At 44.0% G+C, this 63061-nt stretch overlaps 2 protein-coding genes across 2 annotated transcripts; one reads left to right on the top strand and one right to left on the bottom strand.

The window, feature by feature from the left end:
* Positions 1-2836: 2836 nt before the first annotated feature.
* PANX2 (pannexin 2) lies at positions 2837-27353 on the top strand. Its single transcript, XM_063323348.1, is given in 5 exon segments — positions 2837-3357; positions 3837-4127; positions 22237-22616; positions 22618-23689; positions 25529-27353. Coding segments are annotated over 4 exon segments (2040 nt in total). The 5' UTR covers positions 2837-3357; positions 3837-3901; the 3' UTR covers positions 25891-27353.
* A 26491-nt stretch (positions 27354-53844) lies between these two features.
* Positions 53845-59504, bottom strand: LOC134510264 (tetraspanin-7-like). The gene has a single exon (XM_063323346.1). It carries the CDS (start codon positions 58854-58856, stop codon positions 58140-58142), a length of 717 nt encoding a protein of 238 aa, XP_063179416.1. The 5' UTR covers positions 58857-59504; the 3' UTR covers positions 53845-58139.
* Positions 59505-63061: the final 3557 nt, after the last annotated feature.

The following is a 63061-nucleotide window of genomic DNA, read 5'->3' as shown; positions in this document are numbered from 1 at the left end:
GAAAGAGGCAGTGGATGCCTGAAATTTGCACAGTCCCAAGGGGAGACCAGAAAAAATGCTCTGAGAAGAGACCTTTGGAGGGTTATTACACCTTCACAAGCTCAGGAAATTCCCTGAACATAGTTGGAAGCTGGGACAGGGATAGGGAAAAGGCGTCAACACAGGTTGCCTCATTTTTATGCTTCCTTAGTTGTCCAGTTACAGCCACACTTGGAGATATAACACAGGACTAGATGGACACAGGATGGCTGCTCCTATGCTCTTAAAGTTTGTAGATATTTACACCCCGCTTCCTCAGAAATGATTACTAGACGCTGGCATTATTTCCTGATGGGAAAACGCGAGGAAGCACCTAGAGTCAGCATCTAGATAGCAGACAAGTGGTAAAGCCGTAGGCAGGGGAATATAGGAGGAGAAATACCACAGGAAGCCTCTGAAAACAAAAAACAAGCAGCTTGTTTTGAATTAAGTAACTGGACGAGCAAAAGAGAGGATTCAAAAAGGAATGACAAAGTGAGGATTAGGAAAATGGTCTGTCAGCAACATTCTCAATGAGCAGGACAAGACTGTCAACAGCAAAGCATGGTGAAATGATTACAATGTTGAAAGTCTGAGCACAAGTTTTGCAGAAGATTAGCTGTACTGCCCCAGGCTATCAGTCCATCTTGCTCAATATCACCCCTACAGCAACAGCAATAACAAGTGTATAAGGAGTCTCAGTTGTTTGTTGTTAGAATGGAAAGCCTGTATGTTAGGGGCTGACATATATGCATAGCCCAAATACAGCTATGGCAAGCGAATTTGGTGCATCCATCCCTCGCCGCGAGCAGGAAAGATTGTTGTGCAGGACCTGCATGCGGATTTGGTGGTGTTTGCCAGGAGGCTTGAGGCCTGAACCAGCAACCATCCCCCCCGCTCCCCTCACACGTGGGAATGACACAGGCTGTACCACATTCCCAAGTTCACCGCACCAGGCTCCTCACTGCTCTGACTCCCACCTCGCCCTGCCTGGGATACAGCTGATGACCGCGAACTCTCTGCTGCGCTACATTGTGAGTACCCATGTAACCTGGACAAGGCGTTGAGAAGATGTTACCTCTCCTCTGTCTTCTGCCCATGAGGCAGATACTGTGTGCTGGTCCTTACAGAGGACCAACACAGCCACAGAGCCTAGGGACAGTGAGGAGCAGGGAAAATGAAACAAGCAATGGTGACAGCTTCAGGTTTAGGCTCTCCTGCCTTCTCATCCCCAGTGCTCTTCAAGAGCATGTGGCAATGACAGCTTTGTGTCTGCCTGCCTCCAAGCACAAATACAGCCCGGGTGGAGAATGGATTGAGAGTAGCCCTGAGGAGAAGGACTTGGAGGTGTTGGTTGATGAGAAGCTCAACATGAGATAGAAATGGGCTTGTTGGAGCAAGTCCAGAGGAGAGTCACAAAGATGATCAGAGGACTGGAGCACCTCTCCTATGAAGAGAGTTGGGGTTGTTCAGCCTAGAGAGGAGAAGGCTCCGGGAAGACCTTATAGCAGCCTTTCAGTATCTGAAGGAGGCCTACATGAAAGCTGGAGGACTTTTTACAAGGGCATGTAGTGATAGGATGAGGGGTAATGGCTTCAAATTAGAAGAAAGCAGATTTAGATTAGATAATAAGAAGAAATGTTTCATTATGAGGGTGGTGAGACACTGGAACAGGTTGCCCAGAGAAGCTGTGGATGCCCCATCATTGGAAATGTTCAAGGCCAGGTTGGATGGGCCTTTGAGCAACCTGGTCTAGTGGGAGGTGTCCCTGCCCATGGCAGGGGGGTGGGAACTAGATGATCTTTAAGATCCCTTCTAACCCAAACCATTCTATGATTCTAAGATCCTACGATTCTACGATCCTTCATCAGTGCCATCACCATCAGGACATCCCTCTAGCCTTGCTCATGACATCCCTGCCTGGATGGAAGAACCACTTCCAAGAAGTATTCTTTAAAGCCTGCACCCAATATTTAAAATTGAATAACAAGCAGGACCACCATATTGTTCGCAGTGACTGGGGAAAGGGAAATTTCAAGGCAAAGATGAAAATCGCTGCCTTACTCATGCTGCATTGCAGATGACAACTGCAAAACTTTGAAGGAAATGTCAGCAATATGGGTTTAAGCATATCTCTGGTTTTCATCTAAGTACTGCTAAATATAAAATCCATAAACAACTTGAGAAGGAGGAACTGTGACCTGGAGCTTTTTTCCGAATGCCATAGCTGCTGGCTATGACAGCAGCACGCATGTCCTCTTTTGATGCTGTGTGGTCCAGCTTTTGCCCATAGGGTGATAACATATGGTTTGTCCCCAGCCGGTTCCAGAGATGCACAGCAAGGTCTGGTCACCTCTGTGAAGATACAGGCCTGAACCCCATTAAGCCGAGGCAAGCTGAAAGCTGACCTCTGCATTTCTGGCAAGCTCCCTGCCCCTGAGGCTATTTTATCAGGCGTGACTAACCCCACATGAGCTTAGAGAAGTAAGTAGCTGGAAGGGTTTCTAATGGGAGCACCCAAACTCTGACGTGCCCGCAGGTTCAAGCCCTTCAGGTCACAGCCTGCTTGGGTGAGGGTCTGCCTCACCACCACCCCCCTCCCACAAGCCCCGCGGCTGCGGGCGGCGCCGCCGGACCCGAGCTCCCCCGTGCGCGCTGCGGGGCGGCCTGGGGGAAGGAGGCGGGGGGCACCGCTGGTCTCCTCCTGCCGGGGTCGCCGCCCCCGCTGCCCCCAGGTCCCCTCCAGGTCCACGCTCACCGCCCGCCGCCGTCGCCGCGCCCGCCCGGCCCCGCGCCCGCGCATGCGCGTTGCCGCCGCCCGGTGGCTCCCGCAGGGACGCGGCCACCGCCGCCCCGGGCCGCCGCCGCAACGTGTTGCGCGCTGCAGCCCCGCATGTGCTGTGCCCGCACGGCTGCCAGCCGCCCTGCTGCGGCTGCCGCCGGCTCAGCAGCCTCCAGCTGTGCGCTTTAAAACCTTAAAGGACCTCCGCGTCCCCGCAGCTCGTTCCGGTGCCGCTCTCGCCGCCTCCTCCTCCTTCTCCTCCTCCTCCTCTCCGCGGCTGCTGCGAGCCCCGTCTTGCATCGCTCCGCACGTTACCGCTGCTCGGTGCGGGCGGGCGCTTCCATGCAAGCGCCAGCCGCCCGCTGCCATAACCAGCATCGACACATCATTCGCCTCCCGCCCCGAACCCGGAGCGATTTTATTACTTGCGGAGGCGCAGGGACCTTTTTTTCCGGCAGGAAGGTCCAGTGTAAGTTTATTTGCGGCTTCCGCCGTTATTTACAAGCCATCTGTTTTCCTCGCCGTCCCCTGGGAACCGCGGGAGCCGAAGTTGCCAGGTAAATGCCCTCTTCCTTGTCTGCAGCACTTTAAGAGAGGCGGCTCCAAACCGGTCTCGTTGCATGGCTGCTTCGCCGCTATTGTACAGCATGAACTGCAAAGCGGAGGCAGCGCTTAATTGCACCGCTGTCACCGGGCAGCTCTCCCCGTTGCCCGCCTCCCCTGGCATTTCTCGGCATGGCTCCGAGGAGCGGGAGACTGCCTGGCTCCGCACAGCTGCCCTGCGGCTGCTCGGCTGCACCGTTATTCCGCGCACACCCCCCCCCTCCCCCCCCGCCTCTTTGCACCGCTGTCCCCGGGGCTGCGGGGGGCGGGCGGGGGGATGCCCCTCGTCCAGGGAGCTCCGCGGCGGGCGCGCCGGGGGGCAGCGGCAGGCCCCGCGGGGGACAGTGTCCCGCCGGCCCAAACATGGTGCCGCTGCGGCAGAGGAGGCCGGGCCGCGGCCCCGCCGTTACCGCTATCGGTGTTGTCCCCGCAGGCCGGGCGGGCGCCGCCCGTCCCCGGGGAGGCCCGGCGGCGTGAGGCCGCCCGCCGCCGTCGCTTATGCAACACATCATCGATAACCACCCCGACATGGCCACCGCGCTGCTGGCGGGCGAGAAGCTGAAGGAGCTCATCCTGCCGGGGCAGCAGGATGACAAGGCGGGCGCGCTAGCGGCTCTGCTCCTCCAGCTGAAGCTGGAGCTGCCCTTCGACCGCGTGGTCACCATCGGCACCGTCCTCATCCCCATCCTTCTCGTCACCCTCGTCTTCACCAAGAACTTCGCCGGTAAGGGCGGCGCGGCGGGGCGGGGTGGGGCGCGCGCGGAGGGGGCCGCGGCTTCGCGGCGGCGGCCGCTCCCTAACGGCCGCTCCCTAACGGTCGCCCCTAACGGCCGCCCCTAACGGCCGCGGCCGCTCCCTAACGGTCGCCCCTAACGGCCGTGATTGCTCCCTAACGGCCGCTCCCTAACGGTCGCCCCTAACGGCCGTGATTGCTCTCTAACGGCCGTCGCCGTTCCCTAACGGCCGCTCCCACACGGCCGCCAGCGCTGAGGGGGCGGCTGTTGCTTCCCTCCCGCCTCCTGGTGGGGAGGCGACTGCTGCCCTGCGACAGCCGGGAGCTGGTGTGGGTGACACACGGAGTGGTTTTATGGTGGTCCCTGGACAGGCCCTGAGCTGAATTCATGTGTGTGTCCTCACGTTAATTCAGGCGTCTGCAACGTGAGTTTTCAACTGTCCCACTAGGGAGAGGCAGGTGCCTTCATGGGGACTGATACACTGTATGGAGACACATCCACTCCGTGCTTTGCCGTATTGTGATAGTGAAAATCACGGGTATCTGTTTCTGTTGAGGGCCTACATCTTGCATTCAGCCAGCAACAATTTAAAAAGCCTTGTTTGATTGCCCGTCACTGCCAGTGCAGAGTTCTTCCAGCCTAGGAAGGTCAAGTTTTGATGAGCCTTGAAAATTACCGACCCAGTAATTATGACACCTTTCGGGCCTTCAGCATCTCTGTAAACAGTGTTTTACTTACTGAAGTATTGGCGTGGTGAGTGTAGCTGCTAGTGCATGACTGCTTTTAAGGTCCCCTGAAGTTCCACACTGAAGATCCATGTGAAATTATTAGCGCTTTAATATACAGGACTGACCTGGCAGTCTGTAGCTTGTGAGGTTAGTGGGAATTGGCTGTATTCAGTCAGTCTAAACATACAAGAATCGGGCTCTTGCTTTGCATGCTGCTTTGGGATTGACTTCCAACACTTATATATCCTTAATACTTGTTTTCATTTTAAGTTACCTAGAAGAATAACTGCTTGCAAATGGAGTCTTGAGGTTTTTCTTAATAACAGTTAAAACTTTTTTGATGTACCTCAGTTTTTAAACGTACAGTTGTATAGTTCAAGATCTGCAGCCACAGTTAATGGTAAGAGTCTCATTTTTTGGTTGGTCATCTCAAAGAGACCATTATTTTCAGGGCATGCCGAGCTTGTTAACATCGGAAAACCATCCCTTCATAGCAACTGAAAGACAGGATTCAAGGTCACCTTTGATGATCTTCTGTAGAACGCAAAAGTTTGGGGATTTGTTCCTCTATTTGGTTTGTAGAGGACTAAACTAATGAAGAAGCAATCATACAGAAGCTCATGAGACTGCATACCTATATATGTGCCTTGATACTGTTTGGGATGTGCAGGTTTGAACCTCAGTAGGCCTAAAGATAACCTTGGGTGCAGGAAAAGTCATGCCCCTTCACGTGTGCTCCTTTACATTGTGCGAATTTCCCAGCCGAAGTCCTTTGATGACTCACTGCTTGTGCAGTAGCTTGTTCTGTACGAACAAATCCTCCAGGACTGCAGATTGCGGAGGAAGCCTCAAGTGTAAGAGACTCAGGTTGTCCCTCTGCAAGTCTGAGCTGTGGTCCATGCAAGTGTGTGGAAGAGAGGGGGTCTCCTGAATTTCTGCATTCGAGTTTGGTTTATGCTGTGGAAAACTGTTCTCCAGGCTGATGGTTGGGTTGCAAATTCGTTTTTCAGAAGTACCCAAAGCAGTATCATTTTGGGCTACTTACAGACCGTGTGTGCTCATTTGAACCAGTAAGATACAGGGCTGTAACCCATTGTGTCCTGGAGGACAAAGCTTACAAGGCAACACAGAACACTTATGTCTTTGGAAAAATGTGGGACAACACTCTTCTGTCATATGATGTCATGTGTTTATTCAGATGGTCTGCAGTTAGAAAAATGAGAAAAAGGAAAAAAAATTAAAGATACAAGGGAATGTAATAGAAACACTCTAAGGGTCTGATGAAACTAAATAGATTCCTTTTTGGAGTGGAGTTGAAGAGTCCAGGATTAGTGAATTCAGTTCTGCTTCCACAGAGTTCAAGAGCAAAACTCCTATTAATTTTAATATGACCTGAATCAGGTGTTACTCTGCCACCAAAACAGCATGTACTCAGACTTTTTTACGAAGTCAAACTTGTTACTACTACCATCAGCGTCTCTGGACAACAGTCCATCTGGATACATGCTAATTACTGATTCTGCAGTTTGTGTTTATCTTTCACCTGTGTGCTGCCATTGATCTTTAAAAAAAATCTATCTTCACTTGGTTGCTTTGGATGCTGCTCCCCATGTGCAATTTAAATAATACACATGAAAAGTGCAAACTTTGCTAACAAAATTGAATAAGGTTCCTGCTGCCCCTTTGGTTGTCAATATCATAGTAGGTTCCCAAACTTTGCTTTGTGCCCTTGTGTGCATCAGTTATTGCTTCAGAATAGGAAATAAAAACTGATGCTTTTCGTTATTCCTATTTCTGTTAATGGTATCCAGTGGAAGCCATGGAAAGCTACCATCATGCCGCTAAACTGACAACAACCCCCTTTTCTGGGGTCTATCCCATCTTATTTAATCAGTGTTGGTAAAGCTCTTGAAACAGTGGTGTGTGTGCTTGAGACATAAAAGTATAGTGATCAAAAAGCAGTGGTTTCTCACAAAACTTCTTGCTCTGGATTGGAAGAGTCTGCATGATTAGTGCACGGAGGAGATGAAAGCCTATGTACTTCTCTGATCTACCTTGGAGTTTATGTGCGTGGGATCAAGTGTAGCTTAAAGCCTAGTCAAGAGCAACTGTACAGTCCAGTCCAATGAGTGCAGTGAGAGCTCTTTGGCCAAGCAGCATGGGCGTACTGCTCTGGGGGTGTGCGGAAGGCACCCCATCATCCCAGGAAGCCTGGGCATCCCAGGGCGATGCTCTGGGGCCAGAGGCTGCGGAGAAGCATGTACAAAAGCAGAGTTCATCTTCACAACACAGGACAAAGGGAGAGTGCGGTGTTTATTTAAAAGATGATAATTAGCAACCTTAAAAATCATTATGTCTGTAGTATAAATTATTGTATACAGTAGTTTGCCTGTGGGTGAAGATAAAGTTATTTAGTTAATTATGTTGTTTTAGTGACATGGGCAAAGTCGTTGTTTAGGTTAATGCATTTGCTATTCATGTAAGTGATTTGTTTGTCCTCATATCGGAGTGTTCTGATCTCTACATCACTCCTGAAAAATTAAATCACAAATTTCTGGTTTAGTAGCATAAAAGGCAAGACCTAATTGTTTAGCAGATACTATGCTGATTTTCTGAATAAATCAAAATACAGCTGAACTTAATTAGTTACAAAAGGCTTTAAATTAGGTATTGGTCTTTTCTTCTATTCATAGAATCCTAGAATGGTTTGGGTTGGAAGGGATCTTTGAAGATCATATAGTCTAACCCCCCTGCCGTGGGCAGGGACATCTCCCACTAGACCAGGTTACTCAAAGCCCTGTCCAGTCTGGTCTTGAACACTTCCAATGATGGAACATCCACAACTACTCTGGGCAATCTGTTCCAATCTCTCACCACCCTCATCATAAAGAATTTCTTCCTTATGTCCAATCTAAATCAACCCTCTTTCAGTTTAAAACTGTTGCCTCTTGTCCTGTCCCTACAGGCCCTGGTAAAAAGTCTCTTTCTGTCTTTCTTATAAGCCCCCTTTAAGTATTGAAGGGCTGTTATAAGGTCTCCTCAAGCCTTCTCTTGTCCAGGCTGAACAATCCCAACTCTCTCAGCCTTCCTTCATAGGAGAGGTGTTCCAGCCCTCTGATCGTTTTTGTGGCCCTCCTCTGGACCTGCTCCAACAGGTCCCTGTCTTTCCTGTGCTGAGAGCTCCAGAGCTGGACACAGTACTCCAGGTGGGGTCTCACCAACGTGGAGTAGAGGGCTAAAATCACCTCCCTTGACCTGCTGTCCACGTTCCTTGTTATGCTGCCCAGGATGCTTACAGTATCCTTACAGTATGACTCAATGTAAAAATAATGGGCTGTCATCCTTGATTAGCTTTTGCCTTACAAATGAATCTGTAACATAACCAAAATTTATTGAGAGATAAAATTTTGTTTCCAAACTTCACTACTAGATGGCAGTGCATTTTGGGTGAAATTGAGCCCTCTGCAGAGGGAGGGCGTAGGGCATACACACCACTAGGATGTGCTCCTGAGAGTCCTGAGGCTGTAAGAGTTTGACTATTGATTTCAGTGGGGACAGGACTTCATTCTGGTGGCTGAAGTAATATACAGTTCTTGCACTGACGCCTCTGCAATGCACTTCCTAAACTCTCTCTCATAAGATAAAAGAAAGTTACTCAGCTAATCTCTTACATTATCCTTTTTGAGTCTCCCAATTCTCCTTTAATGTTTTTCAAGCAAATCAGTGTGATTCCAGAAAGAACAACCCTAGAAAGCTAATTTAAATAAATCCGTGTGCCGTGTTTATACTGGGCATGAGATCGTCATTAACTCATTTAAGAGCAATAGTCAGCTACCCCACACAAAGAAAGCCCACACGAGTACCCACAAGAGAAGAATGAATATTGCTTCCCTTTCTAAAACTCACCCATAGACAGACTTCATATAAAACCAGGACATCCTGTATTTAAGGATCAGTGTATGTTGACCTTGAATAAGGAAAGTTTTGGAGATTTGTTTCTCTGACCCAGTGGATGAATCTGTGTTTAAGTGGAATTGGTTTTCTGGAGTCACACAGCTTGCAGCCCTGGTGAAGGTGCCTACAGAAGGCAGCATAGTCTAGAGGAAACCTCTTCTGTAGCAATGTTCTTGTTGAGAATAACAATGCACGCAGTTGGTAGTCTCAAGGGAACTTACTTCAGTTTGCTCTGTTTTCGTTTGGAAATTGTCGTGTTAAAGATAGCAATTAAATTTTTTATTTAAATGTGAATGTGTTTGAATTTCTGTCAGAACAGTGACATGACGCCCATTATGGCCTATATATTCTCAGGCATCTTCTGGAACATTTGTGCAAATGTATATGCAGTGCTTTGCAAAGGCCCATGCTTGTATTTGACTCATTAGAGGTTTGATTTCTCATACCTGAAGGTCCAGAAGCCTTACTTTTCATTCCCTAGCAGCTTGAACAGTTAGTTATTCCTGTACAAACTGGAAGTAAAATACAACCAATATGAACAGAGAGTTCAGACTTGGTAGTACTGTGCTGTCCCAGTGCAGGAATAGGTGACTATACCAGGTACTGGCTGGTGGAGAAGCGAATTGTAAGCCTGTAAGTACAGATTGTCACTTTTGTCCTTCCATTTTCTCTGTGTTGGAGCCTGATGGATTGTTTCTTTTCCCACAGTAAAGGGTTTGGTATTCTTTATTTATTTATCGATGTATTTTTAAGGCAGGTATTAAAAGTGGGTTTGTGTTGAAGCAGACTAGCCTTAGATTAATATATAGTGAAAAAATGGTAAAGAACACCTATTTAATGAAATTTTAGTAGGTAAGACTTGTAAGACATGTTTTTCCAGTCTAGCTACACCCCGTGTCAGTGTTCAGCACTTGTTTTTAGTGATGATGTTTCAATATCTCCTATCAAGGAGTGGTCAGTGTGGGGGCGTATGGATCTAGATAAAAAGGAATTGGTTCTTTAATACACTGCCTTTCCATTTTCATTTCCTTTCTAAAATGCACGGTATGCAGAGTATTGTTAGACTGCAATATTCATTATCAGTTTGAAGTGGGTCTGTTTGGTGTTCCATGTGGTTTTCATCCTTTCATCTACACTCCCTTTTTTTACCATGGAACTAGTAACACGCAGACCGCAGCCATGAGCAGGATGCTGTTGGGTACTTAACGCTGGTCTTCACCAGCAAGTGCTGTATTCCGTCCTCCATGAACAGCAACGATGCTACTGGCAGCGAGTGGCAGCCTTTTGTAGTGAAACACCTCGTGGCATTTGCTGAACTTCCAAGACTGTTCTACAGTCCAGTAGACGAAGAGATACTTGGCTATCACAATGTGCTGCGTAGTTTGTTTGTATTCTTTAATGTTTTTACTAAGTGATTTAAGTGTTCCGGTTCAGTGTTGTGCTGTGTTCAGAAGCAGCGCTATCAGTAATGTCTTTGGTACGTTCTCTGCCTAAGGGACCAGAGACTGGTGGGCCTCAAAGGAGAATGTGTTGCTGTTTCTGTTGTGTGTTATCTATGACATTGAAATATTTTGGTTTCCAAACTTTCAAAAGATTTAGGACTGATGTGGTCAGTCACAAGGATTGCTAAGTCATATCCTTCTCGTGTAGTGCTTCATACTTTCTATTCACAGTGAATTATTCTTTGTGTATTGCAGTCATGTTTGCTTTTCCCTCAGGAGCTGTTAAATATCAATACCTCATTAAAATAAAGCAAAACTGTCGTCCAGCTGATTTTTGTACTTTAGTCAAAAGCCAAGCTTTGATTTTCTTGCTAGGTTTATAAAACAGTGCCTACAAAATACCAAAAAGTTGCTCATAAATACTGTATTTCTATGTCTCTTAGCAGTTACGTAGCTCAGCCCTCTACCACCCTTCTGCTAGAAAATTCTCATGAGGAAGTAATGGAAGGAGACAGTAAGTTAAATGACTGAAGGGTCAGTTCAAGTTTTTCTGTTTTCTTTTCTGATTTGTAATCATTTTACATAAGCAATGCTTACTTCACTGTGTAGTACAGTATATGCGTGAGTTCAATGTCTTTTTATGCATTTCACCCTACAGTATGTTTGAAATAGTATATGTTGAAGATTTCTCTATTATAAGATGGAGTTCTATTTTGTATTTCTGGTCAATTTTTCTAATTCGTATTTTTGTTTCAAGTTGTGGCCAGCATATTTACACATGCTCACTTATGCGACTTCTCTGTTAGATTGCTTTTGAGCTTCTTTTCCATTTTTTCTCTTTAACTGCACTTAAAGCCACATAGAGTAAGAAAGTGAAGATGACATTTTTCCAAGTGATTATTGTTACTGCTAAGAGTACAGAGCCAGGTTGTTTTATGTACATGATGACACCAATGCAGAAATTGGTTCTGAGGTGGTATTAGCTGTGATAAGAGAATGTAAGGAGTGTCTCAGTACCACTTGTGTTTAAGTGCTTTCTAGACATCTGTTTTTAAAAAGAACTGAAATAGTACAAGCAACCACAGGCTGGCTGCGGTTCAGCCACTGGCTGTTTGCACTGCTGATGGAATTTTTCCCAAAGGGTAAGAGCAGTTCACACACACGCACAAACACAAGGTGTGTACAAGATATGCGAGCTGGCTTTCTGTGAGTTTTGGTCATTAAAAGATTTGAAGTTACACAGTTGAATGTTAAATAGAAAGGTAATGTTGAGGAAATGCATGAGCCTCACGTGTAATCATTCCACTGCAGTTCCTAGTGGCTACAGCTATTTTTCTTTCATGAATGCCATTTCTCAAACTTCATTGACACACACGTTATCTTTTTTTCATATGGAATTTCATGACCCTGTTTGCACTATTAAACCCTTCACCTTTCCAAGTGTCACATATGTGAAGAGGTCCAAAATGTGCATGAGATTTAGCTCAGTATGTGCTTTCAGATAACTTCAGGAATTTGAACAGATGGTCAAAAATATTCATGTTTAAGAGCTACTTAATTTATTCATATTAGTCAAGAGGAAACCTTGTGAATAAATAAGTGTAAGGTCAAGACTGTTTTTCATAGCAACTCTGAAGTATTTTGAAGCTTTTTTTCTCCCTGAACTGAATAGAAATTATGCCTCCATGATCTAGAAGAAATCTAAGCTTGGACTGTTTCTTAGAACTATAAAACCCTTCCAGAAGAATCTGCATCATCACCGAGTTCCTTAGCTTTTGTCAGCATTAAAAATGACTGCAGTGGGCACGTTCAGTAGGTATATACACGTTTAATTACAAAAGCTGAATAATTTCGCAGTACACTGGCATGATTCTTGTAGAGATTTCCTTTTATTTCCTATGATACAGGACTTATTCTAAGAAAAACACTGAAATCAATGCAGATATTTCCATCATCAGGGATTTTGTCGCAGGGTTTTATTATACTCTTGCGTTTGAACTGGGGAAAAATAGCAGTTCATTATAATAGCAAAGTTTGGGGATTTGTTTGCTTTTCTTTACTGGCACCATGCCTATTGTGCAGATTCTAAGTTACCAGAGCAATGACGCAACCAGGTGCTGAGATGTGTGATGTGGGGTTTTTTGCGGCTTAGAGATCAGTGACTATTTCTGGAGCATTTTAGTTATATGCTGAAGTAATTATTTCAGCATTTTGAGGCTGAGGTGCCTTGTCTTCTGTGGTATCCATGACTTGTTCAGGAGGGCAGGAGACCTCCACGCTGGGATTGCAGATCCCTTGGGAGCCTTGGGGGGCCGATTCTCCTGGCTCTGTTGTCATAAATCAGAACAGTTCTGATATTTTACAAAATCCAGTTTCTCTGCACATGAAGGAACCAGTTTTCCAAAAAGCGGTAGACAGGCCCTCTCTGCCTCCTAAATACTACGTTAATAAAATAATAGAATTATCTAATGAGCTAACTATTGGCATTTTTCTTCTTTTTCAATATGAAGTTTTCTGGGTGCTGTGTTTTTGCCAAAAGGTACTTAATACAAGCCATCTTTTTCATTTCTAGTCATTAAATAATAACAGTAATGCAATAGAACAAACCTGCTGTTTCCTGTTGCTTCCTGTGTTCGTATTTTGCACTTGCCTCTTGACTTAAGGAGCCACCCTTGTCTATGTATCATCAGTTTCACCGGATTTTCACACTTCATTTCACTTCGGCATTTACATGTCCTTGCAGTTTACTTTAGGTGTTGCTCTAGTCCACATTATCATAGTGTCTGGATGCTTGGGTAGTTGTTTTGGGGTTCCATCTCTACAGGGGAATTTCTGAATTGCCAAAAATACTTTCTGTATCTTTGGAAAACATTAGAACACTTCTTTTCACACACTACTTCTCCTATGCAGGAGATCTGTACATCACCAAAATTCCACTCACCTCCTCATGTAAGCACTAAATTTAGAAGTAAATATTACTCTGATCTCTTTTGTAGGACTGTCTGCATGGCTGAATTTCATTAATTGTATTTTGATGAATACATTCTTCTAAATTTCGATCTAATCTTCCCTCAAATCTTAACATAGTACAAAGCAACATTATAATACAGAAACATACCTTTATGTTCAAATAGAAGCATTGTAATTTCTTTCCAGGTGTTTTCTGTGTTCTCACAGAGTTCTCTTGGGCACAGGAAGAAATGCTCCTAGTGATGTTCAACACTACAGTCACTATAAAAAAGCTCTCTTTCCAATGGCGTTACCACTATACTGCATGGCCATCACATGGTGGATGGTAGCTCATTATTGAGGAAACATTCCTCTATAGGAGCAGCCTAAGAGATTTCATTTAGGTGTTTCTGCACCTTCTGCATAACAGGTGTCATTTCTGGAATAAGCTCTCCAACATACTTCAACATACCAAACAAGTAGGAGTAGGTGTCTTGCTCTCCTGAATAACCTGGGCAGGTGTTACAAGTCTTTAAGCCTCAGATTGCTGGTAAGCGAACTTCAGCACATCAGCTAATTTTAGAAGAGCCAATGTTTATTACATACAGGGAATATAGTTCTGTGAATTCATATATACACTAGGAAAGTGCGTTACTGATTTATTGATTCTGCAGATCCAAAATATATGCACTTTAAGCAGCAGTCCTGCAAGGAAAAAAGACCCATATTGTAAATAAGGGGACACCTGCTGCTGCCTTTACATTGCAGTTACCCCTGTGGGTAACCCATTACCGTAACCCATTATCTATCAGTCTTTGAAACTGCTTATCTACATCTCATCCATTACGACTAATCCTTGTAGAGTACAGGCCAGTAAGACTTGATAGCAGCAGTGGTTTCCTGTCTCATTACTTTAGGGACTTTCTTTTCAAGATTTTTTTCTTAAACAGGACAAGTGGTTTCAGAGAGTGGGCAAAAAAGGCTATACCTTACCTTGTTGATCATGGAGAAATTTGTACCTTAGGAAGACTTCATGGGCATGGAACCTATATTCAGATTTGGAAAGAATATTCCCTAAGAAAGGTAAAGGTATTGTCTTTTTGTTTTGATAAAAGTAATAATTCTTAATAATTAGCTTTCTAAGTTAAGGCTTAGTCTGATGAGTGTTTTCTTATTCATATGAGTAAACTCTGTGAGTTAAATAGGGCTGTATGACTACAGTTGGTACACAAAAGTAATTTCAGGAATCCATCCTCATGCTGTACTAATTTCTAACCTTTAAATACCCTTTAAATAAAGTAGTTGAAATAAACCAGTTAAGCTAAGGGAGTTTTTCCTTTGGCTGTGAGTTAATTTGGGTATTAGCCAGCATTTGTTAAAATCACATTCAGAGTAGAGAGTTACATATTCCTTGTGGACTGTGTGACTGAGATGGAAAACCTGTACACTGTTTAGATAATGTTATACTTCCTTAGACTACATTTTAAACCTCAGTAACATGAATATTTTTTGTTCTCTTTTTCCAGAGAGAAGAGGATCCAGGACATTTCTTCTTTTCCATTTAAAAAATTGCTGAAAAACTACTAAATAAATTATTTCTGTTTCTCAAAATAAACAGTTTGCTACCTGCTTTCTTGTGCAATCCTTTTAGTACCCAAGAAGAATGAGGCATGTATGTCTGATTACTTACACATATGTGACAGAATGTAAGGAGAGCAGTGTGATAAAGACTACCCTTGTCAAATACTGGCATTTATTGCTGAATTCAAGGAGTTTCTCATCTATCTTGGCTGTTAGAAACTTGTGTTCTGGTACCTGATGGGCAGGGAGATTCAGAGATTCTACCTAAACGCTGAATTTCTCCTTAGGGTCAAGTGGAGAGGGCTGTACAAGGAGTTCTTCAGAGAACTTGACTGGAATGCCAGCTTTTCTTCATAGGCAGGTTGGGCAGCGGCATGAGGATGATTTAGCAACCCTCTTCAAGAGGGAAGAAAGCCAATTGCTAGGAAGTGCTAGGCCCAGGGTGAGTCTGTAGTATATTTAACTCAGTAAGTATACTTACCAATATACTTACCTGATACTTAACTCGAGTCTCGGCACTTGTCCAAGAGCTGGGAGGTCCAGCCTGTTGGGCAGCACCTAAGCACCTCTTCTGCTGCCTATACCCAATGTAGGGCCATGGTGGTCAGGTTTACTTCTAGATTCTCAAAGAAATTTTTTGCACAAGAGGCATACTTACCTTTGTCTTGGTATAGCAAGCGCAAGAATTTTCATCTTTTTTCAATTTTGAATTATATTTTCTGAAAATAGTTCCTTTTTTTTCTTTTTTTTCTGTCCACTGTTAGAAAATTGTGCCATTCTTTCTGCATTACTGAATTATTGTATTAGAATGCTGAAATCATGCAATTCAGTTGGAAAATTAGTGAGGTGTGATTTCTTTTTCCAGAGTAAATTCTAAAAGCTGGAGGTCACAGGAGACATACACAATTTATTATTATGATAATTTGGGTGTATATACTTTATTTCACTGGGAATATGGTAGATGTGAAGCATCATTTGCCCTTTTATATAGGGGCATATACTGTTTATTACTAATATTTTCCTTTCTTACTTTTAATGTCATCCAAAAGCATTGTAAATGTGTTGGCCATATTTATTTAAATAACTTTTTCTCATAATAATATTTTAGAAGCTTGAAATTGACCTCCCTACAGCATTGGTTCTTCAGAGAGATGCACATGCTAAATTTTATGCACTACGGTAATCCCGTTGACTTCATAGGAACTGCCCAATGCATGAAGTCACTTAAGTCTTCTTAGGAGCAGGTCTAATTTTTTACCGTGTTGAATACTGAGAGATTGGCATTGTTCTATTTATTTTGAAGGGGCGAGTGAATGTTTATGTTAGATGCAGTTCACTCACTTTCCCAGGAAGAGTTGTAAAGACTTAACTTTGCAAAGGTAATGGGGAGTGGTACATATCTACAGCTTCACAGTATCTTCTTACACTGTTGTTTCTGTGTATCCTACACCAGCTCACATTTTTTTGCAAGGTGTTTTTTTTATAGATAGGCAAATACACATAGCTGTGTGCGCACACATGCACACAGGCACACACACAGAGCCTCCTTGGTGAACTGCGCTGTTGATAGCTCTTCCTTCAATTGAGACTCTAGCTATTTGTATTTCAGTGAGAGCCCTCCAGCCATATTTTACCTAATGTGTTCCTAGTGCAACTGGCCATTGCATTCATTTTTGGAAATGGCCATTTCTCAAAAGTGAAAAAAATTACTCCTGCGTGAATCAGCCATTCTTGCTGGACATGACCTAAAGAAAAAAACACTTTGAGGACAATCAAGCCTTGGAGCAGGTTGCACAGGCAGGTTGTGTAGTCTCTCATCTTTAGAGGTTTTCAGACTGACAAAGCCCTAATCTAGCTGGTCTGAACTCAGCCTTGACCCTGCTCTGAGTGGCACTTGGGACTTGGTAATTTCTGAGGTTCCTTCCAGGGTTTCCATGGTTCTGCATTGTGATGTAACTTCAGGGAATGATCTAGAACAGCAGTTATCAGATTTTTCTATTGGTAACTCCATTTCCAGATCTGAGATTCATTTTGCAGTGAGAAGTTTCACAGGGGTTCCAACCCCAAACCTCAGCACCCCAACCCTTTGCTTGAGGAATTTCAGAATTTACAGTGTTGTATCTCCTGGTTGAAATTAAGTAGGAGATTTATTTATCTAACATATTTTCATGCCTAGCATTTGCATGCTGACAAAACGTCTTTAATTCAGGGCTTCTTGAAGAGTGCATTTGAATGTATGCTAAAAGTATATGGAGGTTGGGGAACCACTGAAAGGAGGTGGCTGATCTTGGGTTGGGAACAGTAGGAGTGGGAGCATGTGCCTGCAGGAAGCCCACAAGCATTTCTCAGAGCCTTTACTAACAGGCAGCAGACTTGGCAGCTCCTAGCTTCCATACTTTGCCTTCACTCCTTCTTTCCATGCTGTCTGTTTAGGTTCTTTCTAAAGAGTTTTTTGAGCACAGCCCTTTCCTTCATCCTTCTCCCTACCTTGGCTGTCTTCTTGCAGCCGTGCACTCTCTTTCATTCCCCTAAAGTATGCCTTTTGTACCACAGTGCTTCCTGCAAGTCATTTTTCTCCATTTAAGTAGACTTAAACTGATGGGATGAGATGCTACAGAATGGAGCATGTGAAAAAACATTGCTGCCAAGGGATTTTAATTTTTCAAGTGGCATAACACAATCAACTGACTAAGTAATTCCGTGTTGATTATTTCATCTTGTTTGCATGTCCAAAAAATTCAGTGAGATGTCTCTCACACCTTACCCATGAGAATAGACTTGTGGACTTCTAGAAGCTACTTACATGCATGGTGAGCAGGATAAAATGTATTTATGTACAACTGTTGAAAATAGCTGATGTAGTGCCCCTGTGATCATCTAACAATATTGAAGAAAGGGAAGCTAAGCTTTAGTATGCATCTTTATACTCAAGTCAGTATAAATAAAGTATAATATACTTCATAATATATTAACATCAAGGACTTTTTTTCTGTTGTAGTAATTATTTCTGCACAGCATTAGCACAGGGTTACTTAGTCTCTTATAAAATTATTCAAAAGGAACGTGTCTTGGGAATGACAATGACTGTAGGAAAGTATTACTGAAGACAGGATTTGTTCTTGGGTATTCCTGGTGATGTTTTCTGAAACTGTGTTGAACTTCATATTCTGGCATGTAGTTAACACATTTGTGTAGGGGAACCTAAGGGCAGACTTTCAGACTTTGAACTTACTGAGATTTTACTTGGAGCGTCAGAACTAAAAATCTTGAAGTAAGCCATCACATTTAATGCAGAAAAGTTGAGTTTAGTATTACAGCCACCAATAACAATGGCAGATTAGTTATCTTTCTTTTTTTTTTTTTTGCTTTTGCTACAGGTGCACATGTGTGCAAATCACAGATATGTGTCTTCCTTGAACCACCTTTTAATTGTTGTTTGGAATTGGCAGAAGATTATTTTGGAGATGACGACCTTGCTTTCAGGTTTTTTTCGTAGGAATTTCTGTTTCTTGTGCTCACAAGAATATAGCTATCAAGGAGAGTGGGAGGATAGATTATATTTATGGGCTTAAGCCTAGACAACATTGCGAAGACGACCAGTCCACTCAGCCATAATAACGTCCCCTCAGCTTTTTAAAAAATTTTATTTACACTCTCTTACTCTATTGTCTTTTCGTACATAATTGAACAGTTGCACCGAATGCAATTAAATCGCAGAGTCCTGGGGGAAAAGCTGCATTTCATGGTGGCTGGAGTGGTTATACGAAAAAGAAACTTCCTAAACTGCTCGAGGATTTTCAGGGTGAAATAAGAATATCAATAGAAACTTTCTATACTTGTGAATATGAAGTTAAAAGTTTTTTTCATATTGCATGATCCAGTGTCAGAGCTATGATTTTAACACTGTTACAGCGGGTTTTTTTTAATGGTACTAACTTATCAGGAGAATATTGTAAAATAAAAAAATACATCTGCTGTGCCTTCTTGAAACCGATTGAATTATGCACTCACAGCTAGAGTGAGCTGTATGAGAGTAACTTGTTACTCCCCCATCCTCGTCAGATCTGCATGGTGAGATCCAGCTATGTGTTACTGCCATCTTTCGCAACAAACAAGACAAGTTATTGACACGGTGCTTTTCTTTTTCATTTATTGCTGATTGACACAGATTGCAGTAGAGGAAAAACAGGTCTATACCCTACTGTGATGGGATCGAACACCTTCATGGGTGTTAAATGCCAGGTTAAATGCTGCCATCGCCCAAGAAGTAACATTCATAAAAACTAACTCAAACCTTGTGGCGATCTTGCTTGGCAGACCCTTGTCAATGAAGAGAGACAGGCTCCTCCAGGCAACAGCTAAATCAGTCTTTTGCTTTCAGTCATTGTCTGGAAGAGTATTCCTCTCCTCTGCATTATCTGCACCATTTTCTAGATGAATGAGCTTCCAAAGGCTGATGCTATGCTTTGTGAGTCAAGTCCTATGCTGAGAAGGTTAAGCTGAATTCCCCTGTGGAATAACTTTACCAAAATTAATGGCATTTGCTGACAGTGAGTATGGTTCAAACATATTAGAAAATGTTTTTTCTATTTTTTTCTATTCAATAGCATTTGAATAAAATTGCATTGTAACCCCACTGCCCCTGCTTCAGTCAGTTATAAGAAATCCCACTGACTTCACTGAGGATAGGGTTTCATCTGAAGGGTCTTGGGATTTGCGTGCATATAATGAAAATTATGTCAATTTAACAAATATGCAAAGAAAATACTAGACTAGCATCAACAAATAACAAAACGTTGAATAAGCATGGGACACCATACTCAGCTACCTCAATAAATTAGAGATCTCTCACAACTTACTAGGCAATGGGAGCAGCCAAAAAAATGTTTAACAGAAGAAAAGTAAACAAATTCCTGTAAAATGACATTTACTTTGTTTACTGGGCTGGCCAGCCCCATTTTTGAAGTAGCCTCTAATGAAGGTGTGCAGTCCAAACTGGAGCTGTGAAGCTCTTCAGACTTTTTTCACTGAAGCAGTGACAATGGATAGGGTGCAGAGTTAGTGTCTAAGTAATCTGTCCAACATAAATGTAAGTGTTAAGACATTTTTATTTGTTTGTTTTATTTATAAAGTAGATACATATTTGATTGTTGTTGTATATATACAATTTTGGCAGAAGTCACCTTAGCTTTCAGGTCTCAGCGAAGAGAACTGAAGAGAACTGTTTACAGTTTATTTGGTAGTAGCAACTGATAACATGAATCCAAAAATAGTCCGTATGGATAATTTGTATGAATACTTGTTGCTGTCTTACCGAGTATTCATGGTGTTGAGATCTAGGAGAAATGAACCTGTGTATGTCACAGGAAGCTGGGTTTCATGTTGGCATCTTCTACTGAGCTTAGGGACACCCAATTCAAAATATTTCTGCTTATGATAAACTCATCACGCTTCTTTGACTTTTTTTCCCCGTGGGAACGTTTTCACATAGGAATCTACTTTGTCTCCTGAGAAATTGTACACTGACTCTTTGATAGTAGGAGTTGAATTTTTTTTGTATGCATCCCTTCATGGGTGGGGTTGGGAGAGCATGTAATTACCGGAACCAAGAGAGTCAGTGAGCATTTTATTGTAACACATGGCTGTAAATACACACAAATAGTCAAAATGGGAAGCTATGTAACATTAGAGTGCTTTAGGCTCTCTCAGGTTGGAGTTAGATCATTTTAAAATAGTCTTCAAAAGGGATTTTAAAGAACTTGCAGGGTTTACTCACTTTACATGCTGTCTTGGGTAGCATCATTTATTACATCAACTCTGTTTAAATTGGTTGTATTTTTAGAAAAGAATCCTCACTGAATCACTTTAAAAAAAAAAAAAAGGCAAAACCGAAACATTTTTTGTGCAGTCCTCAGCATGTAGATCTCAGAAGAGGTTCATACCTCAACATTTTACCAAAGAACTAGTGAATGCTTTTGATTTGCTCACATGTGAAAAGCAGTTGGTCAAGTAGGGAGTCCTCTGTTAAGCCAAAAGGATTAGGGTTTTTTGCCTGCTTATTATTTTTTAATATTTTATTTATTATTATCAAACATCATAATATTTTATTATTTGTCTTCATTATTGTGTTATTAAGAGAACAGTATCACCACTCTCTTCCAGTGAGCTGTTCTCAATCTGAATTGTAGACTGCGTTCAGAACTGGAGCAAGCTTGGTGTTGAGTGATTCTCAATTCAAGAGAACATGCCTTCTTCCTATGGGTCTCATTTTAGGAGGTTTTTAAAAGGTATACCAGAACCCCACAAAATATATTCCCTTTATTCTACCTGCCAAAACATGAAAATATGGTCTTCCTCTTTGAAGAGAGTGTTTTGATAATGGTCATTGTTCTTTGGGCAATTAATACTGTTCTAGCTTTCACAAGTTTTTCTAGCTTGCTTTCATGTATTGGTAGAAAAATGTAGTTGTATAAGACCATAACTTATCTACTGGTCCAGACAAAAGTCCTTTTAGCCCAACATCTCGTCTCTGATGATGGCAAAAAGCAGATGCTTAGGAAGGAGTGTTAAAATAGACAAGCATATGGGGTTAGTTCCTTTGATAAACCCTTCCACCTTCCAGCAGCCCGTGGTTTAAACATGTCCTGAGAGAAAAATTGCATCGCTGTCTGTGTATTTATAATTCTTGCTGTACTTTTCTTCCATTACTTTGTCTGATTGCTTTCTTGATCCGTAGTATTTGTTTCTTCCAGAATATTGTATGACAGCAAGTTCCACCATTTATTTGCACATTATGTAAAAAACAATGTTACAGTTTCAAATGTAGAATTAAATTTTCATAGCGATAAATACAGTTAACACACCAGATTCTGTCCTTGTCAGTCACACTTTAACTCAAGAGTGTTAGCTGGGAGGAATACAGTTGACTAAATGCTCGCATGTCTTTTAAGTTTCAATTTTTGCTACCATATTCAATGAGTAGACTTTCTTAATAAGAATTAAAAACATTGCCTTCAGCTACATCTAACTTTTTTTCTATTTAGAAGAATACTTAACTGGGATGAACATTAAATTTCACCTAAATGAGCCTTTCAGCATTTGCACATAACATCCTCAGCTACTGTATAGTGGATGTCAGGTCTTTTAGCTTTACGGAGCTTAGATCACAGTTGCTTAGGATATTGTTTTCAGAGAAGTAATTAAACCCAAATGTGTATTTCTTGATGACATTTCTTGCTCAGGTTCATTCTAAAACTTCCAGGTAAATAATTTTGCCTGGGGACTTGTAAAGGTGTGTGAAAGCTGAACTGTCTAATAGACATGGAGGGCTTAACGGTCATGTAAAGATGCAGTAAAATAAAATTGATATAATTTGAAATGTTTATTTTCCAGACCTCCTTTTGTAGGTTAAATGCACAGCAGTGACTTTTCTCTCTGTTATACAGAGGAGCCAATATACTGTTACACACCACACAACTTCACCCGCGATCAAGCCTTGTATGCCAGAGGATATTGTTGGACAGAATTAAAAGATGCCTTGCCAGGAGTTGATGCCAGCCACTGGCCCTCCTTGTTTGAGCATAAGTTCCTACCTTATGCACTGCTGGCTTTTGCTGGGATAATGTACATTCCAGCTCTGGGCTGGGAGTTTCTGGCCTCCACCCGACTGACTTCAGAGCTTAATTTTTTGCTTCAGGAGATCGATAACTGCTACCACCGTGCAGCTGAAGGGCGGGCACCAAAAATAGAGAAACAGATTCAGTCCAAAGGCCCGGGGATCACCGAGAGAGAGAAGAGAGAAATCATTGAGAATGCGGAGAAGGAAAAAAAGCCCTGAACAGAACTTGTTTGAGAAATACCTGGAAAGAAGAGGACGAAGTAACTTTTTAGCTAAGCTTTATCTTGCGAGACATTTGTTCATCATCTTTTTGAGCATCATACCAATTACATACTTATCCACCTACTATGCTACACAGAAGCAAAATGAATTTACATGTGCATTAGGAGAGCCTCCAGACAAAACGAGCAGCTCCAAATTGCACATCAGAGTCAACTGTAAACTGCCATCTGTCCAGCTCCAGCGGATTATTGCTGGTGTAGATATCGTTCTCCTCTGCTTTATGAACTTGATAATCCTCATCAACTTAATTCACCTCTTCATATTTCGCAAGTCCAATTTCATATTTGATAAACTGAACAAAGTTGGAATAAAGACCAAGAAACAGTGGCAGAAGTCCCAGTTTTGTGACATCAATATTTTGGCCATGTTTTGTAATGAAAATCGGGACCACATAAAATCATTGAACCGTCTGGATTTTATTACAAATGAAAGCGATCTGATGTATGACAATGTGGTACGCCAGCTGCTTGCGGCATTGGCCCAGTCCAATCATGATGCCACTCCAACCATGCGTGACTCAGGGATCCAAACGATAGACCCAAGTGTTGATCCAGCAGACATTGATGCTAACGAGCAGCTCATCATTAAGAGACCAAGGAAGAAGATGAAATGGATCCCGACTACCAATCCCCTTCCTCAGCCATTCAAGGAACAGTTAGCCATTATGAAGGTTGAAAACCATAAACCTGACAAACCCAAGCCCGTGCGGAGAAAAACAGCAACGGACAGCCTTATAGCTCCTTTGTTAGAGTCTGCTGCAAAAACCTCACAGCAATCGTCCACTCATAAAACCGAACAAAACGCTATGCCAAGCACAAGCAGTGAAAAAAAACACACGCGACACTTTTCCTTGGATGTTCATCCATATATACTTAGTAGCAAAAAACCCAAGCCGGAGATTCAAGCCATCCCCTCGATGCCTACGTCTAAAAGCCAAGAAGGTGGATTTTTAAACCAGGAAGAGAATGTCGTAGTACACGTTACCTCCTCTCTCAAAGGTACAGTATGCCATAATGCCCATACCACCTCCACAGACCATAATTTGCGTAGTGATCTTCAGGAACTCAAAGCTTATCTGAACTGTTCGACCTACCTTGCTAGATTTTGGGACAGCTAATGATCTTAGGGCTTGCAGGCCTCAGAAATAGGGGTTCTCTCTAACAGCTATATGGAAGATAAGGATTATTCCAGGTAGAGCGGTACAGGACAGCCTGCAGGCTGTTGGTGCAGGTAATTTTTCAAAATGTAAGCAGATTTTCACAATTATGAATGTGGTCATGCCTTGCCAAGGAAATGAGGAGGGCTTGGCCTCCATGATACCCTTTCCTGCTCCACCAGCACCTGGCACGTTTCAAACCTGCCTTATTTTCAAGTCATATGGAAACTACCATGGTAGAGGACCAGTACTAAACTGTGCTAATGGCAGATAAAGCTGCCTGTAGAAAAAAAATCTCTTAAAGTACAAATTCTTAGGGGTTGTCATGTGTTTGTCACCTCGGAAATCACAATTCAGATCATTTACATCATTGTTCATGCAAAAGACATTGTAAATTGCTCATGTGGATGGACTGAAGTGTGGGTGCTGGTCAGAGATTCAGGATTTCTGCCGTTCCATTCCTGTGTGGCCTCGCAGGAGATGCTCCTTCTGTGCCTCAGTTCCCTATGTGTGTCTTGGAAATCCTGTCCCTTTCTAACCTCAAAGAAGTGTTTCAAATATATCAATAATTGTTAGGTGCTAGAATGATGGGGAAAGCCATGTGAGCACTAAGAAAAGTAATAGTATCAGTAGATAAACTGATTGATAGGTAGATAGATGTTGTCTTGTTTATTTTTGTAAGTTACTGACATAGGAAAGAAGCACTATGCAGTTAAGCTACAGAAAGATTTGTATGTACTTAAAGCAATGGCTCTCATCTCATTACAAGCTAAGACCTCCCTCTGGGCTTCGACAGACTGACAGCTACCGTCACCCCACTGCCCAGCAAAGAAGTGATTTGAGGTATAGAAGTTTCTGTCACTTCCAAATCCTTACGCTCCTTAGAGCCCTCCAGCTCCCCAATGTGCATGTGAGCTATTCTACAGCATTCCTTATCCAGTCACCTGCTCTGATTTCAACTCCTCAAAACTACTGGGGTTTTCTGGTCTCACTTCCTTTCGTTTAAATTAGTGCTTGAATATTTTAAGGGCAAAAATGTAATTACTGTAGTTTTGGGGCTCTGTTACTCCCCATTCCCATTAAAAATGTTCAGCTTTGCTTTTGAGTTAGACCTACATTGCAGTCCATCAGGTAAGGTAGACTTAAAAGTTCTGGAAAGAGACATCAGTTAATGTCAAATTGCTGAGTTCTTTCTAAAGACAAGTGGCTTACAATGTGTAACCACTATTTTTTTCCCATTGAAAATATCAGTGCTTTTTGTATTCCATCCTGTGGATTTCAACATTCATAACATTTGTCAAAACATTAAATCATAACATTTATAAAACACCTGCCAGACTTTAGTGGAGAATAAAAGATACTTTTCAGTTGTTTTTTGTTCATTTTACAAAAATACCATTCACGTAAGGAAGCATGAGCATGCGTCAAAAAAAGCGAGATTCACAAAACCCATTTGTCGTTTCCCCTCTCTCCCTGAGCTTACAGTCCTGTTGTTTTGAAACAGTCCTATTGGATTTCTTGAAGGATCCCAAGAAAATTCATTTTGGGGTCCACTCCTGCTCCCACTGAAATCAGTGGCAAAACTGCCAATGACTTTTATTGGATCAGGACACTCTTCTCTGATGAACTGGAAGGGTGAAAGACTACCTGTCTTTTAACTGGCTGTTTTGTTTTCTTTTAGACACCCCTCACCCTGCTAAAGAGATCCTGTACTCATCTGAGACATGCAGAACTGTGCCTGCTGCTGGGACTTTTGTCACGTGTAACCACAACCACATAGCCACAACCACTGCTGCAACGAGTATGACTTTGAACCAAGTCAAACCCGAGCCCACACCCGCACTGAACTGCAACCCAGCCCACCCTTTGCTGCACATCAACACGCTGTATGAGGATCACGAGGAGGAAGTTTCAAACATAATAGACAATGGTATTCACTCACCAACTGACACTGGGGAGATTCTCTCCATCCCTACCCCAAAGCAGATAAGGTTGGCGACATTTGATGAGCCAATGGCAATAGTGAGCTCGGTGGAGTACTGAAGACCCCGGGCTGCACGGCTGCGCCTTGGTGGCCAGGCCCAGGACCACTGCAGTGCGGACCGTGGTCCCCTCAATGATGCAAATCACTGCATGAGCATGGAGAGTTTTCACACAGACTATATAGCTCTTGGTAATAACACCAAATGGTTTTTCAGGATCACATCATGCGCGCTGTCAGTCATTTGCAAAATAGAATAAAGAAAATCTGGTGGAAATAGACCTTTAACACCAAGACAACCATTAGCTCAAGCTCTAAACTATAGCTTCCTTATTTAAATGGAGATTAGCACAATTTTTGAACGTTAAGAGCCTGATGGCATGCCACAGTAATTTTAGTGAGTGTTTAAATCCTTTGCATTCAAACTCACTGAATGAAGTTAAAACAACATGGAGGTGAGGTATACTTTTTTAATGGCAGCAGTTAAATAAGAGTTTTTTTCTAAGCAGAGAGGATTTTTTTTTAATTCAGGATTATGAAAAAGTTATATGCAAGCAAAATTTTTGTTTTGTTTGTTTCTTTAGCTCACTAATGTTGGGCTTGATGGAAACTTAGCTGAAAGGGCCTTACTACCACCAGCATTTAAGTGCAGAAAGATTGATACTCTCAATCTCTTGCATTTATAAATGAAAATACCTGAGGTATGCCCCGCCCTTTAACAAGCTTATATGTTTGATGGAAGATGATGAAATGAAGAGTTTATTTTTTTAAATATATTTTACCATGGGAAAAATTACTTTAATAACTTTTCAAACCAGGTGTTGCTTTTAACAAAATGTGTAGAAGAGAGTCATTGTAGCTGCTTATTTTTTCATAATGTATTTATGAACCAGGTTAGAAACTTTCATGGGTGCTTCACTGACACGAAAAATCTTACGAAGGTCATTACAAAATATCTTACAAAATATGAAACCAGCAGAACTGTTTTCAAGTAACACACAGTTAAAGAAGTCTATGAATTTGGGTCTGCAGACTTGGCTAGTCCTTGATTCAGCAAATACTTGAGGCCATGGGTGGCACTGAAATGACTCATATGTCTAAAGTTAAGCACACACCGAAATGGCGTTGCTGGATCTGGGCTCTAGCACAGGCAGACAAGAATCCTGCAGTATGTGCTGTCACTCTGATTCAATATTTGCCTTCCTTGGCTCAAAGCACATCTTCATGCCCATCTTCCTATAACTACGATATGTGTGATTTAATAGAAAACTCTAGTATAACTAAAACATCTATGAAAAGTGTATCATGCAATAACCATTCTCAGCAAAATTATAGTGAAACAAAAAGTGACTGTGTTAAAATAATATTCCTAGCTGCATTCAGAATTATGGACTATGTGTGTTTGCTTCAAAATTATGTATAATGGTAGAAAAAATATGCAGCACAAATATGGGACTGAAATCTTGAATTTATTTTTAATTTATTACCTCAGACATGGATATATTATACCAATATTTAATGAAAATAGCACTGAAAATAAATACCTATTATTCTGAATAGTTGAATGTGTACTACTTCCTAGCTTAGTTCCATACAAGTGGGATTTTATGATAAGCAGCAGGCGGGACATGTAAAGCCACCATTCCCCTCCTGCGTTGCTTCAGTTGTGCCCAACTGTTGTGGCCTGAAGAGCCAAATACCGAAAAGGCAGCGAGCCACAGGACACGTACCGCAGACAGGGCAGGGGGCATTGGGGACAGCTGAAGGGCCTGGCTGGAACACCCTGAGGTCTCAGCGCGGGGCAGCGTGGAGCTGACGGGGGACATGGGGCTCAGTCCAGGGCAGCTGGGAGATGGTGGCCACAGCGGCTTCTGATGGCTTGTCTCCTTCCAGCCCTGGGGACATCAGTGTTCCCTCACAGCAGAGCTGTCTGCGTGAGGCAGCCGTGGGGTGAGCAGGGATTTGATTTCCCTGTGGCTCCAGGGTCGTAGGTTGGTCACCCCTCTTCTAACCCACTCGAACGCAAGCCGCAGGGTGTTCAGCAACACTGCCCGCTTGACTGATAAACTGGTGTGACTTTTTTAAATGACAAATCCACACCTGCGTAGCCAGGGCTTCGTTCTACCCCGGGTACAGGAGGAAGCTTTCTGCAGTGAGGCAGCCGTGGAGTGGAGCATCACCCGTGACGGGACTGCGAGCAAGGTCTCTGCCCGGCCTGAGGGGTAACTGCCATCCATCCAGAGTCACCTGAAAGCAACGGCACATAGGGACTTTGGGGGTGAGCCGAATGCCCTACTACATCCTATTCACTTAGATCAATACTGTAGTTAGAACTAACATTTTGGGCAAGTTAAAAACATTATAGTTCAGTACTTGTTAAACACCAATAAATAATTAGAGAAAATATGGAAAATCACCTTAAGAAAATCAGGAACTTGTTAATACAAGCAGAGTGAAAGAATACATCCCTGAGGCCAGATTTAAAGAGATGTAACTCCCTTATGCCACTGTACTTTCAACTGCCAGAAGGCAGCGTGGTGAATTCCTTCCTGGTTGCAGCAGCTCAGCTGACAATGTTACACATGGGTGGGGAAATCCTTGGGGTTGCCTGTTTGCTCTCCACTTGGTATCACGCATTGAGCAATATGTCAACCCTACGGATCTGTAGCTAAAGTGATATATCAATATCCATATATACCAGTGTCAGGAAGAACAGACTATGTCTAAAAACTAAGGATCTGAACTTGGTGTAGTACGCTGAAAATAGCAACATCCAGTAACCAGATTATGCAGAAAATGCAGGGCTGGGTTCTCGGGCAGGTACACGTACCGATCTAATGAGGGTGGTGTTTCCTAGGAAGGGTTGCCCACTAAGGTGCATATGTGCCGTATTCATTCAGGAGCAGGATTGAAGACTGTGTGGTCACACGGTCATTCTCCACGATACTGCCGGTTTCTGTAGATTTAGGATCTGTTGATCTGTTGGTGCCCTTCTAGAAATCACGATCAGACTTGGCCAGGCCACCTTAAAGAAAGAAAGGAAAGCACATAGCTTTTCTCATCCCTGGGACAAGCTAAACTCAGAGAACACCCACTTTACTCCTCTTTACCTGTTGTGTTAGAGGCACATCGCACCATCCTCTTCCACAAGCTGGAGGCTGCGGATGTCGGGCTCTGAGTGTTAAGACACTGACTACTTGCTAAGGGCAGGATGGTGGCCCAGACATGTTGTTTCACCGACCAAGCCAGCAGAGAGCGAGCGCAGCTTAGTCTTGGCTGATGAGGGGTAGATGTGTGGAACTGAAAGGGAAAGGTTAGTGTCCTACCCACCGAAGAGGAATTTAACCTAAACTGAATGACCAAAGATGAGAAAGATGAGACACAGCCTCATTTTTAAATGTCTCTTTAGCCTGGATGGCATTAGCATCTCCATCTGCCTCATCTCTGCCTAATGGTTTCAGCCTGACAGGCCAGATGACTCATTCTGCAAGGCTGCTTTCCCATTTACTTCACCGGGAAACGGACCACATGTTGAGAGCACAGAAACCCCCTTCTTCAGGGCACTCTTATTCAGAGGATGTTTGACAACGAAACAGGAGAAGCATCTTTTGAGCTATATTTAGGCTGTCCAAACCCAGCAGGAGATCAGCCGTTTCTGTCTCACAGCCAGCTAGAGAAGTGCTGTTGGGATTTTTTTAGTGCCGTTAATGCTTTTTAGTATTGGTGTTGCTAACATTTAGCTGTACTGAGTAAATGTACACATACACACACACACACAGATTTCTAGATATCAACTGTATACCCACACATTGTATATATACATGTGAACGTCTATCTGCTGCATAGAAATGTTCATCGTCTCTACTTTGCTCTGTAAATAAGCTACACTTGGTTATTTCTTTTCTCTTCGTTTCCCATTACCGCGCATTAGGCCCAACCTAGCAACACGTTTATGCGTCTTTCTGACTCCGCTGGGATTTTCTGATGCTGGGTGTGCTGGGGAGGATGCTCTGTTCCCTGCAGAGCCAGCTGTGCTGGGTAGTTTATATTTTAACATTGACAGTGAGTCAGGCCCTGATCTTGGGAGCCCTTTTCTTCCTACGACTCCCTGGCACCAAACGACAGGACAGAATTGATCCCTGTGCTGGGGATGTGGGCAGTAAAGCCGACAGCTATTTTGTGCATCCTCTGTATCTCCCAAGCTGGCTCCCAAAGCCAGTGCTGGACCCTGCGGCAAGCAAAGCAGAGTTGAAGCTCCTCTCACTTGTCCCTGGTTACCAGCCACGAGGTTATCTGCTGGTGAAAAGTACAGCAAGGATAGGGCGCATGGGCTCTACGTCGGTAAGACTGAGCTGCTGCACTGAGGGTATTTCATCTCCAGCTTTAGGAAAGCTCGTCACAGCCCTTTCGGGCCTGCGTCAAAAGGAGCACTCCCGAAAAGCTAAGTCTGAGAGCACCAGCCCAGGCTCCTCCTGCCACTGACTCACTGAAAGCTGAAGACAGCCTTAAACACACTTGACCTAGTGCTGCAGCGGGGAAAATTCTTCCCTTCATATCACAGTCACAGAAGAGTATTAATAAGAACAGTGAAAACCCAGCTTTAACCTTTCAGTCAGAGGGTTCAAAAAGCTCTAAAAGAGCTCATTGTCATTGTCCCCAGCTTACAGACGCAGACACTGAAGCACAGGAAAGTGAAACAATTTGTCCCAAAGCTACTTAGGCTGTGTCTAAACGTCTCTAAACTATCTAAACGAGAGCTGGGAACACGCCGTAGGTACGGCACTGCCCTTCCTGCCAGTGCAGGCAAGTGCGGATGGGTTTGGCTGCTGCAGGAAAGCTCTCTCAATTCTTTTTTTTATTATTCTACCAGAAACCTTGTGGAATATTGATCAAGGAATGTTTTGCTTTGAAGAAACAATGGGTTTTCTCATTAAAATCATTCCACTAAAATACAAGCCACAGAGCACACTGGGAGTTTTAAACAGGACAATTAGTTTTCAGACACCTTCCAATATTTTCTGGCTTTTAATGAGGAACGTTCCACTCCATCTGTAAACAGGCTGTAACTAATGGGAAAACATTCTGTGTACATTACTTACAAGCAACAGATTTTCAGCTTTTGCTATTCTCTGAAGAGTTTTCAAGCATTTCTTAGCTGTTTTGCAACATGGTACAAAGAGAAAAATTTATGAATGACTCCGCCACACCAGTGAGGATCTCAGGGCTCTGCAGGTCAGATGCAAGGAGACGCTGGCCCACCAATCCTGTTGTCCTCAGTGGTTATTGATGCTTCTGACTTAATGCTTTACGGACTTGCTATTTGTTCATAGAATGAACTTACCCGGAGGCAGAGCCAGCTTAAGCTGAAAGAAGTTGTTGTTGGGCCTCCTGCTGGGCTCCAGAGCAAAGAAGTTTACTGACTCTTTTTGGTCAACTAGAAATAATTTTGCTTTATAATCTCAGGGCTCAGCATTCACCAGTCGACAAACACATCCAGGGAGTGCACAGAATACAATAAATCCCTGGAAGAGGAATGCATAATTCACAAGCAAAATCTGATGTCTTGCATGAAATGAGACAGAAAACCTCCCATATCGCTCACTGCAGATGCCTGCCTGTAAAGAAAAATTACGTGCTTAAAAGATTATACCGGGTTTTGCTCTTAGAGCTTTTATACTATGTCAATAATGCCATGGCAGTTTACCTCAGTTTCTGCTCTGGGATAACAATCCCGTGCCCAGACCCTGGGGCGCATGGCAGAGGGGACGGATGGGTACATTTTGTTGCTGAGGGAAAGAGCTTCTTGCGAGCAGTTCAGGAGCTTCCTTTGCAAAGTGATGGATGTGTTCATCCACGCAAGCTTGGAAAAAGGATGTGCCGGAATGGGGGCTGAGGAAACTCGGTACTGTTTGCCCTCTATGTACAGTCCTGCGGACTTCACGATGACAGATTTATCCTGTTACTGGAAAGGAGTAAATGATGAAAAAGAGTGACTAGATGTGTAGAAGAAATTAATAGCCTGAAGAAGGTCTCCAGGGAGATCTTATAGCAGCCTTTCAATACTTAAAAGGGGCTTATAAGAAAGATGGAGACAGACTTTTTAATGCGGCCTGTAACAATAGGCCAAGGGCTAATGGTTTTAAACCAAAAGAGGGTAGATTCAGACTAAATGTAAGGAAGAAATAATTCAAAACAACACAGGCGAGAGCCTGAGGAGCAGATATCTCAGCAGAGCAAAGGGATGCTTCACATGACAATAAGAGCAGCAGAAAAGTCAAAGGAGCTTCTAGGGGGAGCTTTAAATATCACGAGAATGACTCCAAGGCAGTGGCAGACAATATTGTAATGCCTGGGAAGAAGACATTGAGTGAAGGGCCACGAAGGTGATGGAGGTACTGGAGCATCTCTCCTATGAGGAAAAGCCGAGAGCACTGGGACAATGTATATAACCCTTCGGCTGGGCAGGTGGTGGCTCTACAACACACCTGAGGTCTCTGCCACCACGCAGACCCCTGACTCCAGGCTCCCCTGCAGCCTGGGGACTCCTCTCAGACCATGGGAAATCAAGGGACTCTCTGTTGTGGAAAGAGAACATCAGCCTGGGAAAAGACAGCAAAAAATATATATGCGGATATGTACTTTTCCCCCCTATATTCCAGGATCTTTGCAAAAGTCTGTTTAGCTCTCTTTCCCACAGATTCATCAGAATGTCCCACAGCAGCAGGCAAAGTGTTTCTCTGCAAGCCTGTCTTTACTTATAAGAGTTGCTGGCTTGGCCTGCCACTACCTAATTTGCTCTAAATCATCAGTTTCTACCCAAGTGCTGGGGAGGCCTGGTCTCCTGCCATAAGGTCTTTTGTTTAAACAAAGTCTCATATTAAAGTAACCACAGGATGGGAACCGAGGGCAGATCCAAGAGCAAAGTCTTGGAAAGAGACACTTGGACCTAAAACAAGAGCTATTTCTTTTCCTTATTTTCCCTTTTACCATCTAAATGCAGGTTTACGTTACACTGAATCTCTGGGAATCACTAGAGGAAATGTGGGCTGGCAAATGAAATATCCTCTGTGGGCACGCTCCTCTTTTTCCCAGCAGACCAAGTATCTCCTCAGGAGGTTCTGGCCCTGGGCTTTACGCCGTTATAATTAAAACTTTATGTTTTTATATTGTACTGACTTCCTCAGCAAATACATATTAAAATCAGAATGTCATTTTCACTGCAAATGGCAATTTGCTTTTTGATTTTTACCCTAAGCATTGAAACCAAAATCCATAAAAGATTATCTAATTTCTGCAAGTTTTAAGTTGCATAATGAAGTTTTGTAAGTTGTGTAGTGAATTAAGCCGAGTAAATTGCTAGCTTTATTTGAAATGTTTCTTGTTTGGGCTAGCAGTGAATTGCAAAGTACTTGATGACGGGTTTCATGTGCAAAATCGAGGCAGGAGACTTCTGATGAGATAACTTGCTAATTTATTACATGTTGCTACCTAGTGCTCAGGCAGCAGTAACGCTCGGGAGCTGCTGTCAGAGACCAGTAACAGAATGGCAGCTCCGTCCAAGAAGCCAGTGAGCCGACAGCCATTGTAGTGCTCCTGCGCGGGCAGCTCTGCCCCCTTGCCTGGGCTTGCGGCTGCCCCTCATTTGAGAGCTGCTGGGCCAGCGCTGAGCAGCCTCGACTTTTATAGTCATTAAAACGCACCCTCTGTTCTGGGGCGGTTGCCCACTTCTTTGTTTCTGCTGGCCAAAAGAGCATTACCCACTGAGAAATGAAAGCCTGGGTGAAAGATCTGCTGCCTGGGTGACACAGGGCATAGAATCATAGAATCATAGAATCAATCACAGAATCATGGAATGTGTTGGGTTGGAAGGGACCTTTAAAGGTCATCTAGTCCAACCCCCCTGCAGTAAGCAGGGACATCTTCAACTAGATCAGGTTGCTCAGGGCCTCATCAAGCCTGGCCTTGAGGTCGCGTGACTGATGGCTTTTGCGAGAGCAGAAAGTGGGTGAGCCGGAGCCCAGAGCTGCCAAAGGCAATGGTCATCCCCTGGGAAGCCAGTCGCAGCCCAAGGCCAGTGCTCATCCTTCGTTGGGCAGGTCACCAACTCGTTGCTGCTCCCCTCCCCTTCACCCAGAGTCCACAATCCACGACATCCCTGCCTGCTCAGCCATCCTCTGAAATTCTGCCCTCTTTCTCTACCATTTGCACATAAAAACTGTTTTTCTAAAGCCAGTTCTTACAGCCGCTGTGCCTGGCTTTCACAGGCTACTTCTTCGTTAGCCAGCAATGCAGTGCCACAGCAGCAGATCAGTAAATGGCAGCAGTCGGTGCTGGTTTCCTCACTGCTCCAGTACATGGAGTCTGGGGGCTTAAAGTCAGGCAGCATTTAGTGTGCTGCCCTGGACTAAACATGCCAGGCATGCCTGTGAGACCGGTCATGTGTCCGGACCCTTATTCCTCTATCAGGAGCTGGTTTGTACCTCAAGCGGAGCCTCTGGGGCTGTTTTCTCGTGGAGGAGCTGCAATCCCAACAGATCCACTCTGCAAAATGAACCAGTGCCCAGCTGGCAGGTCCATCAGGGAATTTTCTTCAAACCCATGCTACTCCTCCAAGCCAAAATGCCAAAGCTGATGCCGTAGTTATACTCTCCCCCCTATATTGTCGCTCCCCCAGCCACCCTCACGACACCTCGCTCCCAGGGCTACAGACCATGCCTTGGCTGTGCGGCACCTCGCTCCGCCTCACCCGAGCCCCTGCCCGGCAGCAGCACCACCACAGCTGGCGCAGAAGAAGCTGCAGAACTGGCTCCTCTACCAGCAACGAAGAACATGAGGAGGACCAGCAGGTGCTCATACTGTTCACCAGCTCTGGAGAGCCAAACTCAGTGGAATTCAGCGGTTCCTGAGCATGGCGAATTCTGTCCGGAGGGTAAGATGATGAGTATGAGCCATCGTGATATTGAGTTTTGCCCATTGAACGGGGTAACATTCAGCTACCATGAAGTTAAATCACATTGTGGATTTATAGCGTATTAACTAGCTCTGTGTGGGCCCTGCGTGTGTGCGTACTCTTGATCCATGCTAAATGTTAAATTAATTCCCCATTCTCACAGAAGACCAAGCTTTGCTTTACTGTAGGATGGACACCTATATGAGACTTGTTACCCCAGAGTACCTCACACCTCCTAAATCCATGCCCCAGCCTTCCCCACCAGCTTCTGGTATTGTGTGGAGCTGACTCCATTAGGAAGCTCCTTAGAGACAGGAACACTAATGTCTCCATTGCAATGTTGAAATTTTAAATGTTAATTTGTTGGTTTTGCTTAGGAAGCCAAAGACCATGTGATAAGTGATACCAAATGTGTCCAAATAAGCTATGATTCTGCTGAGCAATCTATCAGGTTCAGAGTAATAAATGACTACACAAATAGCTAGTTTTAATGATGTTTCCTCTGCAGATTTGTAGCAGACATAAAATGCCAAAGCATTTGGCCCCTGAGGAGCACTGACAAGAGTTGTTTAGCACGGATGGCTGATACATACAGATTTTATGGCATAGAAGTTGCTATACCTGAATGCAAACTGAGGATTTTATGGTATCATTTCCATTTTCTTCCCCCCTGAATGTTAATCAAGTAGCAAATGTATCAATAAGATAACACTGATTCTGTTGGCAGGCTGGCAATCAGCTAGTCGACTTTCTCTGAGCACTAGGTAAAGTGTATGTGCTGCTCCAATTATCTCTTACTCCTGGAGAAATAATTCCTAATATTTAGCAGAACCATTATTCCAATGATACACTACCTCCAAATGTTTCTGTTAAAATATCTTCCTCTTCATAGCTCCCTTAATTGCCTCCTGAAATGTTAACATCCATCTGTCCTTGTGTTGACATATTAAATCCTTTTCATTTAATTAGAGAGTTCAAAGACAAAAGCTTTACAAACGAAATGGAGTCAGTTCTCCTCTACATTAGCCTGGACCATTTATTTTGCAACCCCTCGGGTTGGACCAGGAGCCGATCTCGCTGTCTTGCCCAGCGTGAGTCCTGCTGGGCACTCAGGATGGGCTCTCTCGTCTTCAGCATGACAGAGGCAGGGGATGCCTTGTCCCTTGTCCCTTGTCCCCTTGTCCCCTTGCTGTGACTGAAAGGCCACCTGCCCGTCGAGTGCCCTTCATCACAGCAAACTTGGCCAGCTGGTACTTAAGGGCCGTAACCAAACCACTAATCCCAGGCCATAGATATTGAAATGGAATTTGACAGAAACTGCTTTATTCAGACACAGCTGGCACAGGACATTTTTTCATAATCTTAATTGTTTTCGTAATTTATTTGTTAATGTTGGTCAGAGAGATCTGAGAGCTCATTACTTTAGTACACGTCAAGAGAAAAAGTAAATTAATAACAACACAGTTGTGAAATTGTGTGAATTGTCTTTCTCCGCCTCCTGCAAAAACATTGGGATGAAAACACCTGACACGTATACAGAAAAAGGGATGTACAAGACCGAAAGAGAGAGGACAGCAGGCACATGCATGACATTATTAAATGAAAAGTCCGTGATAACATAACAAACCAGCTCGCATTTTCCTGTCAAAAAAGCAGCCTGTGCAAAAATATTTATGGGTTCTGTTAGACTGTACAGGTAAAATAGAGAAAAGCTATATGCTATACCTAAACTAAATGTCAAAATTAAATGCCAGGCTGAAACACTCCTCTAGGATATAAGTTTTAATTGACCTTCCTGCATCACATCTCTTTTCTTTCCCCCTTTCAACATGGCGCTGAGCAGCGTGGGTAACTGATGCTGCTTTTGGGAATGGAGGCATCGGTGGGTTTTGTTGAGATATTAGGATTGTCACCTGTCTGGTTTTATCATCAACATGGCTGTTGCCAGCTGAGTTACCATACACAAAGAGATCCATCTGGGCAAGCACAACCGCTCCTTCTCGGGGGGGGTTAACCCTTTTTTTTTAATTCAAGGGTAGGAACACAGGCTGAGACATACCTACACTCGACGTCCCCGTCCATGAAGCATCTCCTTCAGCCAATGGCACGTGCAAGCCTGCAGAAATCAGCCTCCTGCCAGGCTGCTTTGGGACTCTCAAGCGAAGATTAGATACCCGTCCCACCCACAGGAGCCACCCCAGCAATGACCTGGCTGCTGTCTGAGGCCACGTAAAGAAAAGACAGTTCTTCACCTCCGAGGCTTTTAGGGTGGACTACGTGAGTACGGGCAGGTACACCGATTTATTCAGGGGTTGCAACAATTCTACTCCCTTCCCATAGCTGATATGAAGAAAGGAATTCAGCTCAGATTTCCTAGCAAAATATACAATTAAGATGTACTTGGCAATTTTGGATTAGTGGATAAAAGCATTGAAGTAGAGGGATTTTCTCCCCTTTTCTTAGAGCCCAGCGTTGTGAAGTAGGATGGGGTTCTTCCTCTCGAGCACCAGCTCTGCTTTACTGTTAAAACTGGCCCCATCATTAAGAATCTGGCAATAAGAAAGGCTTCCTAGCCAGTAAGTCTGGTACTTTACTAAGCCGGAGGGCAAGCTGGGGCTCTGCCGTGTGAATTGTGTGGAGCTAAAAGGCGCTGTTGAATATTCGCTTGCTGCCTGACGGGCGCCCAGCAGGTCTGTCGGCCGGAGGCTGACTGATCAACGCCGGGTGCATGTGGTGAGTATGGGCAACATCGCATTTCTACATAGATAACAAGCATTTCTAATTAGCTGGCACCAGCTCCTCCCGCTTCCCCTACTCCCCAGGAGACTTTAATAGCGTCAACAGGAGCTGCCTCCAGTACATGCATGGAAATGTCTCCATTAACTTCAAAATTGCCGTTGATCACAACCAGCAGCTGAGGTAGAAACTAAAGGTCCACGAAGGAGCCACTTTCTCTGATAAATTAATCCAAAAGCTGACATTTCATAATGTGATTTAACCAATCCTGAACGGACTCACTAAATGTCCAGTTTTGTTGGTTAATATTCCCACAGAATCCATTACTAATATCATTAAAGGAGACAAAATATTATTAATTAAAGTATAAATTATAATTACTTAACCTGATTATGAGTAATTCTAACGTTTAGTACAAGTATTTGTAACAATCACAGGCATTTTCCTGGTAACTAGTATCAATAACAGGCTTCCTAAATGAACTATAAGAACAATTAATCAGACGGTACCTTAGTTGCATATTGTATTAATTATACATTCACCCAGTGAATTAAAATTCAAGCCTTGCCTGAAGGTAGACTTAAGAATCAACAAACACATTTTTTAACAGCTTAAAGCTAAAATCACCTTTTAAGTAATTTCTTATTAAGAGATAATCATAACATTGGGCTTTCAAGTAACTTGCAGACACGGTCGTTTATCTGAAATCTTTTTCATACATACCCATTTTTTGTTATTACCCATTTGTTGTCATCCAATGTACTTACACATCTTTGCACGTGTTGTACAGTCTTGCCGATCGAGAGGTTTATAATCAGTTTGCCAGGAAGAAATTAAAATTTTAAAATTGCAACATTAAATCCGAAACCATCGCAACTGCAGATGGCAGAAATAGAGAAAACATGTTTGCACAAAGCTCGTGTAATAGGATCTGAATTAATCTCAGTGATGGACAGGGAGTGGAAATTCTTCTTTTACTAAGCCTTCTGCAACGAGACACCCTCCTAGCAGTAAGCAGCAATGTTTATTCTTTTGCTGTCACAAGTCATATGTAGCTAAGTACATCCGTCCCTCACTTGTGAGCCTTCGCTCAAGCTTTGATAAACAACATATTAATATTGCACAGAAAGAGCTTGGAACAGTTTTCCATATACCTATCATGTGTGCTTTGTGTTTATGCTAATTTATTTTATGGATTTAGAGTGCTCCCAGTGGTACTGCAATGAAATCAGTGCAGTTATTGTAATTGGGTTTACCTTGCCGGAGGAAAGGTCAGCTTTCAAAGAAGAAGGAATTATTTTACCTTTCCCTTCATCAGCCAGATTCCTCTCCAATGTGTACACATAAAGCTTCAATTTCCACCCACTTTGTTGACTGACAATTTTACTGCATTCTGCCCGAAAATAAAAGCCAGAGTAACCCTCAGCTGAAAGCATTTTCAAGCTGCATTTAGAAATCGCTTTACTCACTCCTGAAGGACAATCACCCCGAGTGAAGGGAAATGGCTTTTCTGATCGGAAGCAGCGACAGACAATTTCAAAGGGAAATTTCAGGGGGAATGGAGAAATCTCAGGCTGTAATTACACCTGGTGAAAATTACCTGGGATTGAAGGCTAATAGAGCACCTCTTTTCACGTCCCGTGGGGATGCTTAAGGGTGGCAGAAGGCGGCGGAGAATTCCCATTGCGGGACAGGAGCGGATGAGGTGGAGCAGGCTAAGAGCAGATCTGCGGAAGGGCCCGAGATGGTGTAAAGGATTTGGGCAGCCACAACACAGACGCTGAGACTGGCTCTGTGTGAGCTACACCACAAAAAAGCCCAGCGGGGGAACTGCTCGCTAAGGCACAATACTGTGACCGGGGGACATGCTGCTCTGCGACTGAGCACGTCTCTGTGTGGCCCCACGGTCCCCTGCTCACCCACACCAGCCCCAGCCAGCGCTTTCTCAGGAGCTTCAGCAGCCCCACACAGTCTGTCACATTCTTGTGCTCTAAAGTATCTGAATAAGTACATTTATAGGTATCATAGAATCATAGAAAGGTTTGGGTTGGAAGGGACCTTAAAGATCACCTAGTTCCCACCCCCCTGCCATGGGCAGGGACACCTCCCACTAGACCAGGCTGCTCAAAGCCCCATCCAGCCTGGCCTTGAACACTTCCAGGGATGGGGCATCCACAACTTCCCTGGGCAACCTGTTCCACTGCCTCACAGTAAACAATTTCTTCCTAATATCTAATCTAAATCTCCCCTCTTTCAGTTTAAAACCATTATCCCTCATCCTATCACTCCACTCCCTGATAAAGAGTCCCTCCCCATCTTTCCTGTAGGTGCTGGAAGGCTGCTATAAGGTCCAAGAACCCCAAGAGTTCCCGGGGAAATTAAAGAGCTTTTTCCGGGCAGGCTTTGTTGAATCATTGTAAAGTTAAACCCCTTTTTGGAAAATATTGTCATCGTATAAGCCGATGTGCTAGCAGAGCAGATTCACAACTGGCAAAGGTGGCTGCAGGTCAGGTCACTGGGCGCAGCTCGTCCCGTGCGCAGGATGCACCCGCAGCGCCCAGCAAACGCGTTGCTGCCAGAGACAGCCTTCCCGCACGTCTCTGTGTCTCTGCCTGCAAGAAGGATTAAACATTTTTTACTTGCATATTTTCTGATGGGCAAGGTCAGTGGCTGAGATGATGGATATGGGATCGTGTCACGCCTGAACACAAGCGTAAGTGACCCATGAAATTAAAGGACATTTTCTGGCATTCACTCAGGACAGCTCAATTTTCCTGAAGGTAGATCAGCCTGGAAAGTCCTAGCAACAAAGAAAAGATATTCATCTCTAGGTAGAAGAAATACCTTAAGTAAAAATGCACAAACAGGAAGAATCTAACGTGAGTCCAATGGAATGGAGAAGTGGTGGTGGTTTGGTTGGGCTTTTTTTCACATCAGAGAACAAAATACAAAACAAGGAAAGAAAAAGAATTCTATAGATGTGTTATATCTTGAAATCTTTAAGGAACTGATACCATATAACGTCAGTGATTAGAGCAGCTTATTGGGAGCATCGGACAACAGCTCTGCGGGGTCTGCAAGGATCTGGCTGCTGCCCAGGCCTTGGCAAGAATTTGTCATCTGCATCTCCATAAGGAGGGACCAGCCTGTGAGGACTCGCCTCTTTCCACAGCTGTGGTCACAGAGGAGCTCCTCTGATACTCCACCTCATTATAGGGTCCAAGGCTGTTTCCTGTGAGGTCTCGGAGACAAAGAAGCTGCTGCTCTCCGAATCTGAGACCATCCAGACTTGGTGATGCACTGAGCGAGGGTCTCCAGAAGGCAGCTGGGGTCTGCCTCTCTTCTACAGGGCTTTGGAGGGGCTTCCCACAGCTCCCAAAGGGTACGACATGGTATCCAGCCACCTGATCTACTCCTTGAAAACCAACTTGCTAGCTTGATATCCACTACCTTTTGGATTTCACTGTGTTGTCCATTGCATTGTTAAAAACTTGCTGGAGTGCCTACAAACATGTAGGCATCTCTGTCTTTTTAATAGATTTAATAAATACATCTTCAGAAAATCAATATAAGAGCATCAAGCTGTAACAGCCCAATCTTGCCCATTAGATAAATACCAAAAGCTGTGCAGTTACCGGATGACTAAAAATTCCTCAGCCTGATGGTCTCTAAAAGGGGAGACAAGAATTACTTCTCAAACACAAAATTTGCAGGAGAAGACTGATGTTTGCACCAAGCAAAATATTCATGTCAGCTTTCTAATATCTAATACAATTATGTCAAGCACGGACTTGTTTTTTTTATTGTGTGCAAAGAGCCCTCTATGAAAACGTGCCTATGCAGCGCTTTAATCTGGATGAGAGGCAGGGTTGCCGGGCATTGCAGTGATTTCTCCAACCTACCACACCTGCTTGGTATTTGCAGCCTTCAGTTATAATCGCAAGGTACAGGGTGAAGATTTGCAGGAGAAGGAAAAAACAGTTTAGCATGAAACCATATAGTACAATTCTTCTTGCCAGAAATGGTATTAACAGTAGTGACAGCCAAAGTGCAAAGATTTTCTTACAGTCAACTTTATAAAAAGCATAAGGTAATCTGTCCAGAAATGAGATGCCTGGGAGTAAGGTGAACAACTGACTTCTTGTCTGTTCTTTACATAAGGGGGCTGTATGTGCCCTACTTATTATAAAAAAAAAAAAAAAAAAATATGGATCTTGAAGCTGGTAATTGCGTGTTTTAAATGCAGAAGTTTGTTTAAAATACAAGCAATAAACCAGGAAATCATTACATAAGGGCATTATGAAAAGGCTTCTGGCATTAATAAGGTAAACTTAAGTTACACAATATTCATGTTTTCTCTAGTGTTCTATAATCATGTTTTCAGAGAGATGTTCCACTAACCCATTGAATTATTCTATTTTTTCCCAAACTTTAAAAGTGAGTGAAAGTATTTATCTTTTCCTACTTCTTATTAGAAGTATTAATAAGCTCTTACTAGCACTCTAAAAAAGTGCTATCTGGATTTCATGGTTTAGCTTTACTCTCAGAATCACAGAATCATGGAATGGTTTGGGTTGGAAGGGACCTTAAAGATCATCTAGTTCCCACCCCCCTGCCATGGTCAGGGACACCTCCCACTAGACCAGGCTGCTCAAAGCCCCATCCAGCCTGGCCTTGAGCACCTCCAGGGATGGGGCATCCACAACTTCCCCGGGCAACCTGTTCCAGTGTCTCACCACCCTTACCCACTCCCAGTGAATGCAACGGGGCACTGTCAGACAGTAAAGAAATTAGGAATATGGTGCTTTGTACTTTGATCTGGTTTCATTTTTGAGCATCCCAGGTTTTCAAGCACTGTATCAGAGGACATGTCAGCAATGAGAATAAGTCTGTCTAATTTTCAGTAACCTTCTCATCGCTCCCAGGGAGAAGATCTATGGCCCAGAACAGCCAAACCATTCCCTCCTTCATTCTCAGCATCTCTTTGTAGTCCACAACAGCTGACATCTACATGACACATGGGCATGTGCTGGGTCTTCTGCTATTTCTGACACAGAAAATGTCTCTTACTGCTCTTCCTGTGTCTTTTATGCCTCTGGCATAGTGAGTGTTGTAGAAAACGTCCATATTACCAACCCCTTCTCCTAACAGGGACTTGAGACATTACTAGCCAACACTGTTCTTAGTGCTTACTGTCTTTCCAAATATTTGTCAATTCACAAAGCCCTCTAGGTTCTAATCTCATTTTATTTGTGTTAGAGATACAGCTCTGCCACTTGCATCACCAGACAAACAGCAAGATTAGGAGTGTGCAGGCTGCCGTTCTCAGGTTGCACGTTCTTTTGCCAGATGAAAACTGGTTTAGAAATGACTGATCAATTCTGGACATCAGTGACTTTTTTTTTTTTTTTTTAAATTTACTGCCACTGTAAGGTCAGTAATCTTCACTGAGCATTTGACAGCCACCCAAAGTGCTGAACATCCACACTGAACATGTGAGAAAAGGTGACTGTGTCACTGCCTCCTATTTTTTCACGTGTACGTTTGCACAAATGTATAAATGAAAGGTATGAATCTCTTCAGAGCACCGCTTGCCCTTGCAGGGCCAGGCTTGATGGCACTGTTCAACAATAATGTCAGTCCCCAAATCTGCTTGCAGCCCACTACTGCACAAAGGGCTTAACTTAAAGGAAATCTTCCCGCTGTGTCTGTAAAATTCCTATTTCCAAAAAAAGCATCGTCCCAGCAGGCAGTGTACTTCAGCAGAGTGCCTAAGGATACCTCCTGAGATGATACCTTTGGTTTCTTGCTTTCTAAAATGTGCCCACACGAATAAAAGTGCCCGACTATAACCTCGAGGCACGCTGTTTAGTAAGTACAGTACCATGATGTGAGCAAGCACCCAACTATTCTGCTGAAGATTATTGTAAAAAAATGCAGCTGAAATGTGCCAAAAAGCATTGTAGCATATTTTCAAAATCAAGTTTCTCTTATCAGGTTAGAATTTATAACATATTTGTAATCGGCATTTATCCTGTCCTCTTCAGAGCATGTAACACATTCCCATGATACAGAAAATAAAAATGCAAGACTGCGTTTAGCCATATTGTAGTCCAAAAGCTGCTGCATGCCAAGGCTAGGCCTCAAGAACACTTGACTGGTCTGGTCACATCTGTTACTACTCAGTGACTATTGTTCAACATTTGGTTGTGTTTTTCAAGAGGTTTCACTCAATCCTTCAACGAACCAGCGGTTTGACTGGTGTACACAATGAGTAGAGGCTCATCCAAGCTGGTAACCACAGTGAGTAAACCCCAGAAGTGGCATGCAGAGATGCTTCAGTTAGCTCTGTGGGAGCCATCACTGCAACCAGAAGCAGGGCTAGCCACGCCAGAGTGTGCTCTGCCCCAGCTGGGCTGACCTGCCAGGAAGCTTCACAACCCAAGCTGGCAGATTTACATGGTGCTCCACTGAGCCATAGTGGAGCTGGGACATCTGTCCTGGGTTCCTCTGGGTTTCTGCTCCTGGCTATGCCATGGTTCTTCAGTCCCTTCTAAGTGGAAAACCTCCTCAGGAGCGGGTGAGGGAAGGACAACTGCACAATAGGAGCTCATACTGCTTCATCCCAAGTGTCTCCACTCAGCACAATTTCAAATCAGTCAGACCAGCTTGAGAATAGCAATAGGAGATGATGAATGATGTACAAAATCTCTGGACATAAGTATTAACTGAGTTGTCCTGAAATGGCTGGATAAGGTGGTGAAAAATATCACTGCTTCTCGTCTCTGACATAGTGGGACTGAAATTAAGCATTCATCTTCCTCGCAAGTAGAGACGGATTGCCAGGATCTATCTGGAGGTGCGATGCACTGTGTTTGCTCGTGTAACAGTTCTTCTTTTCCCCTCAGTTTTGCCTCAAACCTAAAGTGCGACTATCATGTCTCTCAGTTCTTAAGAGTGATCACCGTGTGATTAAACACAGGAGTGCAGGATCTGCAAATGTAGACACCTCTGATATCCAGAGAACTGCACATTGGGCATCCTAAAACCATGCCACGAGACAGGTGAAGACAGCAATTTGATGCCCCACCAAGCCTTTTCTTCTCCAGGCTGAACAAACCCAGCTCCCTCAGCCTCTCCTCATATATCATGCTCTCCAGCTCCCAAACAGGCCTGGTGGCCCTCAGCCGGATGAGTTCCAGCTGGCCAGCTCTTTCTTCTCCAAAACTGGACACAGTACTCCAGTCACAACCTCACGCGTGCCAGAGATGGAAAACTAATCTTTTCTCTGGTCCTGATGGCTACAGTTTTGTTAATACAGCCCAGAATGTGGCTGACCTCCTTTGCCGCAAGAGCATCATGCTGACTCTTGTTCGACTCATCCTCCACAGCTGCCACGTCCTTTTCTGCAAAGCTGAAAATGGAACAAACTTCTAGAGCACTGGGCTTCAAAAGTAATCCCACGGAGAATGATTTAATGTTTTCTTCTCGTCTCTACTGTCTACACTTTGATGAATTGATATCCTCAGTTAACATTCCCATTTCACATTAGCTCCTTATTTCTGAACATATGCTCACTCATGTCAGCAAACAGCCCCTACATCAGCTATGATCACCCACGGTACCACCATGGCACAGCTAACATTCCGTATGGAATTATCTGTTTATATGGACTATAAAAATACAGCACCAAAAGCTGTAAAATCACTGGGAGGGTACTGCTCCCCCAAGCCCTGCATAAATCAGCATGGATTTGGACAGCTGTGGTGGGATGGACAGTGAAGGGACAAGTTTTTCACAGAAGGTGTCTGTCCAAGGCAATTGTTCCACCACAAGACAAATGCAAACAATTTATGTATGCGACATGGACAGTGGGATTGTGTACAGCCTCTGCAAGTTTGCTGACAACACCAAGCTGTGTGGTACAGTCGACACACTGGAGGGAAGGGATGCCATCCAGAGGGACCTGGACGAGCTTGAGAGTTGGGCCCATCCAAACCTCATGGAGTTCAAAAAGGCCAAGTGCAAGGTCCTGTGTGTGGGTCATGGCAACCCCAAGCACAAATACAGCCCAGATTGAGAACGGCCCTGAGGAGAAGGACTTGGGGGTGTTGGTTGATGAGAAGCTCAACATGAGCCAACAGTGTGCGCTCGCAGCCGAGAAAGCCAAGGGCATCCTGGGCTGCATCAAAAGAACTGTAGCCAGCAGGTCAAGCTCTCATGAGACTCCACCTGGAGTACTGCGTCCAGCTCTGGGGCCTCCAACAAAAGAAGGACATGGACCCATTGGAGTCAGTCCAGATGAGGGCCATGAAGGTGATCAGAGGGCTGGAGCACCTCTCCTATGAAGACAGGCTGAGAGAGTTGGGGTTGTTCAGCCTGAAGAAGAGAAGGCTCTGGGGAGACCTTATAACGGCCTTCCAGTACCTAAAGCGAGCCTACAAGAAAGATGGGGAGGGACTCTTTATCAGAGAGTGTAGTGATAGTACAAGGGGTAATGGTTTTAAACTGAAAAAAGGTAGATTTAGATTCGATATTAGGAAGAAATTCTTTACTGTGAGGGTGGTGAGACACTGGAACAGGTTGCCCAGAGAAGTCATGGATACCCCATCCCTGGAAATGTTCAAGGCCAGGCTGGATGGGGCTTTGAGCAGCCTGGTCTAGTGGGAGGTGTCCCTGCCCATGGCAGGTGATCTTTAAGGTTCCTTCCAACCCAAACCATTCTATGATCCTATGATTTTCCCTGTTGCCACCTATGTATAGCTCAGTAGCACTGCCCTGCACTGATTGAATTAGGAAGAAGGCGTGAAGAAGAGCAGTTTGCTTTCACCAGCACTGGCAGTGATAGAATAAGGAGAGAGTGTTTCTCCCTTTCCTTCTTTTTCTTCTTCTCCTGCCATGTGTCATTAAAGAGTCCTACAGTTTGCCCTTCTGTGTCCTGAACTCAGCCATCTCCCTTAATTAAATGTTTGAAATTCTGTATTAAACATTAAGTGTGTTTTTTTCCCTTTTAGGTCAGAACAGAGCAAGAATTTGTTTCAGCTGCTTATGTTGCACAGGGGTTTGTGTTAAGCTGTGTTGGTTATTGGGAACTCAGCACTGAATGAAACCACCCTCTGACAAACACCTTGGCTGTAACCATGGAATCATAGGCTCATAGAATCATTTAGGCTGGAAAAGACCTTTAAGATTGTCAAGTCTGACTGTTAACACTGCCAAGTCCACCACTAAACTATGTCCTTAAACGCCACATCTACCTGTATTTTAAATACCTCCAGGGATGGTGGCTCAGCCACTCCCCTGGGCAGCCTCTTGCAATGCTTGATAACCCTTTCAGTGAAGAAATTTTTCCTAATATCCAATCTGAACCTCCCCTGGCGCAACCGGAGGCCATTTCCCTTCGTCCTGCTGCTTGTTACTTGGGAAAAGAGACTGACACCCACCTCTCTACAACCTCCTTTCAGTCACAGTCTATGCCCCGATCAGAAGCAGGCACCTTGATGAAGCCAGGCAGCAAACGCCACAGAAAGACGCTGCTTTCCATAATAAGGCTTCTGTCTGAGCAAGCAGAGCCCAGAGCTTGCAGAGAGGTTTCCACGGCATGCTATGTGAGCACATGTATCAGCAGCAATGTCATCTTCTCTGTTCCCATACCCAAGTTTACAGGTTCACATGGGCTTTTGGCTTCATGGTTTCATTAAGCAGTGTCTGACCTTTCTGCCACCAGCAGTGCACAAGGCACTGATAACAGAGCACACCACGAACTTTCTGTGGGCTGATTTCCGATGTGTTACTGCCAGCTGCCCCGACTACACACCCTTCATTGTGTTGGGCTGGTCCTCGTGACCCTTCCAGGCTCTGTCCCTCTCGGAAAACACAGCAACAGCAGCTGATTCCTTGTGGTTTAATCTGAATTAACACCGTCCTTGGTGAAATTGGGGTTGTCTAGTGTCTAGGGATTGTCCTGGCCCTTCTGTGGAAAAAGAGCAGACCTGGTAGAAACCCTCAGGGCGGTATCTCTGTTTCGGCCAGCCCAGTCATGTCGAATGGCTGAGCCTGGGTCATATGATACATGGATATATGCGCACACTACTGTACAGGTTGTCCAATCATGCTTTCTATGCCCATATACACAGGTGTCCATCAATAGTGTTACAAAGCAAAAGAATCTAAGAACTCTACTTTTGCGGAATTAAGTTTTATTTTAAGTTCGCGATGGTTTGCAGCTTTGTGCCAACCAGCTCTGGAAAAGAATCCCAGGACTCAATATTGCAATGATTTGGATCAAGTTAAATATGAAATAATTGATCTGACATTTAGGGTGTCAAATGCTTTTTTAACCTCATTTGAAGCAGAACAGTATGTCCTGGAAACATGAAAATACCAGATAGAAATAATCAATATGATAAAAACCAGGCCGAAGCACAAAGGAAACGCAGTTCCCAAAAATGTAGCAACTAAGCAGCTGACTAGCAGTATGCTGGTTGTACTACAATGTCAGAATTAAAAGCCGGAGAGGAAGCAGCATCAGGGGAATTGCGTTAATAAAGCTTAAATAGTGCCATTGAGCAAACTCAGAAAAATAAATGGCTTAAATGCAAGCAATGCTTTTTATGTGACAGAATGCTCTGTGGGCAAGAAGATTAATCTGTGTTTCATATCATAAATTAGAAGCAACCAAGATATCGCACAGTGTAAACTCAGTGAAAAATAGTACTGCCTTTTTTTTTTTAAAGAGTGAAATATGTAGGAAGCACTGGAGGAATCTTACTGGATCCACTTGCAGGGACAGAATGGCATTTCAACACTGCTGCTAAGCCTCCTGCAAAAGGAAAAGAACACCATGAAAACTGTCTTGAGCCAAAAATTGAGTAATAAATAAATGTAAATGTCATAAGCGCACACGGAACGTCATACAGAATGGAAATAAAGGATGACACCCCTGACACACTGGAAGCATGACATACACAACATACGCTAGAAAGCTGAATTCAAAACAGCACTCACATCTCCATTTCTACTTGTTCCTTGTAATAACCAGGTATAGGTCTCAATGCCCTCTATCAAGAGACTTAAAATTAATCTCTATTCTGCTTTCAAACCGTGAAGCTCATTTTCTGGGAGTCTAGCTGGAAGAGAGACCTGAGTTCTACCTCCACTTTCTCCAGGAAGTATCTGATGACATGTTTATTTTCTGATGAGTTTGATCAATGGTACCTTCTAAACTTCATTAATTAAATTATTACCATAATCACTAGAGCTGGTCCAAACCCACTTATTTTCCTTGTAAAATAATTAGGATACCTTCTATCTAAGTTTCCCAGAGTATTATCATCATTCTAACAAAACAACAGCAACAACGAACAATACCATCAAGACAACAAAGATACATAGGAGGGGGGTAGGGGGTGGTGTTTGCTTTGGTAAGAAACAAATATAATCTAATAGCAAAATAGCTATCTGAAATTATTGTTTAATTATGTCTGCCTTTTTTTTTTCATATAATTAAAAAACATAAAGGTGACTACTAGTGCTAGAAAGCTGCTGTTACTAAAGCCAGGCAGATCAAAAGGCTTCTTTTCAAAAACCTGTCCAGCCAGGAGCTCAGACCTGGACTCCTGGGGTGGGAAGCTAGAAAAGAAGGAGGAGCTGGTTCAAGGGACCCAGAAGATAGCAGAAAACCAACAACTGAGAGGACCATTACAGCTAATAACACTCCATGAATGCAGTGGAGTTACAGAGACAGGTCTGCGAAGGGCAAAGTGGACAAGAAAGTGTGAACATGCTGCAATGGTGGGAAATTTTGCAATATTAATGAGTTCCCAATTCTGCTTATTACCTAGCCACCCAGCATTTTCTTTACCAGTTTCGGTGAACAGATCTATTCCAAATCATGAGATAGGTATATTTAGCTGTTGGATTTGTGCTTTTCTTTCAGGATTATTTTGGCTGAACTCTGCACCAAAACTCAAGGTACTACTGCAAATGGCAAGCCTCCACCTCTGTCTCTTCTGAGAGTTCCTAGGCAAGAACAACTGTACCTGCGATTACAGGGAGACAAGTACAATATGTCAAGGAGCATGACAACTACTGGGAACAGCATCTTGCCAAAAAGGTGGTTTCAAAGTCTACTCAAGGCAGTCCCCTCTCAGCAGTGAGCTGCTATGAGAGAAGACATTCCTGCTGCAAACTCCAGCACAGCAGAAGCTGACAAGAACAGAAGGGACACCGTCACTCCAGTCCTCCAAGGGAAGCTTTATCATGTGGAAAAGCATTCATGGGAAAAGGTGTATTTATTACCCTTTCAGTAAAAACCTACAAATTTCAAAAACAATGTAAAAGACATCCACTACCTAGAGAGGTTTCCTTTATATCGTGGCAGGGATGTTGAAGGCTCAGAATGTAGAGCACTGTATTGCACAGGTCATTTTCCCGACACTACCACTTCAGCTATTTTGCCTGTAAATTACTAAAAGGTAGCGGGCACCCTACACAGTGCTGTCTGCAAGGTCAGGAAACCAACCAGCAGAGAAACAGCCCTGGAAGATGCTCTCAGAACAGTAACAAAGCAGTAGGACTACTCTAATTGATGCTGACATTTTAACCCAGATATTATCAATCCCAACTCTCCAGTCAGCCCTAGAATTGACATGGGATACTCCCAGCACCCCATCTTTGTGACCTGGAAGAAGTGGAGCTATCAGAAATGGTTAACACTACGCATGAAGGATCCCTTTTCTTAGGTTTTATTATGAGATCATATCAGTGCTTTAAAGTGCTGATAGTTTAAGAAGCGTGCATCTCAAGTAGAAAGAGTAGAGCTGTAGAACTGTTATTTTGGGCAGTCTAATAACATGAATCACCAGGCAGCATTTGACCTATTTGTTGCAATATTAGCATGTAGTATGATACTCTTTGCCATTTCCAAGGAGTTGCCTGTCTTGGTCAATGTGAGCATTGCACCTCCCTTTATTTTGCTGTGGTCTTGCCTAAGACTCGCGATGCTGCTCAAAACCAACAAACACAAATATTATATTCATAATGTATCAGTTTGAGTACCCTAATATGATAAAACAGGAGTAATACGTACAAAATGGGAATAGTCTAAGATTCAAGCTTCAAACACCGCAAAACTGAAAATTTGCTGCTGTGAAGCCGGCGTAACAGTGACTCTGGACATCAGCAGAATGGGAGAACAGGAGAAGCAAGGCTTCACAGAAACCGCTTGAAGCAGATTAGAGAAATCTTTATAGAATTAGAGCATTTGAAATAATGTTTAATTTGACAATTTTAATCCTGTAGCCCAGATAAGATTCTCTACTAAATTCTATTACATGGATTAAAATCATCAACAAAAGATTTCCTCTCTCCAATAGACAGTACTGAGTGCTCATGCAAATGAAAGCTAACGTTGAGGACAGAATGATATGTTCCTTAGATATCTCCTTTTTTTTCTGTCACTGTCTGATCCACAAGCAAACCCACATATCAGACCACATCTGACCACAAATCCAGTAAATACAGAGCTTCTGAAAAACATGTGTGTGTGTGTCTGTGTTCTCTTTGGGGTACATGGGAACATTTTATCCATTGATATTTGAATTTTACTGGCCCAGAAAGTAGATCAGGACAGTAAAGCGCACAAGAAAACAAGGTTAAATGGAGATACTTTTGTCGGTTTCTCAGCAAACTACAATGGTATATTGAACAGATTGAAATTCATCATTTTCAATCAAATTGAGTTGGCTAGAAACATGTATTTTTACCACTTTGAAGGATAATGGGTGCATGACCAATGAAATACAAACCGATGTAAAACTACACAGATATGTTTAGCCAATTAATGTAATGGTGTCAAAAATCTTACCTTACAAAGATGGCCAGCTTCTGAAACAGAAGGAAACAAAGAAGAACCACAGGAGATCCTACCACTAGATTGTTTTGCACTCTAGATTGCTCTGCATGTCCTTCCATAATATCATCCTGAAAAGTGTAGAATTCAAAGGTATTATGTGCTCCCATTAACTTTTCAAGATGCACAAAGTAAACAGTGGCATTAAAAAGTAAACACTACACAGATGAGAAGGCTAATGGCAAAAGGAATTCACTCACAGTTAAGCCCGTTTTGCAGCTCATGCTTAAATTCTGCTCAGAAAATAGTCTCTTTATGGCAGTGCAGAACTTACCACTGTTTTCTCCGACTTTGCAGTCTCCCTGTCACCACATCTGCCCTCACCTTTGGGCATTTTCTTTTTTTTTTTTTTTTTTTTTTTCTTCCTTCAGGTCTCTAGCCAGATCTAAACTCTTTTAGATTCTGTCTGGAGCTATTTCTTCATGCCCTGGCACTGGACCAAAAACCCCAAGAGACAATATTGGTACAAAATAAACCAATATGAACTGCCTGCTTTCCTAGTGAAAACAAACCTTTCACCACAAATACTTTCTTTAGCTGTTTGAGACAGAATTTGGGATGTTATGGGGAAGTGACTGTGGCTCTGATAAGCTCTCTGAGGTGGAGATGTCTGGCTGGATGAAGGGGAAGGACTGGACACGTAACGTCGTTACAGATGTTCCCCTGATCCTTACAGATACCCTTAGAAACTATAGAGATCTTTTTAAGTTAGGATTATCTTTGGGCTTGCTTTGTTCAATGCTGACGCCAGCACAGCTCAAACAATCATAATACCATAACCAGTGCTACTTCCCTGATGGTATCTGCTATTCTTCTGTGCTGAAGAGATTTCAGATGAAAAGAAAGTCTCAGACTCTGTTAGCTGTGTGACTTACGTTTAAGTTTCTGACCAATATTTTGTGGTGCTTCGGAACAAGACTGTGGTAAGACTTCTTAACTTGACCACCCAAACTTTCCAAGGACATGCCTTTTTTATTGGAAGCCAAAATATTTGATTGGGAAAACACTGAATTTCCATCTCTCTTCCCATGCTGTCTGATTTATCAAAATTTCCTGCAGGTTGCTGGACCTATGAAAAAGGGCATCTTTACTGTAATTTATCAGTGGAAATAGAAGGATGAGTACTCTTCTTGTCAAGGGCTTTATACAATATCAGCTGCCATGAGTGGAAGTCACAGAGGTAACAAGTGATTGTATTTTCTCCAGAAGAAAGAAGATAATGTTGTAATAAGATAAATACATAAACGTAAATTACTTTTTAACAAAATAAATCTTTTTTTTCTTCTCTGATTTACCCAATCTTACTGTTTACTTATTGTTCAAGTTTTCTGATGCTAGAAAAGCCACCTAAAGCCTCTAAAAAAGCCTCTAAAAATTCAAGATCCATTATAAAGACCATTTTTAGTTCTGGTTATCTGTAATGTCAAATTCAGCTACACACAAGTCCAGTGAATAATTGATGTTGGACAAAATCTCAAAACACTTTTGAAGTTTTGAAAGAGTCATATTCTTGGTATTCTAGATCAACGTTATAAAATAGTCCTTGTTTCATAACAAGGGCCTAATCTTACCACCCTGTTAATCCTAAATCTCAGTTTGTCCAAACAACAGAGCTATTGTTTCTACAGCTGCAACACAGCTTGCTCCTATACTTAATTTGGTATGGTTTTTAATTGATTAAATAACCAGTGATGTTAAAATTGACTGGCTTTTTGTAAAAGATGAGATCAGCTTTTATTGAAATATACCATTTTGTTGAGTGACTTTATGCTGAAGAGGATGACAGAAAACAAATACATATTCCAGTAAGGGGCAGACGATGCTGTCTGGTGTAACGTTTTCCAGTTACGGCCATTCTGACCATCCAGAACAAAATTAACATTAAATCTAGAGAATTTTAAAAATTAAATTTAAATTTGGTCACTGAGCACAAAGATTTCAAGACAACTGAAACAGCTACTGGGAACCAAGTGGGATCAAGTGCACCCTCAGCAAGTTTGCTGACGACACTAAGCTGAGTGGTGCGGTCGATGTGCCAGAGGGACGGGATGTCATCCAGAGGGACCTGGACGAGCTAGAGAGGTGGGCCCGAGCAAACCTTACGAAGTTCAACAAGACCAAGTGCAAGGTCCTACACTTGGGTCAGGACAATCCTCGTTATCAATACAGGCTGGGGGATGATGTCATAGAGAGCAGCCCTGTGAAAACGGACTTGGGGGTACTGGTGGATGAAAAGCTGGACATGAGCCAACAATGCACACTTGCAGCCCAGGAGGCCAATCGTATCTGGGGCGGCATCAAAAGAAGCGTGTCCAGCAGGTCGAGGGAGGTGATTCTCCCCCTCTACTCTGCTCTCGTGAGACCCCACCTGGAGTAACTGCATCCAGCTCTGGAGCCCTCAGCACAAGAAGAAGCGGGTTGGAGCAAATCCAGAGGAGGCCACAAAGATGATCCGAGGGCTGGAGCACCTGTCCTGTGAAGACAGGCTGAGAGAATTTGGGTTGTTCAGCCTGGAGAAGAGAAGGCTCCGGGGAGACCTTACAACAAAGCTGGGGAGGGGCTGTTTGCAAGGGCATGTAGCGATAGGACAAGGGTTAAACTAGAGCAGAGTAGGTTTAGATTAGACATTAGGAAGAAATTCTTTACTGTGAGGGTGGTGGGGCACTGGAACAGGTTGCCCAGAGAGGTGGTGGAGGCCCCATCCCTGGAAACATTCAAAGCCAGGCTTGATGAGGCTCTGAGCAACCTGATCTAGTTGAAGATGTCCCTGCTTACTGCAGGGCGGTTGGACTAGATGACCTTTAAAGGTCCCTTCCAACCCAACACATTCCATGATTCTATGATTCTATGAATCTGATAGTCTGGGAATTAATTAGAGAAGAATGACATTTCTTACATACATCTACAAAAGTTCATGTTGTTAGTTGTTATTGGAGGAACTAATAATCAACATTCAACTAAAACTCACAGCCAGTCTGTGAAATATTCAGTGACAGAAGTATACTTAACATGTACGTGTTCATTGCCAAGGTTTATCCTGTTTCAGTGAGCGTAGGCCAAGAGTGCAGAGTGATGGTTTACATTTTGAATTATTCATTACATTAAGTTGATGTCCTGGGATTCAGGCCTGGCCACCACGCAAACATGCACTGCTACACTTGTCAAATCATTTCTATTTTGGTATTCCTAGCAACTTAAACACATAAAAAAATCAACTGAAGTGAGTATCTACACGAGATTTTTGGCTGAATGAGTTTCAACAGCATCCTTCATTCTGACTGACTGTTGTGTGTCATATAACGTAAGCAGGGTCAGGATCAGAAATAATTTTAGTAATCAGTGGAGTAAAAAAAAGAGCAATGCTATATTCTTGAAAGTTTTCAGAGCTTACTGATTCAGAAAAAGAAAACTGTTGTGATAAACCCAGCGCAGCTCCATGTCCCTTTCCCACGCTCTCCGCAGTGCTTGTTTTATTGCTTCTTTAATGGATCTTCTGAATAAAAAAAAAACACAATATGCTTGTGTCTTTACATTTCATTACACACTTCATTTCACTTGCGCTAAGTTGACCCATGTGGAGACATACAGAAATACAAATACTGAACTTTATTCAAAACAGTGACCTGTTTTGCCTGTAGCACTTGCTAAACTTTATTTCTGAAGTACCATTCCCCATACAAACTATACTTTTTGCCCTTTGTTAAAATGGTAAAACATGACATTGATTTCCAGAAAGTAACAGGAGTTCCACTGGGTGCATAACTCCAAAAAAGTGGTGTTAAAACAGGGATATTTACAAAAAAAATAAAAAATTATACTATGTAAAACAATAAACAATAAACATCAGCACTAGAAAAAATTAAGCGTTGTTTTCTCTGTAAAGACAGGTTCCAAACACATTTTCAAAGTTCATCTATTCAGAAGAACAGTCAAATGACTGAGAAGCCTGTTTACATCGCACTCTTCACCTGGAACGTGATTCCATAGCCACCTAATACCTCAGCACAGGGACAGTTAAGATAAAGCCACAGCTAACACCCAAGCACAACATAACTGTTAACTCAGAATCCTAAGATCCATCCATGCAGACTAAAATCGCTCTCCAAAAAGGAAAACCCAGTTTCTATTTTTTCACTTTTGAGCTTTGGTTGAGAGAACTGACCCCGTGGGAATTATTTCCATGACCATTTGTATAAATTCACTAAAATCCGTTTGTGTGCCTGGACTAACACCCGCTGGCCCTTGTAGATTTTCGCTTGTAAATACCATTCTGGATTCAGCAGTCCTCAGCTGAAACTTCATTTAAACTTTATTTTGTGTATCTGAAGAGTAAAACGTCACTTTTCCACGGAAATGCCTATTTGCCTTGTTTTGGTCTGGGGTTTGTTTTACATTCTCAACTACCATCAGGTTTGCCCAACTGTTAATATAAGTTGGGGGAATTCCCTTTTTGTTCCCTGGACAAACCTGCTTTGCTCTGCAGGAACACTGCACCTCTATGAGGGCAGTCCAACAAGTCAAGGGCTGGTATGAGCAGGTCAAATTGCAGCACCGTCCCCAGGTCAGAAATAGTTACAGTCCTGCAGGAGGAACAAATTCACCATAGAATTAGGGCAATCACTCTCCCAAAAAAAGAAGGCTGGTGGGAGAAAAAAAAGGGGGGTCTTCATCATCACAAAAGACAGGGAAGTGGTAGCATTTCCAGGTATTTTTCAATGGTATAGACCATTAAAAGGAGTAAAGATACCTGAAATCAGAATCTTTCCAAGTGAATACACGTTTTGCCCTAGTTTCACTCCCAGAGCATTGTCAAACAAAATCCTAGAAGCTCATTTTCAGCAGGGGAAAAGCACAGAGATACCATGGCAGGGTTCTTTTAGGTATAGAAAATGTGAGGTTTTAAACAGCGGGAGGAGAGTGAGCTCTGCGTATGCCCTGGTTTTCCCATGGAGAGGCTGAGATGGGTTTGCTCTCCCTTCACCCATCTCACCAGGACCAGCTCCGGCTCCCAAAATGAGCAGGAGGAGAGGCTCGTCCTTGTCGCCAAAGCAGTAGGTCTTCAGTGGGAGGAAGACAGAAAACCAGAAATGTAGTCAAAAGTAGTAAAGGCAAGCCAGGAAGAAAATGACCCCAGCCTTCCTCGCCCCTCACCCCATGCATTCATTGCCCGCGCACCAGAGCTTCACTGCTAGTCCCCTTTCCCCCAGGGGAACTCCGCTCCTCCCATGAAGCTATCAGTCGTCTTCTTCATTCCAGATTTCCTGTCCTGCTCGTATTTGTCGTCATTTGACCATTCTCCACAGCTTTGCTAGTCACGTTCCTAAAAGACGCCACATCCTGGAGTCCCTTTGTGGTTCTTGGCTCTTTTCTGAAATCCTCCCCTCCCCAGTTTGCTGGGCAAGGCGGGTATTCAGCACGTCTTTGTGCTGTGAGGCAGAGAAACATGCAAAAGTCCAGTTTGTGGGTTTTAAGGAAGTGAGAAGAAGCAGGGGCAAAGTTCTGAAAATTCAGAACCCTCTGAAGTGCAGGGCCTTTTTTCCTAAAGCTCCAAATGCAAGCCCAGAACTGTTGGGAGAAAAAAAATCCTGTAGATTTACACTGCTGTCCGTCCTGCACACACTCAGGGCTGCAGAGCAAGTCCTGGGGTCCTCTATTTACTCTCCGGTTGTATAGAGCTGGCTTCAAAACTATAGGTGAGGGCACACTTCACAGACAGATCCTTTGAAAAAATAAAAATGTCAAAGAGTCTGAGGGCTGGTTTTCAGAAAACCTATAAAACAGAGAGTCTTTTCCACTCACCCTGAAGTTAACAGCAAAAGTCCAAAAGAAACTTCTGAAGGGCAACGTGCCCTTCCCTCCTCTTGCCACCCCTAGTCAGGTCTGATCCTACAGCTTTTGCCACCTTCTTGTATGACAGGGACACAAGTTTAAGGTCTCATCCCTGCAAAGACACAAGCAGCAAAGCACTGGCTGAGAGGACGGGCACCTCCTGAAGGAGGGAGCAGCACTTGGAGCTGCAGCTCCACCTTTAGATGGAGATCAGCATGGGAAACACCACAGCGGGAAAAGCACCGGTGGCAGCCAGTCAGCTTGAATCTGCTCACCCTGAAGGTAGGAAACCTTTGCGGCGGTGGGGTGCACACTGCAGGCAGACCCGATGGCAGACCCCGATGGCAGCTGTTGGCATGGCTACCTGGGTGTCCCCGGCCCAGACCTGACCTTGGGCACTCCAGCAATTTTCCAGTAACATCATTTTCCAGTCTCAGAAGAACACTCACCCGGTGTAACACTGAGAGACACCTCTCTTGCTCTCCCAGACCCTCTGCTCTTTCCTGGCCCCCATTTCAGATCCTTGGGATCTTTATGTCTCCCAGAAAAACAGTCAGCCTTGACCCAGCTGTCTCCACTGCCCCGGAGGGCGATGACTGTCCCTGCTGCCACCACTCTCTGCGGTCCAGAGGCTCCAAGGGGTGCTGTGGGGACCTGCTGCCCTGCATGGCCAGGCCAGGAGGCACCTTCCCAGCTCTGAGGGGCTGCGGAGATGCCTGTGGCGTTGATGCACCTGAGACAGGCTCCAGAGGAGGAATGGAGTCTGGAGGAGGAAGCTCAGGTGGAAGTGGGGAGTATGAAGGGAGGGTTTTCCCAATGGGGTGCACCCAGGTCTGGGGGAAAGAAGGGAGCTGGAGGGGATGAGGGGCAGGACCGGGGGGATGTCAGCGAGGGGTGGCGATGCCCAGCCGGTGGGCAGGGATGCGGGCAGCCAGCAGGCAGGCCAGCACAATACCGATGAGCTGCAGCAGGGCCAACCCCAGGGCAGCCGTGGCAACGTAAAACATGTTGCTGCTGACGAAGGCCGACACCTTGCTGAAGCAACCGTCGCGGTGCAGCCCGTGTACGTTGGGCGGGCTGGGCTGGCAGCCCCGGCGGGCCCGGCAGCAGCTGAGGGGCACCGAGCCATTTCGCCCCTGCCCCCAGGGCGAGGTGAGCCAGTCCCGGTAGCTCTTCACACCACAGCAAGACAAGGCACTCTGCAAAGCATCTAGAGCGTCCGCCATCCCCTCATCCTCCCCGTAGGCGAGCAGGGCCTGGTGTAACCCTTCTTGGAAACCCTGGGCAATGTTCTGGCGGTAGAGGAGGGCCGAGAGCCCCGCCGTCAGCCCGGCCGCCAGCACGGCAGTCAGGAAGGTGCTGTAGGCACGCAGGAGGCCCCGGTGCTCTGTGGCGGTGCCGAAGCAGCCCAGGAAGCCCCAGATGATGACAGCAGCGCCGGTGGCCAAGAGGATGGCAGGGGCGCTGGGGTAGTCGTTGGCCGACAGCGCCAGGTAGCTCCCCAGAGACACCTTGGCCCAGAGACCGATGATGAGCATGGTCAGCCCCGCTGCCCAGAAGACGAAGCTGAAGGCCATGAGGGACAACTTAAGCACAGTCATGGTGCCCTCAAGCCCTGGCCCCCAGTGGCCCGTGGGCTGTGGTGGATGCGGTGAGGATGGTGCCGCGGCTACTGGAGCTGCCAGGCGGCGAGGAGGGTCCCGGAGCCCTCAGTGCTGCCGGGTGATGAGGAAGGTCCGGTGGCCGTCTGGACTGCTGGATGGTGCGGAGGATCCCGAAGCCCTCGGTGCCGCCGGGAGGTGAGGAGGGTCCCGGAGCCAGCGGTGCCGCCGCTCCCTGGAGGCCGGTCCGCGGCGCTGGGAGGGGAGGAGAGGGCTCCGTGGCGGTGCTGGGGGTGCCGTCGGGTCCCGCCGGGTCTCCCGGGCAGCGCTGGGTGCGGGGACCGGCGGCAGCCTCCTCTCCGCCCCGTCCCGCGGCAGCCGGTGCCGGTCGCGCCGCCCCGTCCCCTTTTCATCGCCCGGCGCGGGGGCGGGACAGGACGGGACGGGACGGGACCGGGGTCGCCTCCCCTCTCCCCGTGCCCTCCTCTTTCGGGGTGCAGTCAGGGCGCGCACCGGCAGCTCCCGCTGCCCGCGGCACTGCGGCCCCTCGGCTGGAAAGGTTCTGCGAAGTGAAAGCTCGAGGTTGAACTTCTACTGGAATATGCTGCAGCCCGGGTTTATCCTGGGCGAGGGACTAGACAACTTCTCGCAAGCATGAGGAGTAGCACCTAAAAAAAACCATAAATAATCCACTGGAAGCACAAGAAATCTATTAAACGAGAGGTTTTGGTTTTATTTCTTATACTTTCCTATAGCTGTGCTATTAGGACACTTTGTAGAAACAAGCGTAAATCCATACCTGAATATTAACTAACTACAGTCATCCAGTCAGTCAGTCAGTCTTCATTTTCTCATATGGAAACTATTTTCCAGGTGGCCTGACTCTGTTAAATATTCACTTGATTTAGCCCATAACACTGAGCCACAGAGAAGGCATTAAGTGGCCGTGCAGGAATGTCCATGGAGAGACAATGCAATATAACAAGTGGCCCAGGAAGGTCTGATACGAGATTCCACCATCTGTACAGTCTCATTGCAAGAGATAAGCTACTCCTACAAGCCAGATAAGAAAAAGCCAAAAAGGAAACAGTAAATGAGGCAGGATCTTAGGCAGAGGTAGAATTAGCATCCCCAGTGCTAATTCATTGCTTAAGGAGTCTTTGACCAATTTCTCTTTAGCATTTCTTGACAAGACCACAAGAGGTATGTAGTACTCTTCAGTTCAAGATTTTGTATCATCTTCATTACTATGGGTCTTTGCACTGAATACAGGAACTACTCAAAGGCATTGCAAGACGTAGAGTTGACTTTCGTATGCATTCACGTGCTCGAGAAATGAATTTTGTTATATGCAAACATACTATCAGGCCTCCATAGAATGCTTTTTAAAAAATGTTTTAATAAAATGTTTATTATTACAGTTTCATTAGCTGGTGAAAGATCTTTAACCTGTGCAGTTTACTGGATCACTGTGTACTTTCAACTGTCAGTCTTTTTTTTTCCACTGATACAACTTTGAGTGAAACTGGGGGTTTTAGTTTGTATATGCCGTAATCACCCCAAAAAATCAGGTCAGAGCACCCTGTTGCTCACATCTTTACCAGACTCCTTTGGGACTGAATTCTGAGGTTTAATCATGTTCCAATGGTAATTTTTGTGTGGAAATTTGAGAAAAAACATTTTGTTGGTTTCTTTCTATTACAGAATCATGGAGGGAAAGGAGTTGCTTTATGCATCGCATTTTATCAAATCTGTTTAATATACAACCAGAAACTCGTAGTTGTCAACGCATTAATATAGCATAATCATCATTGAAATATCATCTGTTCTTTATTAGAGGCCTTAAGAATTTAATTAGCTGGAGACACTTATCATTTTACATTCTTCTACATTTTACAGTTTCTCTTCTTTTGCCTTTTTGCAAGATTAAGCTCTTCATCAGTTTCTTGACAGCCAAGTCTGAGTTAGTTCCTTTGATTCTCAGATCTTCTCAGAAGACTGCCAGATCTTCATGTCTAGATGATTTAGGAATGATGATTTCCACGCTCTAGAAGTCCCCGGTACATTGCATTACATCATCCATCTTAGCACTAAATCATATGACTAATGTCCACAGGGAAGAATAAAAGCTCATGGCAAAGACAAACTAGAGGTCCACAGGTATGGAATTTCATAACCAATGGCTAAAAGGTGATGGTTTTCACGGTTTCACACCCGAGTGAACAGACGGTGTTGGGAGGCTCTGAAGGTGACATTCATGAAGCTGTGTACCTCCTGAAGCAGCGAGTCTCTGCTGGCCAGGCAGTTGTCAGCCATGCGGGGAAAAGTCCTTGCCATCCTTGGAGTGGGCTGATCACTGCTGCGTTGCCATCTTCCAACCACCTGTTTTTTCTCTTAGGATTTTAGACCTTTTCATAGCAGTGTTTTTTCCTTTTGAATCCTTGACCTGGTAACTATCCACATCTCAAAACTCCCTGCTGCTGTTTTGCCTTTCTTATCTTGCATGACACTGTGTACTTTCTCATGATGGAGTGGTTTTTTTCAGAAGTTTCTCAGAGCTGGTGCTCTCACAACTAGGTCTTGGATCGCAGACAGCTGAAACCAGCAGGAGAAGGGGTAGACTACCCAGATTGAGCAGTTCTAATGGGGGGCGACAGCCCCTTTTCTCGGGACAAACCTGTAAATGCTCTCTCAGGATACTGTCTCAGGTTTGAAGCCACATTTGGCTTCAACACCAATAAAGAATACCAAAGAGAACACCAATAAGTGGTGTTTCCTGTTACCCTTCCCCTTCCTAAAGCAAAATAGCTTTAGAACAGGCTTGTACAGGTACCTCGGGATGCATTATGGAGGAGCAGCCAAAATACAGGCCATATGGGCAGATCTGTTGTCACCCAGGTTGCTTTAGCATGTGCCAGAGATGAAGGATGCTGCTATGGGTACAGAAATCTAAAAATATCTCTGTAAAGATGTTTTATGATCTGTCGGTGCTGTTGTGAAGTATTTGGTGCATAATAGGTGTTGGTTTCACTGGCAGTTCAGTGATGAGCTTCCTCCAAAAATCACATTAAGCATTCAGTGTTAGAAGATGCCAGATGATATCAACATTTGTGCTGTTTTTAACCAGGGTGAAATGTGTATACAGGGCCAAATTCTGCCTATTCTCATAAGCTGTGCCACTGGAACTGTTTGGGTAAGTGAGGAAGCGGGATCGGGCTCCTTGAGTGTATGTGAAGCCATAAACAATGAAAGGGCTTCAGTGTCTGAAAAACAATCTGTCTAGAAAAATACTTACTAAAAATAATTCTTACTAGAATAGAATCATAAAATGCGTTTACATCTAAGTAAGAAAACTGTTACAGAATCTCACAAAGTCATTCTAGTGAATAAACGTTCGTGATACCGCCTGTGATATGTGGACTGACAACTCAATGAAAGAGAAGTGATATTCCTTTACACGTCATTCTGGAAAGCAAAATGTCATGGACATACTGTAAGAAGTGAGGATTCAGAAGCGCCTGACCTGCTAGGGAGAGCAGCAATGCCGATGATCGAAGAGTGGTTACAAACGGGGGCAGCAAGTACGGTGCGATTGACCTTGGAAAATGCAAACTAATATATCCTAGAGAAAACTGGTACTTAGTGGCAGGAAGAAGCCTGCCAAAAAGTGCATCTGAAGGATACGTGGGTGATAGCAGATAGCTAATTAGGCAGCACTTTGCAGTACTATTTGGCAAGGAAGAGCAGTCTGCTTGAAGCATGAATTTTCCTCTTTCCTTACTGTTTTGGTTTGGGCACGCTTTAAGTGTTACATCTGTTCCCTGGCAGAGGCACGATGATTTCAATAGAGTTCCTGTGGGTTTCTTTTTTAGTCTGAGTTTACACTTGCAATTCCGAAGTGCCTATTTCCGATAGGTCCGTAACAGAGAGAAAAACAACGCAGGGATTCTTCATGGCTTCTCAAGGAAACTGAGTCCTTTTGCGGTCCCCAGTCCATGGCTATTTAAGGTAGCTCTGGCTACAAGAACAAGTGGCAGCACTGGCACAGAGGGCGAGATCAGGTAGTTAGGAGCTTTACCATAAAAACACGGGTAGCAAGAGTAGTTTCAAAAAAGCAGTGTTAGTTCAGTGTTCACAAGTGTGCTCTTCTTAGACACCTGAATGAGATTTTCATGTCATGACTCACGGAGAGGTACTATAGCTGC

Source organism: Chroicocephalus ridibundus, chromosome 1, assembly GCF_963924245.1.
Source record: "Chroicocephalus ridibundus chromosome 1, bChrRid1.1, whole genome shotgun sequence".
Classification (NCBI taxonomy): domain Eukaryota; kingdom Metazoa; phylum Chordata; class Aves; order Charadriiformes; family Laridae; genus Chroicocephalus; species Chroicocephalus ridibundus.
Note: the sequence above shows the minus strand (reverse complement) of the source record. Positions and strands in the feature narration are given on the sequence as shown.

What these genes read in the sequence shown, in the direction of transcription:
- LOC134510264 (XM_063323346.1), bottom strand. Translation starts at nt 58,856, where the DNA reads ATGACTGTGCTTAAGTTGTCCCTCATGGCCTTCAGCTTCGTCTTCTGG.